The sequence below is a fragment of the Dreissena polymorpha genome, chromosome 2, assembly GCF_020536995.1.
Source record: "Dreissena polymorpha isolate Duluth1 chromosome 2, UMN_Dpol_1.0, whole genome shotgun sequence".
In the NCBI taxonomy this organism is placed as follows: Eukaryota; Metazoa; Mollusca; class Bivalvia; order Myida; family Dreissenidae; genus Dreissena; species Dreissena polymorpha.
In genome coordinates, this window is record NC_068356.1 from 98,600,873 (window position 1) to 98,672,961 (window position 72,089).

The 72,089-nt window shown below is 36.1% G+C and overlaps 3 long non-coding RNA genes across 8 annotated transcripts; 1 reads left to right on the top strand and 2 right to left on the bottom strand.

The window, feature by feature from the left end:
• The first annotated feature begins 12,458 nt into the window (after window positions 1–12,458).
• LOC127870376 (uncharacterized) lies at window positions 12,459–25,152 on the top strand. The gene is made up of 3 exons (XR_008044783.1): window positions 12,459–12,672; window positions 21,329–21,545; window positions 24,974–25,152. It is a non-coding gene; the product is annotated as an uncharacterized LOC127870376 (long non-coding RNA).
• Window positions 25,153–26,277: 1,125 nt separating this feature from the next.
• LOC127868212 (uncharacterized) lies at window positions 26,278–29,879 on the bottom strand. 4 transcript variants are annotated; one of them, XR_008043921.1, is made up of 2 exons: window positions 29,537–29,879; window positions 26,278–29,448 (listed from the first exon to the last, which is right to left on the bottom strand). It is a non-coding gene; the product is annotated as an uncharacterized LOC127868212 (long non-coding RNA). The 4 variants fall into 4 exon arrangements; XR_008043920.1 differs by having other exon boundaries at window positions 26,278–29,360; window positions 29,493–29,879; XR_008043919.1 differs by having other exon boundaries at window positions 26,278–29,404; window positions 29,493–29,879.
• Window positions 29,880–45,125: 15,246 nt separating this feature from the next.
• On the bottom strand, window positions 45,126–60,395 carry LOC127868224 (uncharacterized). 3 transcript variants are annotated; one of them, XR_008043979.1, is made up of 6 exons: window positions 60,302–60,395; window positions 58,550–58,615; window positions 53,065–53,178; window positions 49,897–50,055; window positions 46,953–49,007; window positions 45,126–45,477 (listed from the first exon to the last, which is right to left on the bottom strand). It is a non-coding gene; the product is annotated as an uncharacterized LOC127868224 (long non-coding RNA). The 3 variants fall into 3 exon arrangements; XR_008043980.1 differs by lacking the exon at window positions 53,065–53,178 and adding an exon at window positions 53,218–53,366; XR_008043981.1 differs by lacking the exon at window positions 53,065–53,178.
• Between the last annotated feature and the right edge of the window lie 11,694 nt (window positions 60,396–72,089).

Genomic DNA, 72,089 nt, shown 5'->3' on the forward strand with positions numbered 1-72,089 from the left:
CTGTCGACGGCAGATTTATCTCTATATAAGCTACGGATCCCTCGAATTTCATAACACTGCCACACTGCAAGTAATTCTTCCTTTGTTCGGGGTTTCACACAAATCTTTATCCATGTAAAATCTTTACATGCAATAACGATTCAGAAGGCTTACAAACACAAGTTACGTAAAACATTCCAGTTCTTCGTTTAAAAATAAACATATAACATTTATTAAATTAATAAATTCAAAATAATACATAAATACATACATACATACATAAAAATATATACACATATATAAATAAATACTATGACTTTGGTTAAGAACAAAAATGATATTTATTCAACTACTCATGGTTCGGCCTGTATCAACGATTGCGATTACAAGATGTGGCATATTTTCATGGCATCGTGCACCGCTCTTCGCGACAGGAGGAAGATCGTCTGGAACACACAAATGATCTGAAAGGCGCGCGCACCGTTGATATGGTAACGGTGGTAACGATTGCAAAAAAATATATAAAATATAAAAAATATAAGAAAATATTCTGGTAAAACGGGGATAAATGCATTTGCGTTACGTGTCAACCCAGATAAGGTCATGCAGTCAGCACATACGTGTCACCCCAGATTAGGCCATGCAGTCAGCGTTACGTGTCACCCCAGATTAGGTCATGCAGTCAGCGTTACGTGTCACCCCAGATTAGGTCATGCAGTCAGCGTTACGTGTCATCCCAGATTAGGTCATGCAGTCAGCGTTACGTGTCACCCCAGATTAGGCCATGCAGTCAGCACATACGTGTCACCCCAGATTAGGTCATGCAGTCAGCGTTACGTGTCACCCCAGATTAGGCCATGCAGTCAGCACATACGTGTCACCCCAGATTAGGTCATGCAGTCAGCGTTACGTGTCACCCCAGATTAGGTCATGCAGTCAGCGTTACGTGTCACCCCAGATTAGGTCATGCAGTCAGCACATACGTGTCACCCCAGATTAGGTCATGCAGTCAGCGTTACGTGTCACCCCAGATTAGGCCATGCAGTCAGCACATACGTGTCACCCCAGATTAGGTCATGCAGTCAGCGTTACGTGTCACCCCAGATTAGGTCACGCAGTCAGCGTTACGTGTCACCCCAGATTAGGTCATGCAGTCAGCGTTACGTGTCACCCCAGATTAGGTCATGCAGTCAGCGTTACGTGTCACCCCAGATTAGGTCATGCAGTCAGCGTTACGTGTCACCCCAGATTAGGTCATGCAGTCAGCACATACGTGTCACCCCAGATTAGGTCATGCAATCAGCATATACGTGTCACCCCAGAATAGGTCATGCAGTCAGCGTTACGTGTCACCCCAGATTAGGCCATGCAGTCAGCACATACGTGTCACCCCAGATTAGGTCATGCAGTCAGCGTTACGTGTCACCCCAGATTAGGCCATGCAGTCAGCACATACGTGTCACCCCCAGATTAGGTCATGCAGTCAGCGTTACGTGTCACCCCAGATTAGGCCATGCAGTCAGCACATACGTGTCACCCCAGATTAGGTCATGCAGTCAGCGTTACGTGTCACCCCAGATTAGGTCATGCAGTCAGCGTTACGTGTCCCCCCAGATTAGGTCATGCAGTCAGCGTTACGTGTCGTTCCAGATTAGGTCATGCAGTCAGCGTTACGTGTCACGCCAGATTAGGTCATGCAGTCAGCGTTACGTGTCACCCCAGATTAGGTCATGCAGTCAGCACATACGTGTCACCCCAGATTAGGTCATGCAATCAGCATATACGTGTCACCCCAGATTAGGTCATGCAGTCAGCGTTACGTGTCACCCCAGATTAGGTCATGCAGTCAGCGTTACGTGTCACCCCAGATTAGGTCATGCAGTCAGCGTTACGTGTCACCCCAGATTAGGTCATGCAGTCAGCGTTACGTGTCACCCCAGATTAGGTCATGCAGTCAGCGTTACGTGTCACCCCAGATTAGGCCATGCAGTCAGCACATACGTGTCACCCCAGATTAGGTCATGCAGTCAGCGTTACGTGTCACCCCAGATTAGGCCATGCAGTCAGCACATACGTGTCACCCCAGATTAGGTCATGCAGTCAGCGTTACGTGTCACCCCAGATTAGGTCATGCAGTCAGCGTTACGTGTCACCCCAGATTAGGTCATGCAGTCAGCACATACGTGTCACCCCAGATTAGGTCATGCAATCAGCATATACGTGTCAACCCAGATTAGGTCATGCAGTCCACACAGGCGAACCAGGAACGACACTTGTCGCTTAGACTGGATTTTACTTTAGAAGAGACTTCCTTTAAACGAAAATTTCTATTAAAGCGAAAAGTGTCGTCCGTAATTAGCCTGTGCAGATTCACAATCCGATCTGATACGACACTTTTCGCACATGCATTAAACTCCATTTTCGCAGAATGCGGCTCATATATAATTATATTTTACTTATTTTTAGGGCTGTTTCGTTTCCGGTTTCGTTTCAATTTTAACGTCATTTATTAAATTTTATTAAGTTCAAGTTGTTATTTTTAGCGCATGTTTTTAGTCCTCTTGATTCGCGACTTTAATAACATACAGCTTATTTATATTTATTTTTGTTGTAAAGAAAGATTTAAGAGAAACGTATTTGCTTATTATATAACTTAAAAATTATATTAGTTAAAGGTTACACATATTATTCAATAAAACAACAACGGGTACTGTGTGCGCAGAGAAAGAAAAACATTTCAATGGCCTCGCTATAAAGTAAAAATACACCGCAATAGCATTAAGAAAACTAACAATTATTCTTTAATTAGCCTCAATAAAGTCTGTCTACACAGAAAGTGTTTTCCGGCGGACCACCATAACAATTATATTAGTTAAATGTTTAATGTTACACATTATTGTTTTTAGGAAATATTAATGGTTTCGCTTTCAAGTAAAATACACCGCAATATCATTCGGAACACTAACAATTATTCATTAATTACCGGTAGCCTCAATAAAGTCTGTCTCCACAGGACGTGTTCCACTGGGCCACCAGGATGCGTTGTTCGTGACCGGCAGTGCGGGAGAGGACTCGCCGAACATTGTCGGCGTGTATAATGTCGGCAGACTGGAATACCGCGCCATCCGAGAACTTGTTAGACGACGGTTTTTATTTCGCTCTTTGCTAATTGTATGTGTATTGCTCCCATTTGCTTCAATGAATTTCGACAGCATATAATGATGACGTCTATATGAGCCCCGTTCTGAGAAAAGTAGGGTTCATGCACGTGCGTAAAGTGTCGTCCCAGATTAGCCTGTGCAGTCCGTACAAGCTAATCAGAAACGACACTTTCTACGTTTGTTCAATTTTTTCCTTAAAATGAAGTCTCTTTTTTACGAAATTTCAGTGTGGAAACTGTCGTCCCTGATTAACCTCTGCGGACTGCACACTGTACGCAATGCGTTCAGCCCAGTCTTTCCCAGAACGCGGCTCATATAAATAATCAATTAATTACTGTTTGTTTTCAAATATTTTTTATTGAGTCTCTTTTATGTAATTATTCTTTCTACACTTAAAACGTCCATATTTTTGTAAAATGTTGCATTCCCCCTGAAAATTATTCGATACTTAAGATACGTTCATGATTAATTTGATTACAAAACAGTCCAATAAAGTAAACTTTTCAAAAATAACAAAGTATCGTGCGTCATAATTACAAACGTTATACTCAACAGAAGGTGACCTGCAATGCAAACACGAGGTTTTACGAAGCAGACAACAGATCAGTGGTCATGGAAATTTACGATAAGTTTTACTTGTTTGACCTTGAAAAGATGGACGTCAGCATCGTGTTTCCGGGTCGAGTAGTCGAGTGTGTATCTTGACCAAACGGAAGCGTACGTACAATTTTTATTTGCATTTTACAATTCATGTGTGGAGGTGGCAGTATTCACAACATAGTTATTAAATATTCCGGTCATGGTGTGTCATTACTATTCCGCGTCACTAAGAAATCAAATTCATGATTTAAAGATTTTGCTAACTGAACGATTTGGGTCAGAACGTGTTAGAAACCGTTCCGCCCACTTTATCTCTGTCTCTGTCTATGACGTCATTCTTCCATTGTAGAACTCCTCGTGACGTCACGTTTTGTCACGTTTTGGCAAGAACGTGAAACTGTACAACATCACAAACGGCCGCATTGACGACACAATAAAAACTGGGCACAAGAAGGAGATCTACCAAGTTGTGGTCAGTTGTTATACCTTTCTTAACATTATGTCATATGCCACCTGTACTGTACAAGTGTAGTAGCAAGCAGTGAACATCTCAAAACTGTATTGCAAAACTGTAAAAACAACATTGTTTTTTAATGTTGTGACGAACATTTACATTCGCAAGTGATGTGTTCATATATATACGACCATTCTCCCCATACCTCTGATTCAAGTAGGCCAGTAAACAGATCTGATAAAAGCATGTGTACTAACTTTTGTACTAAGTGATTGGAATCGGTTCCCCAAAACGGAGTCGATTAATCGGAGGCCATAATCAGCGATTAATCGATTAATCAGCTTTTTTAACAAAAAATTAAGTTTTTAATATTTAACCAATGTTTTTGTTGATATTAACATTATATTACTATATTTTATCAAAAAGAACTTTATCATGACTATTCCTTATGTGTTTTGTGATTTAATAATCAATACATGCTTAAAAATCTTGTTTTGTGTTTGAAATATTGTGGCTGCAATGGTATGTACTGTGTGAAAAAGGCTTAAACCCCAATAACTACAACAAATCTTGTACAGAGTGAAGAGTAATACAGATTATTAAATAAAAACAGACCTTTAAAAAGTAAATTTTTTTTCAAAAGAAAAACTTGTATGATCATTATCAGAAGAATATGAAAATATCTACTTAAATATGGACCTTATGATAATAGTTTCTTGACATGGAAAGGGAACAAATTCTTCTCTGACCGACATCTATAATGAATTGGCTATAGCCGCTATACACATCCGTATTACGATCGCTGATAGGTTTAAAGGGATCTTTTCACGCTTTGGTAAATTGACAAAATTGAAAAAAGTTGTTTCAGATTCGCAAATTTTCGTTTTAGTTATGATATTTGTGAGGAAACAGTAATACTGAACATTTACCATGCTCTAATATAGCCATTATATGCATCTTTTAACGATTTTAAAACCTAAAAATTATAAAGCGTTGCAACGCGAAACGATTGAATAATTTGGAGAGTTCTGTTTTTGTCGTTAAATTTTGTGCAACTACGAAGATTGCTTATATAACGTATAAAATACCTCAAGGGTGTGTATTCGGCGAAATAGCTCAGTAGGCTAGAGCGTTTTTACTTCAGGACTCTTGCAGGACTCCAGGGGTCACTAGTTCGAAACCTGCTCCGGGCAATGATCTTTTCCTTTTTTTAATTTTATTCTTGATTTTTTACTGCAGCTTTTACGATCCAATGTTTACATTTATCAATATAAAGCATTTAATGAATAAGTTAAAAAATGCCAAAATCTGTGAAAAGGCCCCTTTAAAGGGTTGTTTTATAAAGTTATTAATTAGTTGAATTCATATTGGCTTTGTTATTGAGCTGAAGACAGCCGTATTGGCCTGAGGCCGCAGGCTCAATAACAAAGCCAATATGAATTCAACTAATATATGACAATTTTATTAATTAACTTTATATTGTTCAGCAAGAAAAGCTTGAATTTCACTTTCGAATTACAAATTTACAGTTTTTTGCTATTTAATTAAGAATGAAGTTTTGAATAATAGGAAAATTTCTGGTCTACACAACTTATTGGTTCACAGAAACAATAGCATTTAAACTAAGTATATGACGAAAGATGATTCCTAGACACTACATGATGCAGGAACACAATTTGACAGGTCGCGAAATTATGTAAAATTTACCTGAATAACCATGATAACATTTCAGCCCCACTGGATCCACCGCCGTTGTTTTTGATACAACTCAGAAAGACAATAAGGATTGAAAACTTACTTATTGCCATTAGGAATTGCATTTGTAATGTGTAAATCCTCCATGATTTCGAATTTATGTTGCTGTCTGCGTTCGTTGTACTTGTATCTCATTGAAAACATTGAAAGTTGTAATTTATGTACGCTGAAATATTTAACCTTACTGCACTATTGTTATTGTCAAAAAATGGAGCTGAATATGCAAGGGGCTGAGTGCTTAAAATATATTTTCAAAGATTTAAACTTTTGCACACAAAAACATATATATCGAATGATCCGTGCGGTAAAAAAATCGTCAACTTTTCGTTGACTCTAAATTTTCATGGTCATCGTCACGTCAGCAGCAATTCGTCGATGACGCGTCGACGATCTGATTAATCAACTCACCACTAGTACTAAGTAATTGGAAATCAGCTAGCCAATTAAAAGTGTATGTTAACTGGCCGCCACGATATGACTTGTATACTGTTGAAAACGGTGATCAATGTAAATAAACCCCGTTCTGCGAAAAATGGGCTTAATGCATGTGCGTAAAGAGATATTTCAGATTAGCCTGTGCAGTCCGCACAGACTTATCAGGGACGACACTTTTCGCTTTTACGGAATTTTTCGCTAAAAAAGGTCTATTCTTAGCGAAAATCAAGTCAAGGCGGAACGTGTCGTCTCTGCTTTCCCAGAGCAAGGTTCATATCGTTGTTTTACAGGTGAACGATCCGGGAACGCTCGCTGCAGTGACGGTAGTTTTTGGACCTGTAGTGTCATTCTATACATAGATGGTGACGTCACTACGTTATTGTCACCTCTATACTTAGACGCATCACGCACCTCCATTTGGAGGCATTTATGACTACGACACAAAGAAGTCCGCGGATGAATGAAGAATTTGCTTTATAAGTAAACATTCATGTTATGTTTTAAAAGTTAAGTATTATTTTGTTCAGTCTTACGGTCTTATGTTAGTATCAATTATAATTTTCGTTAGTTTTCAACTATTTCGCTCTTTATTCATTTTTTAAAAACAGAACTTTCACTTTCGGTTGTATAACAACATGTATCCTTTATTGACGAAAGTTTGCAATGAAATAGCGTTTTCAAAACCGCTTAAAAAGTTTCAGAAGGTGTGTCTGATGCATGTTTTGAAAAGACACAATGTCATAGTTATATTGCCGACTAGTATGGGAACAATTTGATATTTCAAGTGGCTCCATTTGCATTGCAAGAGAAGTTCAAATTGACTTGTTCAGTTTGTTAAATTTTGACACCCTTATTATATATTTTTTATAAGTGCCTGATAAATTTATTTCTTTAAATAATTGAAATCATTGAAAATTTAGTAAAAGCACGGCATTGATGTTCTATGATGGTCATTTTTAGTGGAATAGTATGTTACAAATTACAATAAAACAATTATAACTATTGTATTAATGAATTTAGATTAGGTGTCATTTTTAAATGGGGTAGTAATTCATTATATGAGATTAGCACATTATATAGTTGAAAAATAAATAACACTTTAATGACTTACCATAGTGAAATAAAGTAGCATAGAATATGTTGCAGGTCACAAAATGCAAAACTAAAGTTCAAACTCAGAAGAAGCTTTGCAAATATTTTACACTGACAACACTGTTGATTTTCCAAAAAAAATCCTTCCTATCTTCCTGCCCTAGTTTTTTGGGGAAAATTTTAATATTATTAATATCATTGAGTAAAATTATTAAAATATCAATATGTTTTGATTACATTAGCTAATTATAGTATTATATTATTAATAATGAAATACTTTGCGAGGAAAGTCCCATTCTGTTTTAATTAGTCTTAATTACCTACTAGTAAAATTGAAATTATCAGTGACATCCAATAATTGAATTACATGCGTGTGAATGCATATGTTTTTTTGACAGTTACATAGTACCCTATTTAATTGTATAACAACAAATAACTATAGTTCCACAACCCAGCCCAAGTTTACACAAACTGAATTAATTCATCAATTGATCCTATTTAATTATATTAAAAACAACATGTGTAAGATTTTGAGAATATCCCATGTATTCCTCTAGTATTCCTTTAGTACACCCAGGGTTGGCACCAATCGACCGCCCCCGGTTTTAACCGGCGGTTTTTACTGGTTAAAACCGCCCCGGTCAATACTCCCAAATTTGTCATTACTGGTCAATACTGGTCGATTGAACTTTACCCCCAATTTTGATTAATATTCCATGCTTAATTAACAATATTGATAATATAAATTAAACAGACATGTTGCCAATAATGTCTTAAGCTATTAATACCCACTATTTTATACCTGTTCATGCAAATAAGTCAAAGTTGGTCAACTGGATTTTTCAGTAAAGACCGGTGTGACACAATGCCTGTAGTGTTGATGGACCTTGTCACTCACTCTCGCATGTATGAGATCTCAAACAGTACGTTCAGGAGATGCGAAAGTATCTTTACCTCTCAGAATTAAACATACGTTGAAATTTCGCGGCATATATCGTACAGTATATTTTAATGTTAACGGCGTTTCTTTTTCTGTGTACGCATTGCATACTAGCATAACATATACTATCAATAAAGCGCACTTTGCGAATGTTGTTTTCAAGATCAGTTTATGGTGTTCGCTCCATATGTTATAAGACTACGAAAGTGTTATCGACCAATCGACTTTTAAGTTTGAACGGATGTTGTATACCAATGAGTCTCTTTCGTCATGTTAATCTGTTGAAGAAATTCAGTTCTATTCAAACAAATATTTATTTTATGTGAACACATGTAAGCACCGTTGTCGCTTAGTTGATTGCCTTTATAACTTAATATATAAGCCGCGTTTTGTGAATACGGGGTATAATGCATGTGCTTAAAATGTCGTCCCGGATTAGCCTGAGCAGCCCACACAGATTTATCAGGGACGACACTTTCCTCATAGAATAGATTTTCGTTTATAGGAGACTTCCTTTAAACGAAACATTTCATATAAGCGGTAATTGCACATGGTTATCTGGGAGTATACTTTAAAAGCATGCATTAAGGATTGTTTTCCCATTGTTAGTTTTGTTAGTTTCCCGATTGAAAGAACTTAAATTACCGGTCGATGTTTTTAATTTCGATTTCTTTGGTATTGGCAGATCAATGTTTTACAAGGTCTTACTAACACAAATGTGAGTACATGTATAAATATATGGTATAAATCTATGTATATATTGTTTATACCCATATCCTTTTCTAACTCCCGATGCACATGGTTAAATGTCGTTCAGAATATTGCATCATGAACATGTCATTTAAATTCATAACTGGTTATTTAAATTTATATTAATTTCATAAAAAGATGTTCTCGACATGTCTGTATTTCAAACGGTATAAATGTAAATATTTCAAAGCGGTTGTCAGCAACATTCACTTTTTGAGCACAAATACGAATTGCATGTAGATCAAAAATCGAATGTCAAGAAGTAATCAAGCAGTCGCTACTCTCAAGATTGATATCTGCAACAACGCATTTTTTTCAAATGTTTATTGAGCAAAAGCAATTAACAAGAAGCAGTTAAGCATTCTATTTTCACCTTGAGATGGTCTCATCTGAATAAATACTAAATACAGGTGTAAAACAGTTACGATTAAATGTAACATAAAGGTTTGAAAAAACAACAACAACATGGCTTTCATTCAACGTTGAATCCGAAATAGGAATCGGTTGAAATCAAAGCTAAATCTGAACCATATGACTTAACTAGGTCTGAAAGCGGACAGTGTCGCCCCTGATTAGTCGGTGTGGACTGTGGACTGCTAATCTGAGACGACACTTAACGCATATGCGTTCAGTCTGATTTTTCCAGAGCGAGGCTAAAATGATTTTACAGATACCAAAGAATTGTGAATGGAACATCACGAAATATACCGGTAAGCAACAAAAAAATATTGATGCCAATCACATGTACACCCAGGTTTCTTCGAGTAGCGCTATTGGTTTGAATGATGCAATATTGTCATAATAGCGATGGTTTATGAGCCGCGTCATGCGACAATGGGTCGTATGTCATAACCACTCACCTTATTCAACCACGTGGCAAGAGTTTGTTCGGTTCATTTAAAACTAGTAGATTATTGAAACAGATACGTTCATAAAAGTTTCGTTTATCTCGTAGAAGAATACATGCTGAGTCCGGTGTATCTGAAAAACACATGATAAGACCAAAAGTAAGTACATGTACATGATATTCCGCATCGGTCTTCATTTGGGTTTTAACAGACTGATTTGGGTTTATTAAACCCACTTCTAAAACCATACATGACCTATAAAGTTAGATAAGTCCTATTCAAATTATATTGAATGTCCTTACCAACTTTATCATGTCAAGGTCTTTAAAAGTTCGAAATTTTGACAACATGCTATAGTAGAAGCAAAGCAGATATATAACATAAAAGAATATTTGATAGAAACGACTGCAAAAGTCAATGTCTTTTTGTGTTTCGACACGATCATCATTAGTTTACGAGGAAATACTTTATCATAAGTTTAACAACAATCAAAGTACAAGGCATCCCTAAGCTGTCGCATGACTTTAACCCATTTATTCCTAACGTCTAGAAAAAAGACCTTTGCAAACAGCGTAGACCCATATGAGACGCCGCATGATGCGGCGTCTCATCTGGGTCTGAGCTGTTTGCTTAATAGAATTTCTGTAAGAAGTATTCTAAATATAGAAATAAATATACTAGACATCCCTAATTTTGGAAATAAATTGATTCAATTTAGAAGGATGGGAGAGTCCACCAGGCATAAATGGGTTATGATACATGTATATTGTTTCTCAAAAGCGATGCGTCCGTTTGTTGTTTTGATTTGAAAAACAATGTCCAGTAGGAGCGATTTCTACAATATTTTATTTAATACTAACGTAATTATGGAATGCATTTTAAAATGACCTTTACACGTTTTGGTTAATTGACAAAATTAAAAAGAAATGTTTCAGATTCGTAAATTTTCGTTTTAGTTATGATCTTTGTGAGGAAACAGTAGTACTGAGCATTTACCATGCTCTGAAATATACATTTTATGCATCTTTTGACGATTTAAAAACCTGCAAATGTTAAATTGTTGCAACGCGAAACGACTGAATAATCTGGGGAGTTCTGTTGTTGTCGATATATTTTTTGTGACACTACGAGGATTGCTTATATAAATTATAAAATACATCATTCATTGTATGAGAACGGATGGCCGAGTGGTCTAAGCATTAGACTTTAACGTCAGGGATCAGTGGTTCGAGCCCAGTTGAGGGTTACTTTTTTGTTTCTTTCTTGATTTTAAACTGAAGCTTTTTAGATCAAATGTTTACATTTATTTATATAAAGCATTTAATGATACACTACAATACATGCCCAAATCTGTAAAAACGGTCCTTTAGAGTCCATACACAAGTCATTTAACTTTAGGCTTGCTATGCTGTTTAAACATGTACTTAGACAAGACTTCAATGTGGTGTCACATACATAGGTAATACGTATGCGATTCATACCAAACCTGATACCGTAGGGATGGTAATTAAGCAAATATTTACAAAACAAATATGCTCGATTTAAATCATTATTCCAAACAATCGCGGTTCAATATGGGAACATGAATGCTTTCGTCATAAAATGAGTCGCTTTCTGAAAAAAAAGGGCTTAATACATGTGCGTCAAGTGGCGTCCTAGATTAGCCTGTGCAGTCCGCACAAGCTAATCATGGACGATACTTTCCGCCTTAATAGGATTTTTGCTAAGAAGAAACTTCATTTAAACGAAGAATGTCGTAAAGAGAAAGTGTCGTCCCTGATTAGCCTGTGCGGAGTGCACAAGCTAATCTGGGACGACACTTTACGCACATGCATTATGCCCAGTTTTCTCAAAACGCGACTCAAATAAATGACAAAATGCTTCCATAAACGAACTGTAACATTGATAGAGCAACGACGCTTGACAGAGCCACGACGCTTGACAGAGCTACGACGCTTGACAGAGCCACGACGCTTGACAGAGCCACGACGCTTGACAAAGCCAGGACGCTTGACAGAGCCAAGGCTTGACATAAAAACGATGTTTGACATAGCCATGACGCTTGACAGAGCCACGACGCTTGGCAGAGCCACGACGCTTGACAGAACTTTGACGCTTGACAGAGCCGCGACGCTTGACAGAGCCACGGCGCTTGACAGAGCCAAGACGTTTGACATAGCCAAGACGCTTGACAGAGCCACGACGCTTGACAGAGCAACGACGCTTGACACAGCCATGACGTTTGACAGAGCCACGACGCTTGACAGAGACATAACGCTTAACAGAGCCATGACGCTTGACAGAGCCACGACGCGTCTTAGGATTGGAAACACACTGTAACTCGGTGGCGCAGGAGAGTATGTCATTGTTCTGGAACCGTTGTCGGGAGCCCTTCACGGCTGCCCACATTCTGCTACACTGCAACCTCTTTTCATTGCAGAGGCGCCGGCTTCGAGCCGCATTGCACTCACATGGACTAGTGTTAAACCTTTTCATCGAGGAGCGATGCAAAGGCCCGGTCTTCTCTGTGCTGTCCAAATATCTACTGGACATTCTGATAACTGACAAGAAATTGGTCTTTGGGAAAGAGGCAGTAAATCCCACCAACGTATCATACATCTTGCGCGGAAACATACCCGGGCTGATTCTAGTAATATGGTACCGCATTCTTATAATTATTGGAGTGATAGGTGCAATGCTAATTATAATTAAATATTAATGCAAACTTTGTATAATATTATAGTCAAATTTTATATTATAAATACAATACATATTAAATGATAGTAACAGTCAAAACAATACTATATTAACACTTACGTACGCTCTGCGTTTCATACCCTGGGAATGTATATTCCAGTATATTCCTTATGCCCTTAGGAATACACTGTTTTAGACCACTATTGTGGACTCAAGAATGGTTACACGATTTATCTATGATTTGACATAGTGACCTAGTTTCAAACACGTGACTAAAATTCTATCTTTATATAATGTTCAAACAGTCCAATATTTTCTGACTAAGTTCCATAAAGATTAGATGGCAAACGTGGCCTCTAGATTTGTAACGATCTGAAATATTACACATACCGCACACCAAATGATGCTGGACGCTTGACATAGGATGATTACAGAAGCTCACTTTGAGCACGGAGAGACGTTCTTTAAACGAAAAATATCATAAAAGCGGAGAGTGTCGTCCCTGATTAGCCTATGCGGACGGCACAGGCTAATCTGGGACGACACTTTACGCACATGCATTAAACCCCTTTTTCACAGAGCACGGTCCAAATATATTAAAAGATCACTAGTAAGAACAATAAAATAAGAAAGCATAGATAAACACATAAGTTTAACAATTTATACCAAACAACCCAACAAGAAAGTGTTACTTGTCATAATATACAGTCATGCGCCTTTTATGCTCACTAGAAACTATTTTTATACATATGTAATGTTGATCTTATCAATATCAATCTTATTTTATATTATGTGAAGTTTAATTTACCTTAAACTTAAATGTCTATTTTATTATTTTATCCATATTTCATGAAGTCAACGTCGAAACAATGACACCTGAGTTACTGCACTGATTACCATGGTACCATGTGGAATACTTAATTGTAACATGTACTGTTACAATTTTGTTACACGTATACACTATATGGGTCTTGTTCTGAGAAAACTGAGCTTAATGCATGTGTGTAAAGTGCCGTCCGAGATCAGCCTGTGCAGTCTGGACAGGCTAATCAGGGACGACACTTTACGATTTTTTGGTATTTTTAGTTTCAAGGAAGTCCCTTCGTATCGAAAATCAAGTTTTGGCGGAAAGTGTCGTCCCTGATTAGCCTGTGCAGACTGCACAGGCTAATCTGGGAAAACACTTTACGCTTATGCATTAAGCCCAGTTATCCCAAAACAAGGCTCAAATAGTTTCATCATGTGATCTTTATAAAAGTGGTATACTCTTCTTTTCTCTTTCTTCTCGCTATAGTCCCAAGCTGCAGAGAAAGAAAAAATACTGAAATAATATCACGTTATCATATTTATTGTAATAAAACGACGCCAAAGTGTGTCTGGTGCCATGTGGAGTACGTAATTGTCACGTGAACTGTTACAATTTTTGTTACACGTATACACTATATGTTCATAAAGTGGTTCTATGATCAAACGATATAACGATTTCATAAATAATAAAGCACGGTTTGGCGGAAAATCTCGATGGCATATCTCACTGAAACTGATTTCCTCGTTGTGATCATCCCTCAACTTGGGAATGTAAAACTCGTCTATTGCTTGTTTTATGTTGTAATGCCCACTTCATACAGAGAATATGTTACTATTCTATCATTGCATAATTTATCGAATCGGCGAGGCTTAAAATACCATGGCCTGAAATGCGTATATGAGTGTTTTGACCCTTTACCAATTAGATACGTATTTTCAAGCATGTGTAGTCCCTTAGAAAGTACTTTTAAATTAAAGGTTTTCTTCAATTGTTAAAGGCTTCCTTTCCAAACCTTAGATACTGGTGAGTAGCGAACAGCATAAAACCTGAACAAATTGCGAGTTACTCCAAGGCTGTTCTGGTTTTATGCTGTTTGCACATAGTCATTTTCACTTTGCTTTTGAATGGGAGAGGGTTTAATATTATACTGCGTGGTTGATATATACGGGAATAATTCAGCAAATACAAACGCTTTTTACAAGTAAAAAAACTAACGTAATAAAAAGTATTTAAAAACATCTTATCCTAATGCTCACGCACGCGCATTGGCAATAAGCAAATGTAGTTCGGCCGAGTTAGATACATTGTTTTTTTTCAAATCAGATAGTGTTTCTATCTACTATTGTTCTTATCACTTTCTCGCTTATATGATTGGAATGTGAGCGGCATTAAAAAAGGTATTCAAGGTCATACAATGGCGAAAAATACGAATCTCGGAATGGACGTCGCCAAATTGTCTGTCACGTGATTGCATCCCACTTTTATTTATAATCTGAATCAGTCTGTTAACAAATTTATTTCTGAGAAAAACTGGGCATAATGCTTGTGCGTAAAGTGTCGTCCCAGATCAGCCTGTGCAGTCCATTTTCGTCAAAATGAAGTCTCTTCTTAGCAAAAATCCAATAAAGGCGGAAAGTGTCGTCCCTGATTAGCCTGTGCGGACAGCACAGGCTAATCTGGGACGACACTTTGCGCACATGCATTATGTCCAGTTTTCTCAGACTCATTTAGTCCAGTTACTCAGGACTATGAAATATCGGTTGAATGGTTTCAATGTAAAATTGTATTGTTGGTTTATATCAAATCGCTCCATTGGTGCAAAATGGTACCACATACCATTAAATTTAAAGTACACAAGGTACCTTTTTGCACCATGGGTCGAAATAAAACTATGCAACGCACGCGAATGAAATTGATAAAAGACTGATCCTTTTATGCTACTTTGACTTTTGAGCTGAAAATACTGCCTATGATTGGTCGGGTAAGTAAGGGCATACGATTGCTGATGATGGGCGTTAGGTTACTAAAGTTAACATATTATCAGAACTGTTAAAATAACTTTATTGACTGTGATCTGTGAAAAAGGGCTTAAATTCATTTGCGTAAAGTGTCGTCCCAATCTGGGACGACACTTTACGCAAATGCATTAAACCCCTCTTTTACAGAGCATGACCCCTTTATAATCTGCTCTTGGTCTGCCATCCACGAGTGTTATTTGAAACCTTGGCGTTGACCCATGCCAAGTTTTGTTTTTAACTATGACTTGCAAGATTCAAAGGCTAACACTGGGACGGATGATTTAAGTCTATAAGTAAGGAAATAAATAATATATACCCATCACGTAGTTGTTAGATCATCAGGGGAATATTAGGGGAGACTAAAAGTTGATACGCTCCGCTTATGGAAATTACAGATAATTTTCATAGTTCACAAGAGGTCTCTAAAAAGAGAGTTTTATCGTCCATGTTATCGCGATAAAATCTTCTGTCTACATTACCTGCACATGAATAAGTAATGAATTTCAAAACGGAAGATTACAGATTAGTTCTGAAGTTTTGGAATCCTACCTTTGCGCAGAGACCTGGTGTGGTTTTATGTGATATGGATGAGAAGAAGAAGAAAGAAGATTGTTATTTTTTTTAAGTGTTTTCAGACATAATTTAGAATTTCAAAGTACCAACTTCTATTATGGACTACTTGTTTTCTCCTGTTTTGTTTTCACAAATTTTCAGCGGAATTCCAAATGATAGAACGAGTACGCAGCGAAATTGTAGGTCAATTAGAACTTGAAGTAATTAGTACATTTAACAAACTACCTCAGCTCTCGCTAAGCAAATAGACGGCAATGCTTTTAGATTATTAGAGCAAATACAACATTGATAAAAGAAAAAATATTTAGTTTCAAACAAAGTCCGTGTAATGTGCATTATATTTATGAAAGAACACTGAGTTAAATTAAATGCAGTCGTTGCAAACTCATGGGCAATGGTCAGTGGATACAGAGTCCGTCCATATACCGTATTTTCGTTTTTCGTCTTAAATTTGACAACCTTAATACGAAAATAAACACATATTCAATTCGTATACCGATTTTGAAAGAGCCTAAACTTAAAACTACTGAAAACCAAATAATTTTCTTTACAACTTTTTTGTTGTTTCCATAAAACAAACATAAATAAAACATAGCCGTTAATTATACAGGTATGTTGTAAAACGTCAGAATGAGAAATATGAAATAAGACTCTTAATATAATTGCTTATTTATTTTTAAGTTTCATTACTCATTTCCAAAAAAAAGATAAAAAAAAAACAACATTATTTTAACGTTGGCGCGTATATTAATTCGGTATATTGAAATTCCTATAAGCTTCTTAAAACAAACAACAGTTTGTTTATGACGTGAAACCCAAGTGTTTTCTTTCAAAGAATTATTTTATGTGTATTTAAAATATGTCATGCATTAACCCATTTATGCCTAGCGTCTAGAAAAAAGGCCTTGGCAAACAGCGCAGACCCAGCTGAGACTCCGCTTGAGGCGTCTCATCTGGGTCTGAGCCGTTTGGTTACAGGAATTTCTGTAAGAAATATTCTAAATATATAAATACAAATACTAGACATCCCGAATTTTGGAATGAAATTGGTCCAATTTAGAATAATGGGGGAGTCCACAGGGCATACATGGGTTAAAAGTCCCAGTGGTATTAGTTGCGCAATGGCTTTAAACTCCTCATTGTAAACACTATTTTCATATGACAAAATGTTCTTCCTTTGATATTGTATCCGCATTTCTCCATTCCACATGCTTCAATAGCATAACTTTGATTTCCGATTCTTCTTAAATTATTAAAAGCGACAGCTTTCCCTCATGACATCATCAAACGTTACTAAAACAAAACTTTTGTTGTTATTGAAGTATCTGGTTGACACATTCATATCCTCGCATTTTCATTTTCGGCCGCCGAATTTAAAAAAGTACCAGTTTGCACTCCTCCTGTTCAATATTATGGGAACAAAATACGTTTCACGAAATACGTTTTCTTTCATGTTATGCTCAATTATTCGTTTACTAATGAAACGCTATTTTCTACCGCTACATTATTGCAGTTTATTGTAAGTGATGTTCCGAATAAGAATTGTATGTCGATAACAGAAGCTCTGAATTATAAGTTCTGTTAATTTATAACTTAATTGAACATTAAATGTACAAGATTATTTTAATTTTGCGCACACCAATACTAATAAGTGCTGCGATTCATTCGAAAGATACCATGAGACCACATTTTAAAAGGCATTCTAACAAAGATTAAATACGGGCCGTACTCTGTGAAAAGAGGGTTTGATGCATGTGCGTAAAGTGTCGTCCCAGATTAGCCTGTGAAGTCCGTACAGGCTAATTAGGGACGACACTTTCCGCTTTTACGGTATTTTTGGTTTGCAGATAGTCTCTTCTTATAAAAAAACCCAGTTGATTTGCCTCTTTACAAATAGTTTAAATTATCAAGCTCGCGTAACGAGAGCCTACACGATTGCAATGTGAATATATAAGTCGTGTTCTGAGAAAACTGGGCATAATGCATGTGCGTTAATGGTCGTCCCAGATTAGCTTTGTAGCCGCACAGGCTGATCAGGGACGACATTTTCAGCTTTAACAGAATTTTTTGCTTAAAGTAAGTCCCTTTTTACCAAAAATCTAGCTTAAGCGGAAATTGTCGTCCCTGATAAGTCTGTGCGGACTGTAGGCACATACATTAAGCCCAGTTTTCTCAGTACACGAATTATATTATTATTGCAATATCAAATTAATTTATGAACATGACTGATAAATGTTATAAAACATCAAATACTTCATATGTTCTTACTTCATGGAAAATTCACGCGCAAATTAACGCCAATACCGACAAATTGACTCGTGTTTGATATATAATTGATCACAATTTGTCCATGTTTTCTATGAACGAATTTGCACAAATTGGGATTACACAACTGAGTACCTGTTTTGAGTACAAGAAAGCAAAACATTATTTGCCATTGAAAAAAAACGTTACGTTATTATTCTCGACTTCGTTTGAAATGTATTAAAGTCGTTAATACAATATCGTTTTATCGTTTTAAAAATAGTAATACGATCGTATATACGCGTAAGTCCTCAGCAAGTTTTGACTGTACAAACAATATATGCAAGGGTATAAAGCTTTCAGTGTCGCGATGTTCAGGGACTGTTTCTTCTGAACTTGTATTCAAGCTTATTATTAATTAACGTTTAAATTGCCAGTTACATAGTACGCTATTTGCTGTTTTCAGTAAATAAAGCCTTAGTTGTTTATTTTATAAGCATTCGCTATTTAAATGGTATGTGGGTCATGAAAACTGGAAAAAAAAGATTTATCAAAATTACAAAATACGCGATGCAAAACGCGAACTTCACGAGGCAGTCAGCAAAACAGAACAAACTGGTTAAACAGTAACAAATTACATGCAAACACTTTAAACTTACATAAGATTTTTAAAGCACATAATCGGAACGACTGACACAAAATATTTGTTGCAAAATGAGAACTTTTGTGGTTTTTTAAAAACCTTATTGCCGGGATTTAACCATTAATCCTGTGAAAGCATTTCTTAAGTATGTTTTCGTTTCGTATGTATCATATCGGCTGTGCTCTGGAAAAAGGGGGTTGATGCATGGGCGTAAAGTGTCATCCCAGATTAGCCTGTGCAGTCCTAACAGGCTAATAGGGACGACACTTTCCGCCTAAATTGGACTTTTCTAAGAATATACTTTCTTCAAACTAATATTGTAATAAAGGCTGAAAGTGTCTTCCCTGATAAGCCTGTGCGGACTGCACAGGTCAATCTGGGACGACACTTTACGCACATGCATTAAAACCTCTTTTCACAGAGCACGGCTCATATGTATGGGTCTGTGGCTTTAGTATAAATCCCTCTATCTCACGGAAACATAGTAAATAAGAGCCAGTGTATTGAGCGAGGGTGCATCCATGACGTTCAGTTACGGGTTGGTTGGCGGAAGATCGTGTTTGTGATCAGCGGTTCTTGTTTCGCGCATGTTTGGGGCAAAAGAAGACCATTCATGTTGCTTTGGCCCACTTCATTGTGCCCAAGGACTCTGTAATGACGGCATGAAGGTCTGCGTAGAACTTTGTTTTCACTTATTCTGGGTAAAGGCTTAGGAGCTGAGCATAGTACGATGCTTCCTTCCTTTCATAAATGGGAGCTAACTGGGAAGTCTACGATGTCATTTCCGTATCTGACGAGTTCGTTCTATATCAGAGCTATTCTAGTGTGGTATGTCTGTATGGTACCTGCGCACGTAAAATACGTCTAACGTGAGAAGAACTGTTCTCGTTCTATTTGTTTTCTTTTTGTTCCGACTGCTGGTGTAGGGCCCCCTTCCAGCCGCGATAAGCAGTCTTGGGAAGGTTTGAGCGAGCAATTTTTATGACACCTTTTCTAGCCCTTTCCTCATACCTGTAAGTGAGCAGTGCATTCTTAAAGAGGGCTGCTCAGTCGTTTATGGATCTGCCGGACTCCACTGCTGCTCCTTGTAACTTAAGGGGGAACCAATAACCTAGACCGCCTGCGTGCAGGATTACGCCTACGGCTTCCAGTGTGCCCGCATCTGCCGGTTCGTCGTTCGCCCGTCGCCACAGCACTTGTTGTTCTGATCGATGGGGCGAGGTTGATGATGGCAGAATGACTTGTGTGATGACTTAGATTTGAGTGAGGAAGATTTTCGCAGTTCGTCGACGAACAGGGTCGAGACGGCTTGAGACAGAGACGGATGTAGTGGACGTCCACGATTTCCTTTGTGTCTTGTCGTGCCCGTAGCGTGCCACAACGCCTTGCTGAGAATCACCTTCTTGCCCGTTGATCGTCTGGTGGTTCCTCCGCGCAGTCCGCCGATTCCAGTATTCACGGTAGAGATTCTTAATTCATCGAGGGTTTAAGAGTACCACCACGCTGGCATGAGTAGGTGCCGTCTTAATACGTTTCGAGTACTTGACACGTGATACCATTGGGCGTTTTTCTTTATATAAATCCCGTTTTTTAAAATCTTATCCAGAATCCCAAAGTACAGTTTTTTCCATAGACTTATTAAATGTTATAGAGTGCACGGGCATACATCACTCTGCAATAGAAACCTGCCATCTTAACTCGTTATATCAACATGCTCAATGATCACATTTCGTGTTTAAAAAGTCCTAAGGCCATTGATAAGCGTCAAATTATCCCAACAAGAGTTGTTCATGATTATGGATAATACGGTTTGTTTGCAATTTCAGATTCAACATAACAATTATCTAATGTGTGAACCCGCCCGTGAACTTGACCTACACGGTTGCCTGAGAAAATCAAAATTTGAGGATTCACGACTTATTCAATGCAGAAATAACTACCCTTTCTGGAAATGTACATGTATTGTAATATTTTGACAGATGCTGGGTCAAATTTTAAGAAATAACACGATACACAATTCGCGTGACCTACGTTCATTTACATGGACATTAGATATGTACATTTTCAGAAAGGAAATTCATTTCTGCGTTGAATAAGACCGAGTTCATGGAAATCGATGCACTATAGATGAAGTTATGGATGTTCAAAGCGATGTGTGTTTTCGGGTTGACTGTATAAATAAATAAATATATTTTTATATATATACATATATATTTAATTGGCGTGTTTTTTCACCGTTTACCATTTCACGGAGGATTTACCGATTAAAGCGATATTTCAAAGCCAATGTAGTAATGTCTACATTTACATTCACCCAACCTTGTTTTTTAGACAGACGCCGTTAACGTTGCCTTTGGTAAACATGCCTACCAAACAGACACCAACCGTCAATATACGGCGGACCGTAACGTTGACGAAAATACGAAATCGCGTTTGATTGAAGACCAGTCATGCACCCACACAGCGTCTCACAACGTCTCATGATGGGTGAATCTCGAGCAGATATTCCTCATCCGAAGCGTCAAGATTTACAAGAGGAATGTATGACGTAAGTGTGAACCTTTAATTTGATGAAACTCATAATGAATGGGTTTGTCGTGCGTTGTCATTTCTCGTGTGGAAAATCGTTATGAAAATATATTGTAAAATGTAAAACCGTTCAATCGTTTATATAAAAAGATTGTCAAAATATAATGTTTCGTATCAGAATCTTTTTATGTGTTGTAAGTCAATATGTTTGGTCAAACAATGCCGTGTTTGGTAATGCATATTTACACAACTCTCTTCGGCGTATGGAATTCAGACATGTCTAGTAATAGACAATTAACAAGAACCCTAACCATATGAGTCGCGTTCTGAGAAAACCGGGCATAATACATGTGCGTTAAGTGTCGTCCCAGATTAGCCTGTGCAGTCCGCACAGCTAATCAGTGACGACACTTTCCGCTTTTATGTCATTTTTCGTTTCAATGAAGTCTTTTCTTAGCAAAAATACAATTAAGGCGTAAAGTGTCGTCCCTTATTAGCCTGTGCGGGCTGCACAGGCTAATCTGGAACGACACTTACCGCACATCTAAGAAAAAAAAACATAAATTCATCTTCAATTACAGGCTACATGGACAAATCCTTGAAGTCGTAGACAGTGCTAAATAGTTAGGTGTTTCCATTTCAGATGATCTTTCTTGGAACAAACATATTACCAACATTACAACGAATGCTAATAAATCTCTTGGTTTCATCCGCAGGAATATACAGACTAAAAATGAAAACATCAGAGAAGAAGCCTATAAGACCTTAGTTAGACCCCAGTTAGAATATGCGTCCTCTGTCTGGAGTCCACATACCAAACAAAATAGTGACAAAATAGAAAAAGTACAACGTAGAGCAGTCCGCTTGGTGAAAAACGACTTCTCATTCTACAGCAGTGTAACCGGTATGCAGACTGAAATTGGCTGGCAGACTTTGAAGGACCGACGTGACCTCTCCTGACTGACCCTTTTTTACAAAATTGTGTATGGCTTGGTAGCCATTTCGCCGCCATCATATCTTGAGAGGCCTATGAGGATGACTCGTCATATGCACCCACTCTCATTCAGACAAGTCCATACATCAGCCAACTACTTTAAATATTCCTTCTTTCCTTACACCATAGTTCTTTGGAACGGCCTACCGGCCTCAGTTGTACAGCAGGCATACCTAGAGGGGTACAAGCAGCCTACCGGCCTCAGTTGTACAGCAGGCAGACCTAGAGGGGTACAAGCAGCCTACCGACCTCAGCTGTACAGCAGGCAGACCTAGAGGGGTACAAGCAGCCTACCGGCCTCAGTTGTACAGCAGGCAGACCTAGAGGGGTACAAGCAGCCTACCGGCCTCAGTTGTACAACAGGCAGACCTAGAGGGGTACAAGCAGCCTACCGGCCTCAGTTGTACAGCAGGCTGACCTAGAGGGGTACAAGCAGCCTACCGGCCTCAGTTGTACAGCAGGCAGACCTAGAGGGGTACAAGCAGCCTACCGGCCTCAGTTGTACAGCAGGCAGACCTAGAGGGGTACAAGCAGCCTACCGGCCTCAGTTGTACAGCAGGCAGACCTAGAGGGGTACAAGCAGCCTACCGGCCTCAGTTGTACAGCAGGCAGACTTAGAGGGGTACAAGCAGCCTACCGGCCTCAGTTGTACAGCAGGCAGACCTAGAGGGGTACAAGCAGCCTACCGGCCTCAGTTGTACAGCAGGCAGACCTAGAGGGGTACAAGCAGCCTACCGGCCTCAGTTGTACAGCAGGCAGACCTAGAGGGGTACAAGCAGCCTACCGGCCTCAGTTGTACAGCAGGCAGACCTAGAGGGATACAAGCAGCCTACCGGCCTCAGTTGTACAGCAGGCAGACCTAGAGGGGTACAAGCAGCCTACCGGCCTCAGTTGTACAGCAGGCAGACCTAGAGGGATACAAGCAGCCTACCGGCCTCAGTTGTACAGCAGGCAGACCTAGAGGGATACAAGCAGCCTACCGGCCTCAGTTGTACAGCAGGCAGACCTAGAGGGGTACAAGCAGCCTACCGGCCTCAGTTGTACAGCAGGCAGACCTAGAGGGATACAAGCAGCCTACCGGCCTCAGTTGTACAGCAGGCAGACCTAGAGGGGTACAAGCAGCCTACCGGCCTCAGTTGTACAGCAGGCAGACCTAGAGGGATACAAGCAGCCTACCGGCCTCAGTTGTACAGCAGGCAGACCTAGAGGGGTACAAGCGTTGCCTTAGCCCCACTCTACTCCCCAGTCGTCCCTGAATGCACAAAACAGTGATTTTTAAACAACTTTTAACCTATAAATATGTTTCTTCTTGTTTAACACTATCACACTTTTATCTTCACCTCACTTTCATGCTTTGAAGTCTCCCTTTCAATGCTTTTAAACCTTTTATTCTTGCACTGACACGCGCACCTGCCAAAAGTACCCGCAAGGGGGTTCCGGCAGTATTGAAAGATAGATAGACATGCATTAAGCCCAGTTTTCTCAGAACGCGGTTCTTATATGCGTCGTGTAGGACATTCGTCACTTGTCTAAAATAAAAAAAGCGGATGGTTACAATAATTTCTGTCACGAGTATGCATCTGCATATAGTGATAATTCCTATACTCAGGACTTGTCCATCATTGCGCGTGTCAATAAAATATCAAAATAATACTAAATAAAATGCATTGAATCAAACATTGTCCATATATGGACAATATACTCACGTTAAAGCATCAAAGGGCAGTGTATCGGGCATATCCATAGTTTGAATATTAGCTGTTTATTGGACGAGTTGATATCAAAGTAATTAACGCTCTCGAGTTCGTTTCCTGGGACTATAACCAGTACTTGGTGTTTATAGGGGTAATCTAAAGAACGCTCCCATAGTGGGGATCGAACCCGTGACCTTCCGATCGCTAGGCGGACACCATATCCACTACACAACTGAGACCTCTAAGTCTATGGCCGCTAAGTCTTCAGTTGTTATACACGTATTTAAGGTATTAGACTTAGAGACGTCGAGCTTTCCGTCGGGTTATCGGAGGCCGGCTTTCAATCTCTTGAAGGGTTTCACCCTGGAGAGATCGGCGTTTCATAAACGTTTGAGCTAGCTACACCGGTGTACGAACAGTGGGTACGGATTACGCGTAGCACTCCTAACGATGTACTCACTCTGTGCGAGGTTAAGGTGGAAGGTGCGCGTAATAAGTAAATTTTTAAGATATTTATAAAACTATTATTTCTCGGTTTCATATTGAAAAATACAGAATGTATATGCAACTGGTCGGCGTTGGAACAGGCACATTACGTGAAAAAAACACGTAAATTTATATTTGAGGATACATGTATTAACTGACTAGTGCCTAGAAGACAGTAGAAAGCGATGATGCCGCAGTCAAAACATATCCAAAATGTAGAAACAAATCCTATTACAAATGCTCGTTCACGTTTTGACATGTTCTCGTCTTCAGGCACACGTTATTCGGTTTTCCAAGGATATGTTCACATTGGCACTGCAATCGACGTTTCCGCGAAGGTCCTGTCAAATCTCCTCTGCGCATCAAGCTGTTCCAAAACAGAGAACTGCATGTTTCTTATTTATACTTACTATTTATATTTACTATGCCAAATAAGTTGTTTGGCTTTGAGACGCAGTTTTTCCCCATATTCAAATAAAACTATATCATCCGCGTCAGGCGAAAATCGGTCTTATGGCATATGCGGCCAGAGTAGCTCAAGCCAAGCCTGCGCACTTTCCCATCAATGGCTAGGCTTTTCGCTTTAAAAAAGGCACGCAAGGTTTGGTAATAACTCCAGAGTAGTTTATTCAGTATTCATATTCTTACAAGACTGTGCGATTGCGCAGGCCTGGCTGAAGCTACGTTGGGATCATATTGCATAAGATCAATTTTTGCATGACCCGTATACAAATCTTATTGCGTCTTATAAATAGAACATCTAAGCACAATACTTGCCGATAGAAAAGAGAATTCACCTTGTGTTGTTTATAGCAAACTGGTAAATATGTCCGTAGACTATTTTGACTTGCATACGTCAAACATGTGTGGTTAGATAATTAAACGATTTTCCTTCTACATGTATCATAGGCACTCTACTATTAGGTAGTTCTGTCTCACAATACAAGACAAATGGCATTTACCGATAGGTTTTCCTAAATGTCTTTCCCTAAAATGTGTGTTATTTGATATATTGAAAACAATACTGTGTTATCAACAGAGAGTAGTCTGCATTTGCAAAATTTGCTTTGACCAATAGCATGCAGCTATTCTGGCGACATGACTTCGTCAGCATCAAATTGCATCACAGCAGTTCTCAAATTTTAGGATTTACCAGCATGATTTAGTAAAATTATTATTATTGACAACGTCTCAATAACGTCTCTGTCACCATGATGAAAAGTGTGCAAACGTCTTAGTGGTGTATTTCCTTAAAGCGATTTCCTTAACGTTACGTCAAGTATATACTGCATGCAAAGACGATGGTGTGCTCAAGTCTTAATCCAGTCATTGTTACCATTTTCACATTAGAGACCCATGTGACATTGACACTTTACCGTAGAAATCCAAAATCAAACGATATTAAATCTCCGCGAACGCCAATTACAATGTGAAAGCTCTTAATGGAATATTTCATAAGATATTGACTGTAAACCAATGTCGACCAAAGTATGACGGCGAACTAATGGACGGATAGGCCAAAATCAATATGTGTCCCCTAGTTTGAATAGGGGAGCAAATATAGTACTAATACAACGGTTCATAGTATTTTTATTTGAATTCACAACACTTTTTCACAGTACAATACTTTTCCCATTTAAATGAGATAACTTGTAGTTATCTACTTTAAATAGTGTGCAGGAACAGACTTGGATCAGCAAAAACACATCACTAACATAAACATGTAAATCTCTTTAAGTCACATAAACTATATTATTTCCATAACAAATTCAATGTTTAAGCAATAACTTGTACACTAAATAAATGCAACATTTTGCACATAGAGACCCTCATAACCATACCATTTGTTAAAGATAATTCAGATCCAAATTATTTTAAAAAGATAGTTCATGCATATCGCATGCATGACATATCTTGCGTGGAGTTCTGTCTTACATTGTTTAACAGCAATCTTTTCCCCAGCTACTCTGCTAACATTCAAGCAAACAATGTTTTCCCTACCGCACATTCAAATAAATATTCACAAATAAAGTCATAGGAATTAAGTTGCACACATAGAAAATCAATAAATGGTGTTGATTTATTTAGAGAGCATAGCATTGCACAACCGAAATATTTAGTATACTTTAACCTCTACGGATTTAACACTGGTTAGTAATGATGGATAAAACAACATGAGTTGTGTAATGTGCTTTGTCTAAACCATACACTGCATGTAGGCAAGAATATAAACACTCCAATTTAATTAGCTAGACAATGCAAATGTATGAAACTTAATTTAACAGATAACCTGTATATAGTTTAGATAAATATTTCAACATTATTATAAAATACTATTTACAGTAATTTAACTTTAAGGACTATGAAGACATAAGTCAGACATATGCACACACAACTGTGCAATAAATAAGAGAGTTTTTAATCAATATGAGGTACACAATCAATTTATATAAAGCATTTAATAAGTTTCTATAAAGTTTATATAAACCCTATATTTACAAATGCAAAATGTTCATTTGGAAAAGATGAAAATATTTACACATTAATGGAAAAATTGCATCTCAAAGTATCAATTAAGTTCAATGCAAATATGCTTGTATGGTAACAATTGTTTGATATGCATTTAAATAAACGCAAAATGTAATTTTATTTTCTATGTATCAATATGATTAATTTGAAACATTTCACACAATTAACAAACATCAAGCTATTTTCAGCTGTTAAGCAACAGAACAACAATGTATCATGCATTCAATTACAGTTCATTATAAACAATCACATGTTTAAGGAAATATGGTCAAACTGTTACACAAATAGTAAACTGCCGCTATCATCAGCCATAAATCAATTATTATCATGTATAATATAAATACAAGTACAATATAATTGCTACAATATACACATGTCTTTAACAGACATTTTTTGAGCAGAAAATTTCCTTTATCGTCGCAATTGCAAAACTGTAAGCATTGTATGGAAAACTAAATTTTATGATTTCAAATAAATGCCATTATATTTTTATTACACATGTTTTTTAACACTGAGTATCATATTGTACCATAACTATTAATTCATTGAACAGACGTATATTAGTTTAGTAAGTATTCCACAAAACCCCAATACAAACTGATGGCTGAGTATTAAGTGTGTCATATTTTTGATAGCTGTATGAATGCACTTGTTATGTTGAGAGATGAACAAAATCATTATCTAACAAGGGATACAACTTTTTTTCAAGCAAAAACATCCCTCTATCTTGCTTAAAAATATTCATCACTCTCGCTTGATTTGCAATTGACTGATTTCCAAGTTGAATATATTAATTTTTCTTAAAATAATGCAAAATAAAGTTAAACCAATCTTTCAATAGTTGCTTGACTTTATTTAGTGAAAGGCATTACATATACTAGTAACAAGATGTTCCTATTGCCTAAAGCATATTTGCCTCTTCAGAATGTGTTGTTCTGTATCATTAAGAAAGTTTTAAATGAGCATTCCCACAAGCAATGTTTTTTTATATTATCTGGCACCTAAAAGATGTACATGATGAAAATTGTTATTACAAATAAATGTTAACAGCGAAAATCAAAATGGCAACAATAAACGCATGATTTACATTGCAAATACAATCATTTCACAATTGCTATATATACAAGTGACTAATGTACTGACCGATATATACAGTGAGCACGAATTATTGGTCAAGTTAATCTGGTCGTCTAAATGCCTATACACAAACATATAAAGCATAATAAACTTTACAAAAACAAAAAAATAATTATCATAACTTTGGCCATTTTTCCTACACCTCATATTTTCGTTTTTAAATACTCAGTTCCAAAACAAATAAAGCATTTTAAGCAACACAAAAGTCATTCATAAATCATATTCATGCAAATTAATAAATAACTGGTCGTGAATACAGAATAGACAATTTAAGGAAGATTAAATGATTTTGTCTAAAATTAATCAATATTTTCAAGAAATTGTTAGACAATAAACAATATTCTTGATAAAAACCTGACACCAATGGGCACACTTAAGAGTATCAAAGCCATAGCATAAACATTCTCCATCTGGCTAAACAATTCTTGTAACTACCACCTCTATATTACAGGTTAAGCCACAAAAAACTGAAGCATGTCTCATTACATGAAAATAATACATTTCTTTAAATTTTGTCGAAGTTAGCAGCATCATTTAAACAGCTTTGACAAATGTCAAAATCAACATTCATAGACATATATTTACTAACATTATATTTTCCTTAACATTTCCAAAATAAAATGTCATAATACAGACACAGTAATTGGATAGACTTGTAAATTTTGCGCTTAAAATACTATATAACATTATTTCTTTTATCAAGTAATCTTAATCTTATTATAATTAAATATAGTTATTTAAAGCCTTCAACATAAAATGACTGACAGCATCATAGTTCCAATAAAACATGAACTATTGTTTTTCTTTGAACACAACTTAGTGGTCACATAAAAACATTGCTGGCCACAAGACTTTCTTGCTTTCCATTTTTTGTTGTGATTTGTCACTATGCGATTTCTGTCTGAAAAAAATCACTAACTTTCCACGTGTCCCAATTCCAAAGATGAGACATTCAATTGTACATGTTCACACCAGACATGGGGTATGTAGAGACCTTCAATTGTACATGTTCACACCAGACATGAGGTATGTAGAGACCTTCAATTGTACATATTTTCACCAGACATGAGGTATGTAGAGACCTTCAATTGTACATATTTTCACCAGACATGAGGTATGTAGATACCTTCAATTGTACATGTTCACACCAGACATGGGGTATGTAGAGACCTCCAATTGTACATGTTCACACCAGACATGGAGTATGTAGAGACCTTCAATTGTACATGTTCACACCAGACATGGGGTATGTAGAGACCTTCAATTGTACATGTTCACACCAGACATGGAGTATGTAGAGACCTTCAATTGTACATGTTCACACCAGACATGGAGTATGCAGAGACCTTCAATTGTACATGTTCACACCAGACATGGAGTATGTAGAGACCTTCAATTGTATATGTTCACACCAGACATGAGGTATGTAGAGACCTTCAATTGTACATGTTCACACCAGACATGAGGTATGTAGAGATCTTCAATTGTACATGTTCACAGCAGACATGGAGTATGTAGAGACATTCAATTGTACATGTTCACACCAGACACGGGGTATGTAGAGACAAGCACATCTTAAACAGCCTTTATATCTCTGAGCTTTTTCGGTATGGGGTTAATATGATAACAACGGTAGCAGCAGGCTGTCCTTCTATTTGCTGGTTTGATTTCGTCAAGGTACGTCTGAAAAAAGAAAGATTCATAACAGTTAATGTCAGTTGTTCATTGTATGTGTTACGGATGATAAACAAGAACAAAAATAGCACTTTTATACATTGAATTACATGAAAAGTTAATCATAACCACTTTATTACCAACTAACTATAAATCTTACCATCAATCAGGAAATATGGGTTGATATTCGAGAAACATACATTTCTTCCATTGGAAAAATATCACCTTATCATTTATAACAATAAGACAGGGCCAACTAGCCAATAGCAAATAAAACGTGCTGGAGAAGAGTTTTACTGAGATGTATGTGTGAGGTAGGCAAAAGGCAACCGATGCAACCACAATTTACTTTTGACTGAAAACTTCACTACTATAAAATAAATGAACCAATACTAGAGCTTTGTCACGGACGTGACAAATACCCCCACATGCCGCATTGACACAGGTTATTTTGCATGTTGTCTTCACAAAAAAGCGCACACCATGATCAATGTTTAAAACGCACTAAGTGACCCCGTGACCTAGTTTTTGACCCGGCAAGGCCCATGTTCGAACTTGAACTAAACATCATATAGCTACAACTTCTGACAAAGTTTGGTGAAGCTCTGATGAAAACTACTTGAACAACTAAAAACTAATAATAATGCTGTAATACGTGATAAAAACGAAATATTAAAACACTGCCAAATTTTATGAGAATCTTTATAAAAAAGACAACAATATAGATATAAACATCATGAACGTTTCCATACCAATATCTGCAATAAAATAAACCCAGAACAAACGCAAAATGAACAAAGATACCTATCAGAGTATGAATGCGCTAAAGCACTGCTAGACATGAAAAACAATAAAAGTCCAGGATCAGATGGCATATCTGCAGAATTTTACAAAATATTTTGGAATTATATTAAGCAATATGTCGTTAATTCTCTTAACTATTCTTTAGACACCAATAATCTAACAGAATTGCAAAAACAAAGCATAATTACTTTACTACCTAAGACCGCAAAGGACACCCTTTTGATCGATAACTGGAGGCCCATCTCGCTTTTTGACGTTGATTACAAAATAGCTACAAAATCCATTGCCAATCGTATAAAACCTCTTTTAAATAATATAACCAGTGTAAATCAAACAGGATTTATCAAAGGAAGATATAATGGCGAAAATGTAAGACTTTTGCATGAAATTATTGAACTAATGGATGAAAGTAACGAAAACGGTCTCCTATTTTTACCGATATAATAAAGCCTTCGACAGTATGGATCATGGGCTTATGTTTAAATGCCTCGCCATTTCAGATTTAGTGAGCACACCTTACAGTGGGTAATGCTATTTAATAAAGATGCAACATCACGCGTTACAAATAATGGTAATTTTTCAGATTTTTAGGAAATACGAAAATTTACGAAATAACAGAAAATACAAAAGCTTGCAAAATGGTATATAAAGCACTTGGGGTAGTACGCAAACTTTAACATAGCTTTATTAATAATACATTCTAAGTATATAAGGGGCAATATTTCTGTCAAAATGCTTGATACAGTTGTCTGCTCTTGTTTACAGGTTGGGGTCATGTTGGTAAACAAGTATGCAAAATATGAAAGCAATATGTCAAGGAAAAATTGGGGTAGTACGAAAACGTTAACATTTGCACGCTAATGGAAACGCCGACATCGGGGTGAGTAGGATAGCTCCACAATATATTTTTCATATATAATAGTCGAGCTAAAAATGGAATAAAAAAAGAAAACTACTTGAATAAGAGAGCGGACACCATGCTTAATTTTTAAAAAGTACTAGACACCATGCTCAATTTTCAAAACGCACTTAGTGACCCCGTGACCTAGTTTTGACACGGCATGACCCACATTCGAACTTGACCTAGACATTATCTGACCAAGTTTGGTGAAGATCGGATGAAAACAACTTGAATTAGAAAGCGGACACTTAATACGGACTGACCGACGGACCGACCGACCGACAGACTAGCTCACACACGACCAAAAAAAACCACAGCTGGATTGAAAGATGTATTGACACACAATGTTAAATCTACATGCACCCACCAATCTCTGAAAGTAAGGCCATGAAAAAGGAAAACTAACCCAAGGTTCGCTCTGCATGATGTTCATAGACTGAGGGTTGTGGAGCATGGGGATCTCATAATCTGGAGACGATGACTGCAAATGCTCCTCGGACATACTCATTGCTCTGCTACCCAGGTTTTCTGGAATAAAAGTAAATCATGCATCAAACAAAACAAATTCAAAGCAATACTAGCGTTTTCAAGGACAACCCCAACTGATTTCAACCCAACAAAACGTTTGTCAGTGCCTCGACCTATCATATCAACAAGGTAATGTCAAAAGATTTAACTAAAGCGATGTTCTAGAGTTGTAAAGCATGTTGAAACTGTGAATGCATTCAATGCATTGAGGCTAAAATCAATAGAGAGAGAGAACATTAGTTCATTTTGGTTTATCACAAAACTTTATTTAAAGAATGTTTAAATAAAAACAAGAGCTCCGCGGTCTGAGACAGATGCCTCCCAAAACAGAGCCTTGACACACATCACTCAATTCCTTGATGACATATCGAATTGATACCAATTTAACACTTAATTTCACAGTGACCTTGACCTTTGAACTAGTGACCCAAATTTCAATAGAATAGCAATTTCTGCTGTCTAAGACTGATGTACATGTGAGGTCTAAAATCAATTGGTAAATTTTTTATTCATTGGAAACGATTCTCACACTTATTGTGACAGTGACTTTGACCTTTAACCTAGTGACCCCAATTTCAATAGGGCACATCTACCGTCCATGGTCAATGTACATGTCAAGTATCGAGCCAATAGGTCAATTTGTTGACCATTGATAGATCGGAAAGGATTTTCACACGTATTGTGACATTGATCTTTGACCTAGCGACCACATTTTCAGGGGTCATTTACTGTCCAAGGCAAATGCATATGTGAAGTATCAAGCCTATTGGTCAATTTGCTGACGAGTTATTGATCAGATGATTTTCACAATTATTGTGACAGTGACCTTGACCTTTGAACAAGTGACCCCAATTTCTATAGAGGTCATCTACTGTCCAAGACCAATGCACATGTGAAATATCAAGCCAATAAATCAATTTGTTGACAAGTTAGTTATAGGAAATCAACTGGTCTACCAGCACACGAACAACAGACCGGCAAACATCCCGCAAAACATTATACCCCCACTTCTTTGAAGTGGGGCATAAAATACACGTGGCGGGTTAACAAAAAATGGTTTAAATATACTTGTTCTAGAAAAAGTGTTATACATATATGAAGATTTACCAAATGCAACACTTTTTTATGTTTCAGTACAATAACAAAAACTAATGTGAGAACAGTTTAAAAGTAATTTACTTGTGTTTTATTTTGATTAACTTGAATTTACAGGGTTTACATTTACGCACTGTTATTTTTTAAAGTAAAAATTTACCTTGAATACATTGATATAGTGACATGAGAATACGCCAAAGACAAGTGCAAGTATGACAGCTTGTTTATTGCAAAAGACATGTGCACATGTCGGTACTGGATTAGTCTCTTTATAGGCAGGGCTCTATTTCTAATAGGGGTCTGATGCAAAGTCGGATACACACTTTTTTTAATTGCACCCTTTCAAACCGACAAAAAGTGTGGTGGATAAAAACATGTCAGAATGAGTGCACTGTTGTATATTAATTTAATATTTTAAATTGATTTATGACCAACACAATGTCCTATTGATATTCGACACACATTTGCATTTTTTAGAAAAACAAGAGCTTGTCACAATAGTGCCAAATCCCTGCCGACATGTGTTTGCGTGTATGACAACATTTGTTTTAGAGAGTAGAATAATATTTGTAAAACATGGCACCTGTGCCATCCATTTATATTTCAAGGATCAATTAGTTATATAGTGTTTGAGATATGCTGTAGAGAATACAATATAAGGAAATACAAGAGGGCCATGATGGCCCTGAATCGCTCACCTGACTCATTAAGATCAGATGAAAACTATGACCTCTATTGTCTACACAATGTTTTTCTATGATTTGACCTAGTGACCTAGTTCCTGACTCTAGATGACCCAAATACAATCCCAATCCAGATTTCATCAAGATAAACATTCTGACCTCAGTTCATAAATATTGGATGAAAACTGTGACCTCTATTGTCAACACAAAGTTTTTCTATTTATTTGACCTAGATTTTTACCCCAGATGACCCAAATACAATCCCACCCAGATTTCATCAATAATTCTGACCAAATTTCATAAAGGTTGGATGAAAACTGTGATCTCTTATGTCTACACAAGGTTTTTCTATTATTTGACCTAGTGACCTAGTTTTTGACCCCAGATGACCCAAATAAAATCCCAACCCAGATTTCATCAAGATAAACATTCTGACCAAATTTCATAAAGATTGGATGAAAACTGTGACCTCTATTGTCTACAGAAGGTTGTTCTATTATTTGACCTAGTGACCTTGTTTTTGACCCCAGATGACCCAAATACAATCCCAAACCGGATTTCATCAAGATAAACATTTTGACCAAATTTCATCAAGATTGGATGCAAACTGTGACCTCTACTGTCTACACAAACAAATTGTTGACGGACGGACGCACGGACAAACGCAGGCACGCACAACGGACGCGGGACATCACACGATTACATAAGCTCACCGTGTCACTTCATGACAGGTGACCTAAAAATATGTGTCGGAGATAAACATGGACAGTTGTGGTTAAAATCCCATAGAAACAAGGGCTGTTTGTAAAACATGCATGCCCCCCTATATGGGCTATAAGTTGTAGTAGCAGCCATTGTGTGAATACGTTTTTTGTCACTGTGAATGGTGGTGGTGGTGGTGGTGTAGTAGTAGTAGTAGTAGTAGTAGTAGTAGTAGTAGTAGGTAGTAGTAGTAGTAGTAGTAGTAGTAGTAGTAGTAGTGTTAGTAATAGAAGTTGTAGTATTAGTAGTAGTAGTAGTAGTAGTAGTAGTAGTAGTAGTAGAAGTAGTGGTAGTAGTAGTGGTAGTAGTAGAAGTAGTAGTAGTAGTAGTAGTAGTAGTAGTAGTAGTAGTAGTAGTAGTAGTAGTAGTGGTAGTAGTAGAAGTAGTAGTAGTAGTAGTGGTAAAAGTAGTAGTAGTAGTGGCAGTAGTAGTAAAAGTAGTAATAGTAGACGTAGTGGTGGTGGTGGAGGTGGTGGTGGTGGTGGTGGTAGTAGTAGTACTAGTAGTAGTAGTACTAGTAGTAGTACTAGTAGTAGTAGTAGTAGTAGAAGTAGTAGTAGTAGTAGTAGTAGTAGTAGTAGTAGTAGTAGTAGTAGTAGTAGTAGTGGTAGTAGTAGTGGAAGTAGTAGTAGTAGTAGTAAAAGTAGTAGTAGTAGTAGTAGTAGGGTTCGTGTCCTCATTGATATAAAGACACTGTGCAAATTTGGAAAGGATCGGACAAAAAATGTGGAAGATTTTCGAAAGTTTTCACAAAATAGGCAAAAACGAATAAACATGCAAAGTTCAACGAGCTCCTGCAGCCATGTTTTTCGACGAATCAAATTTCTTTGAACAACTTTTTCAGGGGAGCCTTCAAAGGTCATCCCTGTGAAATTTTTTGAAAATCTGATGAGCGGTTTCTGACAAGAAGATTTTTTAAGGTTTTTACCATATATGGTCATGGCGGCCATCTTGGTTATGTGATCAATTTTTTTTTAACAATTCTTTTGTCCCATGACCTAGGGATGCCCCACATGAAATTTAGTTGAAATTGGCTCAATGTTTTAGTAGAAGAAGATGTTTACAAATTGTTTACAGACAGACGGACGGACGGCCGGACGCCGGACGCTGAGTGATCACAATAGCTCACCTCGAGCTATCGCTCAGGTGAGCTAAAAAGAAAGTGAGGTAATTAAAGAAGAGGACTATAAACAGTTACTGTTCTTTGTCACTGTATTTTTCCTTAAACTCATCTATTTATTTTACAGTGAATTCTTCGTTGTTCAAATTAAAATATTATTGTAAAATAAGATAAATGGAGATATTAAAAATTGAAAAGCTAAAATATGTACTATAAAATTTAATTAAATATAATTAAAAAATATTAATAAATAAAATATAATATAAAAAAATAATTAAAAAAAATAAATTTAAAAAATAAAGGGAGATTATTTAAAAACTACTGCCGAAAGAGTTATGGTTCATGTTCACTGCACTTCTTCTACTTGCCATCTGTTTATATTTCTAGTTTCAAGTTAATCCCTTCAGTAGATTTAGAGTTATGTTCCAGACCAAAATTTACTTTTAAATAAAATAAAGTGAGGTAATTCAAAAACTAAGGTAGATAGAGTTATGGTTCTTAGTAAGTGCACTTCTCCTACTTGCCATCTGTTTACTTTTTTAAGTTTCAAGTTAATCCCTTCAGTAGATTCAGAGTTATGCTCCGGACAAAAATTTACTTTGAAATTAAATACAGGGGGATTATTCCATAACTAAGGTAGATAGAGTTATTGTTCTTAGTCACTGCACTTCTGCTACTTGCTATCTGTTTATATTTCAAGTTTCACGTTAATCCCTTCAGTAAATTAAGAGTTATGATCCGGACAAAAATTTACTTTGAAATTAAATAAAGGAAGATAATTCAAAATATAAGGTAGATATAGTTCTGGTTCTTAGTCACTGCACTTTCCCTACCTACCATCTGTTTATCTTTCAAGTTTCAATTAAATCCGTTCAGTATATTTAGAGTTATGCTCCAGTCAAAAATTTACTTTAAAATTATATAAAAGGGGAGATAATTCAAAATCCTAGGTAGACAGAGTTATGGTTCTTGGACACTGCAATTCTCCTAGTTGCCATCGGTTTATATTCTAAGTTTAAAGTAAATCCATTGAATAGATTTGGAGTTATGCTCTGGACAAAGTTTCCCACGGAAGGACGGACAGACGCACAGACACAAAGACGGACGGACGGAGACTAATACTATATCCCCTCCGATTTTTTTTTCGGCGGGGATAAAAAATTATTTACTGGCTGACTGATGTTGAACACAAATATTGTTATAATTGTTCTCATATTTTTACTTCAGTGAATAATATTAAATCTATATTTAAACTACATACATATATATTCTTACCTAACTAAATCATATAATAATTAGGTTTAAAATAAACCCATACATACCAGATAAGGTAAGCCGCTGGAAACTCTCGTATTGTGTATTGGCTTCCACTGCGGAAGTGAGGACACTCATTTCGTCATTGCAGTCTCGGATGTCCTATTGTGAAGTCATCTTCTTTATTGAAAATGATATACACTATTTAAAGGGAAATGTTTAAAGATATAGTCTTGTTGTTTTTTTTTCTTTCTGTAGAAATTCCGTTTACTGCGAGTGATTGAGCAATATTTAAATGAAAATGTTAATACAGATAGATGGTTCAGTTGATGCCTTGTTTTATAGTCATTTTGACAAATACAAATATGTAAAAAAAACAAATTTAAAGGTAAATGTTAATAGATTTACTTAGTGATGCCCTGTTCTGCAGTCATTTTGTTTACAAATACAGATGAAACAATATAAAATAGCTTGATCATCGAGTTTTCAATATCATTTTTCAACCATTATTAAAACCACATCAACACAGTTTATGGAATAACCTAAAGTAATAAATATACAAAATTAAAAAAAGAAAATCATAAAAGCTGCCTTCTTTTAGGTTCTAAACTGAGATTATTGATATTATTATTTGTCAAAAGCAGTGAAAGCAATTTACAATAACATACTGCAAAATATTGGTATACACTGTGTAGTTATATGTAGCCACTTTTAAATGTGCTTTAGTTATGTCATTCGGGTAAGTCAAAGTACTCATAAAATCTGTGAACAAGTACCTTTAAAATCTTACACGTTCTTACTGCAGTGACTATCTAAGCCCAAATGATCGTCAACCTGACCTTTAGGTGTGTACAAGGGCAAGGTCACAGTCACGTGTGAAGTTTTCATTGCAAGGCACTGGGTGGTTTTGGGCGACCCTCAACCTGGTAAGTCAAAGAATGGCAGAGTGATTAAATCAAAAAATAAATCAAGGCATAGTCAATATATTATATTGCTAGGCCGTTACTCCTCCCATTGGCCATTCCGTAATACATGGTGAAATGTAAACAAACACTCCTTATCAAATTAAAATGCTTATTATCTAAATAAATTGATATTCATAAACATCATATTTATTGATTTCCATTGATGTATATGGCTTAACTTACGTTTTTGTCATTGTATTTGTATAATATTATTGTTCAAACTTGATTCTCATTCATTCAATAAATCCGCCATTTCACATTACGTTCATTGGTATATATTTTACTTTAACGGTCGTCACGTGTCATTGACGTCATGCCCGAAAAAGTATAAATAGCTGATTCGAAAATAAACATGTTTCAGTTTGGAATACAGATTTAAACGAAAAACATCCGGTTAAGATTATTTAATCAAGAAAGAGATTATGATACAGAATAAGATGCAGGTACGAATATTTTATTATTGATTGTATATGATATTTTTTGGATATATGATTTTGTTGTAATGAAAATAATAATGAAACTGAATTTGAAAGTAAAACTAGAAATTTTGAATGAACCCTTTGTTTTATTTTGTTATACAGCATAACAATAGCAATATGCTTAAATATGTTTGGAAACGAATTTTAGATAATGACTAAAAATGATAAAGAAATTCATTCTTTAATTTGTGCATTAATACTTGTATTATCTACCTTTCATATGCGTCAGTGTTGTTCATGTATTGTTTCATATACAATTAAGATCATACACAGGAATCAGCAAATATCTTCTTTAACTCCATTTGTTTTATTAAAACAAATCATGTTGAGTGGACTTTGCAACAGACCGTGGCAAATAGGTAGCTCAAACGTGGAAGACAAATTACTTGACTGCTGCTGTTATTTCTGCTTTGCTGACGTGGCTTGGTCGAAAGGAAACTGCTAGACACTGACCAAGATCTGTTAAAAGACAAATAAATTCTGGAGTATTGGTCATTTTCAAAATGATTGTTCCTTCATCGAACACTATTGATTACAAGTTATGCAAATGCTTTATTCTTTTTTTTAAACAAAAATCTTCACACAGCTTTACACAACTGTGGGCACAATGTTAGTTATTAAAGCCACACACCTTGAAATGCAATACATGACATAGTAAATTTAAGTATAAATAAGAACCATATTTGATTTATGCCAATTAGAATATATCTGGTGGTTACAAGGTAGAAATCCGTCTCTTTTGCGCTTTAAAACTTAAAAATAATCGCGTTTGTCAAAATGGACGTATACGTCTAGAAATCCTACTTTCGGTTTTAAATGCAGAAACGTTTGAAAAAAAAAAGGACTTGCTATCTAGGCTATACATTTATTTTTATCTATCTCAATTATAATATATCTGGTGGTTACAAGGTAAAAATCCATATTTTTTGCGCTTAAACTTAAAAATAATCGCGTTTGTCAAAATATACGTAAACATATAGAAATCCTACTTTCGGTTTAATTTTTTTTGTATACATTTCTTGCTAAGTAGGCTATAGATTTAATGACAATTTTGCACACTTTCAAATTGCATCTATATGTATTGATTAACAAGTACTTCAATTCAAGGTGTGTGGCTTTAACCCTGAATAGAATATAAGTTGTACAGCCTCTGAATTCCCATGTGTGGTGAGATACAGTGATATTAATTTGATCTTGTGCAAAAGTGAATTGGCCAATGATAATTTAGGGCTTTGTCACAAGATGACCATCTACCAATCAAAGCAAGACTTCATGGGGATCAAACAACTGAAGTATCAATTTAATCCTGTGAGAAATGTAGATGTTGTTTGATAATATCTTTTTACTTTATATGCAGTTAAAACGCTCATTTTACTGACCAACTACATGTAACGGTGGATGATTTCATTGCTAGGCACTGAAAGTTGCGGGGTGACCCTTCACCTGGTTAGGATAAGAGAGGCAAAGTGATAAAAATCTAACAATAAATAAAAGCAAAGTAAAAAATATCGATGTGCTTTAATATGTTTTGAAACTAATGTTTGCAAATAAATTAATTATAAAGAAATTCAAACTTTAGTTTGTGCATTAATACTTGTATTAGCTGTCATGCATATGCATCAGTGTTGTTGATGTTAAGTGCATTATAAAAGTATGATCTTACACGAGAATCAGTAATTATGCTTTATAGCTCCATTAGGTTTTATTAAAACAATCCATATTGTGACAACATTGCTGAAAACTGCTACGACTAGGAAGCTCAAACGAGTAAGACAGTTTACTAGACTGCTACTGTTGTTTTTGCTGCTGCGTCGACGTGACTTGGTACTTCCAGACACTGAACAAGATACGCTTAAAGACATATACTTGGCAATTAGTCAAACTGCAACATAATATTTCACAATGACTTCTTCATGAACATGATTGATTACAGGGGATGCAAGTGACTATGCTTTCTTTGTTTTATGACACTACTATACAAACAACTTTGCGCAACTGTGGACACAATGTTAATTATAACCCAGAATTGCATATAGGTTACAGCGCAACTGTGGGCAAAATGTTAGTTAAAACCCTGATTAGAATATAAGTTTCATATCTTCTGATTTCCCATGTATGGTGAGATACTGAAAGTAAAATAATACGGGGTAAAAGAGTGACTTGGCCTATGAAACGATGGGGCTTTGCATGCAACAAAATCACCACTTAAAACTTGCTGTTCAACGGTTTCACACAGTTTAAGTTCCAATTTAATCCTTTGTGAAATTTAGATTTGATACAAATCTTTTTATAATATATGCAAAAAAACGCTTTGACTAAACAACTTACAAAACATTGACTCCAATATACCCTCTCAAAAACGTAGTTTGTGGAGTCTTATTATCATTAATTCACATCAATTGCTGTGAGATTGAGATGTTCAGAAATAAGTAAGGCCATGGGTGCATCATGAACCTGCGTCCAAGGCTGAGGCTATTGCAGGAGACCTGAGCAGTACCGGTTTGACATTCCGCCTGCAATCTCATTTCACTGAAGGGTCACGTATGGCGCAGTCGCACTCAGCGAGGTTTTCAGGAAGGGTGTTCTCTGAAATCAAATATCAACAAAGTGAATATCTAGCTGCATCAGCAGAAGGTCATTCTTATATTTACTGCAAAGTCCAAGCTTGACAACAAGTCACCATTTGACATTAAATTAGGCACAGTATAAAGAAGTGAAACTCCAGCTGCTGGACTAGTATTGAATTATTATTATAAACAATTAGTAGGTCCTTTATTTAAGGCAAGTGACAGATTGCCCAAACAGTACAAAACAGCACAATACAGCACAATACAAAACAACATAAACACAAATAAGAATAAAGCTGGGGTCACCGCCTAGGAACATTCAATGCTAAGCATTGGGGTTTTAAACGGGTTTTGGAGCGCTCAACCTCACACTTGGCCCAGCAATATTCATAATACATTTAAGAGTAAATAACATTTAACCTCATAGCATTGTAACTCAAATTAAACAATAATAAAAGGGAATTAAAAAGCATTCAATTTAATTACCATTTAATTACTCAATGGTATTGAAGATGCCAGAGCAACAGAGTTACAACTTTTTGAGGAACGATGTAATGAAACAATGAACAATTGTCAACTACATTCCTTCTTTATAGAAAGATTTAAAAATATAGCATCCACACAGGCCATAAACTATTCAAGACAATATAACACTGTTTTGCAATGTGACAGTACACTTAAAACTGTATAAACTGTCAGGAAAAGTACGCCGATTGCATAAATTCTGATGGCATTTATGCTCAGACAAGTAGCATTTTTTAGGCAGTTCATACACACAAAAAAATTAAGAACTAGAATGCCAACAAAATACACCCAGTTACAAGACTGGTTTACATTGATCGAGAGTACATTGGCACACATGTTTACTGGTCATTTTTTCTTCATTAAACAAGTACAGAGAATCTGGCTTGTTACTAAACTAGTACACGATATTCTGCCCACAAACATAATTGACAACTTTCATGAAGATTCAACTTAAATTGCCTTGAAATAGTGAGCAGATGTAATAATAGTGGATGCCAACTGCCCAACAGCCAACATGCAGCTGCTGCTGGTTGATCTATTATACATGTACCTTGCAGGAATAACCAGGCTAATCAGGGACAACACTTTCCGCTTTTATAGAATTTTTGTTTTAAAGAAATATGTTCTTAGCCAAATCCAGTTTAGGCGGTAAGTGGTGTACCTGATTAAAGTCAAACTCTTTACGCATTCAACCTGTTTCCCAGTGCAAGGCTCATATCTGTTTTTAAAGCTTCTATTGCTCTTATAATTACAACACAAATTTAAGTGAACATAATCTGTTATATCTAATCATTTAAACGTGTCGTTTCTGTTTTAATTTTTGATGAATGGCTTGGTGTAAACATTGAACTCATTTTGCCATAGACAAAAGTAACCAAACAATGCTGAGGTTGGCATAAAAGACAATTTTGTAACTCGTGAATGAAATTAAAAACAAATGATGAATTTGCCTTGTTTTCAATTATGGAACATTTAGATTGCTTTAGAGCAAAATCGTAACATATAAGGGTTTTTGATTTTAAGTTACTTAAAATACATATGGAATTGATTATGCTCTAAATCAATCTAAATGTTCCATAATTGAAAACAATTCAAATGTTAGCTATAGATGTTCATTTTAAAATACAAATTTGAGGGTCAAGCTTGAACTTTATGCATTTTCTTCACATGTCTATATACGATACAATAGTTTGTGGCTGAACCCTTAAACTTAGATAAGATAAACTGGTCAATTAATTGGAGAGCAGAAACCTCAGTTTGCATAGGGTTTAACCTTATTTGTTAAAACTTGATTCCATCTAAAGTATTAGGCAATGCCACAGTGACCCCTTTAGCGATGGGAAGAGGACTTACCTATTGAGACGTACTGGTTGTGTTGTAGTTGGGGAACACCGCTCTCTGGGCCTGAACTTGTGAGTATAAGCCCTCTGTGAACAGATAAAAGGACCTTAGTGCATCCTAGAAATGTGTCCCTGTAAACCAAATAATTCAATGCATTCTGAAATGTCATCAATTACATTGGATGTAAATCAAGTTTGTTTGAGTAAAAAAAGAAATACATTATGTTTGAAAACTCTTGATACAAATGAGATATACACAAAACACTTCATACAAACATACAAACATAGACTACTATATACTGTACACTAGAGCCAAACATTTTTCATCCATCTGAAACCAATATTTATTAAGTGCACTTCAACAGCTATACATATCAGTATGCACCCCCCTTTGCCATTTCAAGGCAATTATGAATATTAACGATAACATAATGATTTTATTAAGTTAGCAGCCATGATAGAGATTTATTAATATATGAAAAGCACAAACTATTTAAATTGAAATTTGTAGTAGACAAGAGATGTGTTCATCAGAAACACAATGCCCCCTATTGTGCTGCTTTGAAATAAAATTTCAATATATCATTTGGCAGGTTTAGAAATTATCTCCCTTTTAAAGCTTATTTCTTCCCTTGGATTGTATTTTTTTACTTTTGACCTGAGAGAATGACCTTGACCTTTCACCACTCAAAATGTGCAGCTTCATGAGATACACATGCATGTCAAATATCAAGTTGCTAGCTTCAATATTACAAAAGTTAAGGCCAATGTTCAAGTTTTCGGACGGACGGACAGACTGACTGACGGACAGTTCAACTGCTATATGCCACCCTACCAGGGGCATAAAAACTGAACATTATACATGGTAAATGACAGTACCAATGTACCTTATGGATGAGGTAATCTTGGCCCCACAGCTATAGAGTTTGGAGCCCAAGAATTAGACTGGCTTCACCATGCAGATAGGACATATTGAGCATTTGCCCCAAGGTCCTGGGCCAGAAAGTGTTGCTGGGCATCTGGGCCCAGCTGACCAGAGATCCTGTTTTTCAGCAGGGTACCGATCTATGATTGCTAGGAACTAGCTCTTAAAGCAAAATTCGGCAATTTAAATAAATATTGAAAATAAATTAAGATAATAATTTTATAATGTGCTGAAGGCATTAAATAATTGTTTTACTTGATTTTCTTATTGCAAGGAGAAACTGTTGTTCAAGGGCTAAATTTCAGCAGAAAAATGGACACGACTATGCCCTGACCTATGATTAAAACTGATATCAGATTAACTTTTATTTGCTATTTATTTACCAAGTTTGATAAATTTGAAATCAGAGAATTCACATTTTATCCTAGGAACTATTCCTCAATCAGGCAGAAAAAGGACTGATGTTAAGTGAACTATATGAGCCTCATTCTCGGATAAATAGGACTTAATGCATGCGCAGTCTGCACAGGCTAATCTGGGATAACACTTTAATAGGACTTAATATATGTGCAGTCTGCACAGGCTAATCTGGGATGACACTTTAATAGGACTTAATGTATGTGCAGTCTGCACAGGCTAATCTGGGATGACACTTTAATATGACTTGATGTATGTGCAGTCTGCACAGGCTAATCTGAGATGACACTTTAATAGGACTTAATGTATGTGCAGTCTGCACAGGCTAATCTGGGATGACACTTTAATAGGACTTAATGTATGCGCAGTCTGCACAGGCTAATCTGAGATGACACTTTAATAGGACTTAATGTATGTGCAGTCTGCACAGGCTAATCTGGGATGACACTTTAATAGGACTTAATGTATGTGCAGTCTGCACAGGCTAATCTGGGATGACAATTTAAGCACATACATGAATTCCCAAATCCCAGAACACCGCTAAGATACTACTTATTGTTCTTGTTGCTGCTGCTGCTGCTGCCACTGGGCCATAGACAGAGATGGAGCAAGTCCTGACGCCGAAGTTGCCACCCCAAACCCAAGAATTGCCGACAACAACTGTTGTTGAATGGCGTCAATCGCATACTGCTCTCCAGGCCTAAGGTTCACATTTTTCGAGAACAACATATCGTGGTCAGTCACATTAACGGACGTGTCAGGCAACGCCTGCTCTACCTGTTGAATCAGATCGTTTCAGTTCGAGCAACTTGTCCGGCCTAATTTGTAGACGCAATCATCCAATTGTTGCTAAGCGACATCGATGCCGAGACGGAAGTCGAACTCACCAAGGCTCTGCTGTTGGAAGTGTTGATGTAGCCAACATGGGAGAAGATATTGATAGGAGGCTTGGTAGTCTGACGCAAGACGTCTTCGTGCTGAATTTCTTAAGCAATTGTAGTATTTGTGCAAGAAGGGGGTTGTCATCGACTTTCACTTCAATGATGTTAGTCATGTTTGCTAGTAAAGTTCACTGAAAAGGAAATGGAAAGTAAACTAAAACCGGATTGTTTAGTGACACATGAATAAGCCTTGCAACACCTTACTTTACAGACCTGTTTTTTAAATGCCAAACATCGTGCCTTTAATTGATATTTAGAATATTGCAATTAATTTTTCACCAATTAGAACTCAGAATAACGTAGTATCAATGTTTTACATGCACCAACTTGATATTGGAATTTTTGGGTTTGTAGCAAGGTGTTATATTTATTTTTTGTAAATCAAAATACTTGAGCAATTAAGAATGTGAGACTGCACACCTTTAATTGTGTGACTATAGAACTTTAAATGTGAGGCTACATAATTTTAAATGTGATACTCAGCAGCTTAAAATGTGAGACAACACAACTATAAATGTTACAGTCTACATATTTAAGTGTGAGTCTGCACACCTTTAAATGTGAAAGTTTATGACTTATACCTGAGACATAACAACTTTAAATGTGAGACAATACAACTGCATGGCATTTAATAAGAAACAATAGATGTGAGTTCAAAATAGTAATTAAACTTAGTTAAATAAGCAAACTGGAGCTGTGTCACAGACATGACAAATACCCCCACATTACGCATTGAAACATAATATTTTGCATGTCGTCTTCACAAAAAACAGCGGACACCATGCTCAATTTTTAAAACGCACTAAGTGACCTCTTGACCTAGTTTTTGACCCAGAAAAGCCCATGTTCTAACTTGGCCTTAAGATCATCTCCATAAAACTTCTGACCAAGTTTATACGTTTAATACAGACCGACAGACAGACCGCCTGACCGACAAGTTCACTCCTATATACCCCCCTAAACTACGTTTAAGGGGGGATATTTAAGCCAGTTATTTTGGTTAAAAAACTTTAAAATGTGCTATAACTAGGGGCTAGCTCGGTGCAGAGTTTATTTTAACCATTTTTGGATTGGGACACTTCGTAAAAAATCATAGTGTTTTGAATTTAATTGGGAGAATGGTTGTAGTTATTGCTAAACATAATTTAAAAATTGAGAATAAGTGTTATCAAGATAAATTGTGCTAAGGTTCAACTTATAGAGCTGCATAAGGAAACAAACTCAATTTGTAACCTATTAAAACATTGTTTGGGGTCAAATCTTGAATTGAGAACTTTAGTCAGTGATTATGGAAAAAATAAACTGTTTAAGATTAGGAATGGGACTCAATTTTGGCCCCAATTTCGACAAATGAATAACACTGTATGATCTCACCTGAAGCTCAAGAAGCTGAGCTGATATGCTGGCCTCGCTGATATTGCCAAAGGCTGAATTTGAGTTCTGATTAACTCAATGTTGCAACCTATCAAAACATTCTTTTTCTTCCGGGAAACCATGAATTGAGAACTTTAGCCAGCAATCATGGATATAGACTTTATGAGATAAGAATGGGGCTGAATTTCGGCCCCAAAATTTCAACAAAATAATTAACACTGTAAGGTCTCACCTGAAGTTCAAGAAGCTGAGATGACATGCTAGCCTTGCTGATATTGCTAAGAGACGAGTTTGAGTTCTGCTTTCTTCAGGTTGCGAGTCGAAGGGCGTACTGGACCACACAACAAAACTGCTGTTATTTTCCAAAGCCTTCTCTTGCATCAATTTAATGCGAGGCCTTTTGGGCTTGGAGTGCTATGTGCTCATAACAAAACCAGACGTGTTCACTTTAAGAACCTTGTTCACAATAGTGGGCGTAATTTGCCGCTGTGGCACACCCCATGGATGTATGGATCTCTTAGTGTTTACAACAAAGTCTTTACTGCCTGTCTGTGTCAGCATGGATGTATTGTGCTCTGGGTGTTTACAACCAAGTCTTTACTGCCTTTCTGTGTCAGCATGGATGTATCGTGCTCTGAGTTCACAGCAAAGTTACTACTGCCTTTCTGTGTCAACAAGGATGTATTGTGCTCTGTGTTCACAACCAAGTCATAACTGCCTTTCTGTGTCAGCATGGATGTATTGTGCTCTGTGTTTACAGCCAAGTCATTACTGCCTTTCTGTGTCAGCATGAATGTATTGTGCTCTGTGTTTACAGCCAAGTCATAACTACCTTTCTGTGTCAGCATGGATGTATTGTGCTCTGTGTTTACAGCCAAGTCATTACTGCCTTTCTGTGTCAGCATGGATGTATTAAGCTCTGTGTTCACAGCCAAGTCATTACTGCCTTTCTGTGTCAGCATGGGTGTAATGTGTTCTGTGTTCACAGCCAAGTCATTACTGCCTTTCTGTGTCAGCATGAGTGTATTGTGTTCTGTGTTTACAGCCAAGTCATTACTGCCTTTCTGTGTCAGCATGGATGTATTGTGTTTTGGGTGTTCACAGCATAGTCATTACTGCCTTTCTGTGTCAGCATGGATATATCTTGCTCTGGGTGTTCACTGCATAGTCATTACTGCCTTTCTGTGTCAGCATGGATATATCTTGCTCTGGGTGTTCACAGCATAGTCATTACTGCCTTTCTGTGTCAGCATGGATATATCGTGCTCTGGGTGTTCACAGCATAGTCATGACTGCCTTTCTGTTTCAGCATGGATGTATTGTGCTCTGTGTTCACAGCCAAGTCATTACTGCCTTTCTGTGTCAGCATGGGTGTATCGTGTTCTGTGTTCACAGCCAAGTCATTACTGCCTTTCTGTGTCAGCATGGATGTATTGTGCTCTGGGTGTTCACAGCATAGTCATTACTGCCTTTCTGTAACAGCATGGATATATCTTGCTCTGGGTGTTCACAACCAAGTTATTACTTATTTTCTGTGTCAGCATGGATGTATCGTGCTCCGGGTGTTCACAACCAAGTCATTACTTCCTTTCTGTGTCAGCATGGATGTATTGTGCTCTGGGTTTTCAAAACCAAGTTATTACCGCCTTTCTGTGTCAGCATGGATGTATCGCCCTCTTGGTGTTCACAACCAAGTCATTTTTGCCTTTTTTTGTCAGTAACATTGCCAAAAGTCTGTTCTATTATGATGTTTTGGCCGCTGAGAGGACAATCTGGGGCAGTCCGTAACCCTACTGTTGTCCAACCTATCAACAGCAGACGTATGCCACTAGGAAAGCTCACGCTTTTATTGTTCCTTGATTCTCTCCTGTTCAATTTCTGTTTGTCCCATAAAGATTGGAACAAGTGATTGAACTTTTTATTCTTCATGATATTTGTTGTGATGTCCAACAGCAACAACTGACTGTTAGCGTTACCATAACTACTGCTATAACTTTTCGTGTCTGTAACACTCGTCCCTTTCAGGCCCACGCAGAACTCTAGCTTAACAAAACTACCCAGGCTTATGTTTGGAAAACGTGACGTGGGCATTGCGTTTGTCAGAACAGAATCACCCTAAGAATCTCCTGCAGAACAGAGTTGTTCAACGATGCTGACTTTTTGAGGCAGGAGGTCAAGGGGGAGGAGTTAGAAGTCAATGGAGGGGGAGGGTCAATCTGGACTGGGGCTTCTGCAGGCAGGACTGGTGTGGTTGCTGGGCCAACTCGATATCAATGCTGGTGCTCTGCTGAAAACAACAACAACACAGTGGGTGATAGGAACTTGTAACAAAGTATAGTACATTCTATAACAAACTATGCCTCTTGACTGGCTGTGAAGGTTTTCAAAAACATGAATTTCTAATCTGGCATTTTATTGGTTCCTTGTCCTTAATAGCATAAACATAAATACAATTAAGTCATTTTGTATTAAAACAAGCAAAGTGTTGGCTAATGCTATACTTATCTGTAAATTTATATCTATAATCTTTACTCCATTTTCAGAGATGTATTTTCATAAGCCAATATGCGGATCGCTAATGTTAGAAAGTGTCCTCCCAGATTAGCATGTGAAATTCACATAAGTTAAGGGAGTGTACTTTCTGACTAGACTGGATTTTCATAAAGAGGATAATTTGTTCAATGAAAAATACCTTTAAGAGGAAAGTGTTGTCCGTGAATAGCCTGTGCGAACTGCACAGGCTAATCTGTGACAACAATTTAAGCACATGCATTAGGCCCCATTTTTCCACATCACAGCTTATTTATCTATTAGCCAATTTTTTGCTGCATAACACAAAGAAGGAAAACCATCTGGTTAAAAATTTAATATTTTTTTATTGTACTTATTCTATGAATCACATTACTTTTAAAATGCCATTAGATATGTTTTATTGTTATTATATGTTTCAATAAATGGGAGGCAACAATATTAATATTTAATAATAATATTAATGTCTCACCAACGTTGCAAAAAAACACACACACATATTATTTTACCTTGCCTTTACTGATCTTTGATGGTTAAAATCTGTTTAAATTCACACTAGAAAACAGTTTTAAAGTCAATTTACATGTAAGTTGTAAGACATTATAAAAATAAATAAAACATTAAACAACTTAAGGGCAACAACTCACTGCTGGTGCAGATCTACAGTTCTCTCCCTAGTTAGTTTCAGCTAAAATGTCCTTCATGTTGCAATACGACGACTTGAAAGGCTGTGTCACCCTCACATCGCTGGACTTTGGCTTGGCTGAGCCTTTCACTACTCCTTTGTCTTCTGTGCTTAGCAGTTGCTGTAACATTGAGAAAACCAATATGAAGTCTTTTGAACTAGTAAATTAGTAATACACCAGCAATTTTTTTGCCAAATTGAAAAAAGTATTTGTACCACACCAATGAGGAAAATTGGCGTAATAATATCTAACATCGGGAAAATTCTATCTTTTAATTTGGGAATAATAGGTCTTTTTAATTGCATGGAACTTAATTGCACAAATCCAATCAAAATATATTCGTTGACATGCGTTTTTGTTGAAATATTCAGTTTCAGTGCTCATTTTATTAGTCCACTTGCATATACCGGTAAGGAAGTGCCTATTATGTGTACTTTATAAAGATGGAAAGAAAAGGCTTTTTTTTTCCACATACCCCTTGGAGTAAAAATTACTGTGAAACCATTATTATTCGTCAGATATTAATTTTTGTCTTTTTCGTCCTTTGACTGATGGACGAATTCAAGATCCTAACGAACAATCATTTTCCATATTTGAAACAAATAAGACTGAATTACCGTAGGCATGAGGCATTTAAATCCAGCGTTATCCACGCATATACACAGGGCTCGAAATTAACACTCGCACACTCGCAAAATGCGAGAAAAAAAGATTGCAAGGTAAGTTATAAGCCACTAGTATTTTTTGCAAGTAAAGAAATAGTGAAAAAACGAGTTATATTGCTAAATGCGTTCGACGGCGTGAACGCTACACTGTACGTCAATTTTTTGAACGTCCGAATACCCATATGCGGAAGCGCGCACCTTGTTTGTAGACTGGTATACTTATAGTACAGATACCCGGATGGTATTGATAAAAAGAACATGAAACAGTCGACCATTCACACTAAATTTAAATCCGGTTTTGACACAAAGGGGTGTACATCACCCAGTGTACTGACAACTGACATTTCCTGTAAGACGCGAATGCAAAAAGGCTGTATCGAATGCGTCGACTTCGTTTAGGTATAATAGTGTTCATTAGTGCTTATTGTTAACAACTTTATTACCCATTGTGTGTATTGTGTTTTTCAGGGGTGTTGCAGATTATACCAACAACACGCGGTGAATCCGGATTAAAGACAATACTATGAAATGCAATTAAAATATGACTATGTGTGATCAACACCAGACTGAAATATATTCTGAGCTTTTATTACAAATTAATAAAGAACATATTGATTTGTGTTTGGTTGTTTGGTTTTAACTGCATCTACTATTTTTGTACATTTACATAAAAACCCGTACCTTCGTTGTTTAAAACACTCGTTAACGGTTATTCAGTCCCACTTATCCGCTAATCATACAGGGGTTTTTTTTACTAAGAAAGTGACGCCGATATTCGGCGTCTTCCCCTACCAGAATTTTTCCCCTTAAAATACAATTTCCCCACCAAAAATATCATTTTTCACCAAATTATAATGTTTTCTCTCAAAGAAATGTTTATTTTTCCTTGGGGCATTCAACAATTATCCAATTTGCACCATGTACAACGAATTCGCGCTCTCTCTCTCCAGACGAACACACAACATCTGGGAATCCCAGTTATTCTAAATATAGCTCTTAAATAACGTCATGTAAACTGGGCAACTAATCGTAATAATCATGTGACTATTTTACTGGATACCGGTCTTGCGCGAGAAGGGTGTTTCGTCAATTAATTACCGGAAACCAGTCGAATTTTCATCCGGGCTATGTGCAAGCCGGGGTATAAACGTGAAAACAGAAAAAAATGTCTCACAATTAGCGTTCTTACACAAACAAAATAAAACATTCGAACTCGGAAGATACTGAACGCATCGAGGCATTTTTTGAGAAAGAATCATCGAAAACCGTTATAACCCAGCAGGATTCCGAGGTAATCAACATCGAACATTGTTAAAGTGAAAGTAGACAATCGGCAGCTGCCGCTCCTTTCCCTTCCAATACTGTAGCAAATCAAGATCGTCAACCCATTCATCATGAAATTGAAATCACAAAATTGACATCGTCCCCCGGCCCCAGTACAAAAATATAGTTGAAAACATTTCACATTATTAGATCTACACCTGCAACTTTATTAAGGACTTTGACTTTAATACCTGTTAAATGTGTTTAAGAACAAAAAGGACAGAGACAAGTCTCTTTTGATGAGCTATAGACATTGAAATGAACAGTTTTTATTTTTTCCCCTAATATCTCTCTTTCGCACTCTTTTTTTCCCCTTTCACCCAGCGTCCAGCGTCTTCCCCTTTCTCTAAAAAAAACCCCTGTCATAACAAAGAACGTGTCAATGACATAAAATAATAAGGGACAGTTACTATCACCTGAAATAACAGACTTGTTAATTGGCATATGTCAAACAAGGCCCACCTCCTGCAAGTGACTACCAAGTGTCACCCCTCTTTCCCCAGCACGAATTTTTCGAAACCGCGTATTACATGTATTACAAACATTACAAACAAATCGGACGCTTTTTTTTCAAAACCAGAAATGGACGAATTTAAGTGCTGACGAAATAGTCATTTTTTTAAAAAGGACAAAATTTCGTGCTGACGAAAATAAATGGTTTCACAGTAAGCAAATCAGGGAGGACACTTTGGATTATTATAAAGAAGATACTTCTTTCCAGCAAAACAACATTAAAGAGCAAATTGATGTCCCTCATTAGCCTGTACTGACTGCACAGGCTAATATGTGACAACAAGTTAAGCACATGCATTAAGCCCCATTTCCCCACAGCACAGTTTATTTATCTTTATAGCATGATTTTTTCTAATTGTACTCATTATATTAATCTCTTTACTTTTATAATGCCTTTACAGATGTTTTACTGTTAATATATTTTTCAATAAACGGGAGGAAATAATCAAATATTAATGTCTTTGCAAAGTTGCAAAAAACACACACACAATATTTTACCATGCCTTTACAGATATTTGATTGTTAAAATCTGTTAAAATTCACACTAGAAAACAGTTCCAAAGTAAATCAACATGTAATAAAGTTGTTAGACATATTTAAACAAACAACTTAAAGGGCTACAACTCACTGCTGATACAGATCTTCAATTCTCTCCCTTGTTAGTGTCATTGATTAAACAGCAACTTAAAGGCAAACCCCACTGCTGGTGCAGATTTTTAATTATCTTCCTTGTTAGTGTCGGCTAAAATAATTAAAAAGCAACTTAAGAGGAAGAACTCACTGCTAGTGCAGATCTACAGTTATCTCCCATGTTAGTGACAGCTAAAATGATGTAATATACGGATATGGATAGGCCGCGTCCCGCACATTGCTGGACTTTGATACCGCTGAGCCTTTCATTAAACAGTCTTCCGCTGTGCTCAGCAATTGCTGTAACATTAAGGGGACCAATATGAAATATTTTGGCCCAGTCAGTATTTTGAACTTGTACATGTAAGTTAGTAATACACCAGCTTTTTTTGTAAAAAAAGCATCTGTACCACACAAATAAGGAAAATTTGCATCATAATAAATACTATTGGGAAAATTCCTAGCATAAAATCTTCAAATGAGAATGATGGGTCTTTTTAATTGCACGGAACTTAATTGTAAAAAGCCATCAAAATATTATTTTACATGCGTTTTTGTGGCAATGTTAAGTGTCAGTGCTCATTTTATTATTCCACTTGCAAATACAGAAGTGTCTATTATGAGTGCTTTAAAAATAGGGAAATACATGGCTGTTCATATACATCTGGGAGTAAAATTATGTAACAGACTACTTGCCCTTAATGACTACCTGCTGACAAAACTAGTTCGTTCGTACTTTGATGACGCCCAAACATAGAAAATTTCACATTTACCAATACCAAGACACGATCTTTTTTTGAAAGTAAATTGCAACATTAACTTTGTTTGATATGTTTAGGGAAAAATTAAAGTTTCAGAACAAATATACCCAAAAGTCCACAAACACAAATCAAATCACAGGACTTGTTTTGAGTCATTTTTGTGTCATCCTTCGGTCTTGAATTTTTCAAAATTGCGAAAAAGAGTACATTGTGAAAATTTCAGTTGCAAACTTCTTTAATTGTGAAAATTTGAGTCACAAAATTCTGAAATTCGTGAAAAAATGCCATTCCCTAAGAAGGAAAAAATAACCCTGAGTCATGGCTCCTTTCTGACAGACTATTATTTCAAAAAAGGCCCTGACAGATAAAACAAAGCAAAATATTAGTCACCAATTCAAGCTGGAGACTGGAATGTTACCCCCCTGACACTGGATAATGATTTATATTTGTTGGCACCTCCAGATTATAAAAAAATACTTGTCCATGGACACGTAAATTTGTGGATTCCTGATTTTGTAATAACAGGAATTAGCCCCGGGTCATTTTGTTATGTGTTTGAGTTTATTTCGTGGATTAGTAAACCCACCAAATGAACATTAATTAATTTCCAACAAATAATAATGAATTTAGAGTTTTTTTCAACATTTTTTTAGTAAAGTGTTTTAAAAGCTTTATTGTATTTATTTTTTAATTTTGATACACAATTGTTCAGAACAATAATTTTAAATCTTGTTTAGAGAGGTGTATTCCTTAGTTTAATTACGATAAAAACATAAATTGCTCAATACAGGCGAAAACCAATAACTAAACCACGCCGGGACTGTTCGACCCATCTGGAATTTGATTGATCTGATTTCATAACATAACTTTGCAATAATTTGATGAAATAATTAGAACATAAAATATATACGTCATATTTTCAAGTCATCAATATTTTAAAATAGTTAAATATACAATCAAAAAATTATCATATGTAAGGAATAACGCTAAGAATCAAAGCAATCATAAGCATTTTATACACATCACCAAAAAATTAAACAGCACGATATGTATTAATTCATTTTTGTTGTTTTTTTAAGAATGACATGATGTAAAGATACAAAATAATTTATTTTTTCAAGATGACATAGAACATGTTGCGATGCAGCCGTTCGAGCCATTATATTACAGCATCAAAGAAAAACGCAGATTGTATGCAAAATGTCGTATTTTACTCGAATCAATTAAACATTGATTGGATGACATGTTTGAAATTATAACATGCTTATAATCAAGTAACAGCTTTGTGCGACCCTTGCCCCTTTAAAGCAAAACGAACAAATGAACGTGTGAAAATTGAAATGTTCATGAATATATAGCAATACAAACGTGCTTTGATGCAAGGCGACTTTGAGCCATCGGGTTTCGATTGTATATTACAATTTAAAAAAATTTGCCATTCTGCTAATCTGTGAACAAGTCCAAATTCACCAATAGGTACTATCAATACATTTGTTAATTGTATTTTTGAATTGTTTTCATTCTTTCTTTATTTATATGAATTAAGCTTCCATAATTTAATAAGAATAAGTGTTTTACTTTGAATACCCATTTACAGTAATTTATAAATATATTGAGATTTCATATCTTTGAGAAAAGGAATATCACGAGAATTAAATTTTAGCACTGTAATTTCCATCATCCATTGCTTACATAACTATCGCTTAACAATTATTGTGAATTTTAATGTATATGTACGTCATTCTCTCATTAACCAAATTTTAATCATATTGTTTGTATACCATATTTCTTCTCATCCAAATGTAAAAATACCACCCTTAAAAAGACTGAAAACCTGGGCTTAATAAATGTGTATAGTGGTGCCCCACAGTAACCTAGCTGTGCAGTCCTAACAGGCTAACATGAGATGACACTTTCCACCAATACTTGATTTTTGTTTTGAAGAAAGTCCCTTTAAAAAAAAAATCATCACAATAAGAAAGTATCCTCTATGATTAGTGTGTGTGCAATACACAGGCTAATGTGTGGATGACACTTTGAATGCATTAAGCACTCCTTTCCCAGAACGAGGCTCATCTTGTTAAACTTTGTGACAGACTGTAGGTGGAATTGCTTTGAGCCTCCTTTTGAGAAAACAGTAATTTATTATGAATATTGCGTAAAGTGTCTTCCCAGATGAGCCCATACAGCCACACAGGCTACTCCGCTAGACGGAATTTCGTTTAGAAGAGACTTCCTATATTCGAAAAATTCCCTAAATGCATGGATGACATTAATGAAACTACATACTGTTCTTTTCCACCTCATCTTTTTTTTGCATTCTAAATAAAAAGGAAATACACATGCATACATTTTCCTTGCCAAGTTATGGGTCTGTTCAACAGACCCAAACCCAAAGCGTTTATTAAAAAAAATAATATCCTCAGGATAATTATATCTCAATCATATTTCGATAAGATCTAAATAAGAGATGTGTTTGTCAGAAACAGAATGCCCCCTATTGCGCCGCTTTAAAATTAAAATGCTAAAATGCAATCCCCAGCCATGGAATGCCGTGTCCCCCGACATCACTGGACTGTAATATGGCCAGCCTTTCACCAGACAGTTGTCTTCTTTGCTGTGCAGTAGCTGTAACGTTGAGCGAACCAATATGGAATATGCAAACTGCACAGGCTAATCTGGGACAACACTTTACACACATGCATTAAGTCTTGTTTTCCCATGCAACCTTACATTGTTGCCATTGCATGCATGAAAACTAACTCTAAAGCCTTATTACACTGTTCTGGGAATAAGGCCAGGGTCCTTCTTATTGAGAACAAATACATTCCATGGAATCATATTTATAAGCTTTATTAAATATCTCACAACTTTATAAAACCTCAAGGCCTTATGAGGATGACAGAAGAAATTCTCCGGGTGTTGTGTAACTGAGGTTCCTGTTTGATAAGTTGGAAAGCATCGAGCTGAAGAGGGGTTTGAGTTATTGATCCTCAAGTAAAACAAGTCCTGCTGTAAACATGATATACACAATAAAAGACGCCATTTTATGTTTTGTTAAATCATATCATTCTTGTCAATTTCATCTTTAACATTCTTAATACACAGGTTACACTGTAAACCATTATTATTTGAGGGACATTATTTTGGTTGATTTTAAGGGTTCACTGATCCACAAGTTTATCACACACAGAAAAGTAACTGACACAAATTCATCATTTATTTTTCTGAACTGAGAAATCCACAAAATAAACTAATGTGTCCGTAAAAGTCTTTTTTGACCACGAAATTTCGGATGAATATATATATGATTTTACACTTTACAAACAAGTAAAGAGGATATTTTATCTTAAGTAAATTCATACTTTTCTTTTCCACCTCATCTTTTTTGCATTCTTAATACATAGGGAATACATAAGCAGGTCTTTTCCTGGCGTATTTATGGGTATGTGAAACGGACCCATACGCAAAGCGTTTTTCTTTCCTTATCAAGGGCTGTTTGTAAAACATGCATGCCCCAAATATGGGCTGTCAGTTGTAGTGGCAGCCATGGTGTTAATACGTTTTTTGTCACTGTGACCTTGACCTTTGACCTAGTGACCTGAAAATCAATAGGGATCATTTGCCAGTCATGATCAATGTACCTATGAAGTTTCATGATCCTAGGAGTAAGCAGTCTTGAGTTATCATCCGGAAACCATTTTACTGTGTCCAAGTCACCATGACCTTGACCTTTAACCTAGTGAGCTGAAAGTCAATGTACCTATGAAGTTTCATGATCCTAGGCATAAGTGTTCTTGAGTTATCATCCAAAAACCATTTTACTATTTCGAGTCACTTTGACCTTGACCTTTGACCTAGTGACCTGAAAATCATTAGGGGTCATCTGCCAGTCATGATCAATATACCTATAAAGTTTCAAGATCCTAGGCCAAATTATTCTTGAGTTAACATCAGGAAACCATTTTACTGTTTCAAGTCACTGAGACCTTGACCTTTCACCTAGTGACCTGAAAATTTAAAGGAGTCATCTGCCAGTCTTAATCAATGTACCTATGAAGTTTCATAATCTTAGGTGTAAGCATGCTTGAGTGAACATCTGGAAACCATTTTACTATTTCGAGTCACTGTGACCTTGACCTTTGACCTAGTGACCTGAAAATCAATAGGGGTCATCTGCCAGTCATGATCAATATACCTATCAAGTTTCATGATCCTACTAGGCTTAAGCATTCTGTAGTTATCATCCAGAAACCATTTGACTATTTAGAGTCACTGTGACCTTGACCTTTGACCTAGTGACCTGAAAATCAATAGGGGTCATTTGCCAGTCGTGATCAATGTACCTATGAAGTTTCATGATCCTAGGCCTTAGCGTTCTTTAGTTATCATCAGGACACTATCTGGTTGACGGACAGAAGGACCGACAGACTGACAGGCCGACATGTGCAAAACAATATACCCCCTCTTCTTCAAAAGGGGGGCATAATAAGTGCCTTATGATTAATATGTCTCAATTATATTTCAATAAGATCTAAAAAAAAAGTATATTACTAGCATCATATGATTTTATTCTTTTAATTTTAAGTATTAGAAATAGTTATATTAAATTTGTTTTTCTGAAATCAATGGACTTTTCGCACGAAAAAATAAAAATCCCAAAATTGCATTTTTTCCCAAATTGGCCATGAAAAGGCCTGATAATTAAAACGTCTTTGTTACCTTCTGTGTATTCAGGTCATCCTTGTCCACCACATCCTCAGCATCCTTGTCCTGACTCAGCAGCGACTGTAGCAGCAAAATAGCTTGATGTTTTTCTTGTATGTATATTTAGGACTCACACAAATTTATATAAATGTAATGAAAATCAATAACAAATGTTCAACAGCATAAAATATTGCAAATTAATAAATCTCACATCAAGTGTTACCTTTCTGTAAACATTGCGTAAAATATCAATATATACTCCTCCGAAGATTACTTAAACAATTTCATATTTTATTCGGCGTAAGCTGAATAAGCCAGCTTTTCACCCTGACTTGACCTTTGTAAGTGTCCAATAATACTCAAATAAAATTTCCCGCGGCTAGGTACGAATGAATACACTTCATTTATTCCATTGGCTGATTTGAGTATAACATCAGAACATTGGAAACATATCCGCGTCTTTGTAACACTGTTTTACTGCATGAAACAATTTTATCTCTAATGAAAAAGCCCAATAGATAGAACAGTTTTACAATCAATTTTCGACATAAATACAGTTTGTGCGTTCACCTTTTATTTTCAGAGAATTACCAGCGCAAAAGCGTTTAACTAAAGGCTATGTTGTCATATTTAGTACTTACTTGCATTGCATTTCAACCCGCAAGGTTTCGGGTCAATACGCGGTCATTTTGTGAAAGTCAGAGTTTATATACAGTTCATCACCGGAGTTCGCAAAAGGGGTTGCGATCATTGTGTCTTACTGACAATAACGTAGTGACTGTAATGCATTGCATTCCAATCCGCAAGGTATCAAGGTCAGTTTGCGGTCAGTTGCAGAAATCTTTATATAAACGCCGTCTCGTAAACTTTGTGCACTTGAAGTCTGTTTTGATCAGAAAGATACTAAATAAAGATATTCGGCGATATTATTGTGGTATGTCAATCATCGATTTTTAATATGGTTTCAAAATTTGCATGATAAGGACCAATTTTGATAAAATTAATTAGAAATATTTATCCATTTAGACCAGTTTATTAAGCATGACCACAATAATTCGCTATACTATAATTATGCAATTAAATAAGATTCGAATATTGCCGGCTGACCTATATGCACTCGTTTAATTTCATGTTTCTTGTGTTTTTCTATTCTGTAAATATAGATATCTGAGTAATAATATCACATAAAGCAAAATAAGCCACGAAATCTGGCGCAACACCCCGTAATTGATTTGCTTATGATGTAGCTAACAACTGCGCAGAAAAAAGGCATCCGCTACTTTTTATCTCATAGAGATAACTTTTGATCGTTCATAAACATCGACCACAATCAACGCCGTATATCTTTTTTAAAGATATTTCTTGTTTAAAAAGTATTCATCCATATACATTTCTTACATGGCATGGTGTTTATAGAAATGAAAGTCTAAAAATAGCCTCAGTTGCTATGTACAAGTGCATCTATTTACAAATATGAAATTTTCAGTTGAAATGCTCTGTTTTTTCATGCGCAGTTTACAAGAACTAAATGTTAGGACCATAATGACACAAATGATATGACAACATAACATAATATGCATTGTATCTTATGTTCCAACAAAAACCCTCACATTGTGTAATTAGATAACAATATGTTCACATAAATTATTTGTATCTTTAACTACCTACTTAATGTTGTATTGTAACATCACACACTACTATGTTCGTATGCTAAACAACACATTGTCATTGAAATACTACTCAGTAGTTACAACAACTAATACATACATGTTCACACTATTCCACTCTGAACACCAGGATGTTGTCGTCCCAGAACTGTCCCACAATGATGGATGATGTGGTGCTGCAGTAGCAGACTGACTGTGGGTTCCACACTTCATCCTGAGTAGCCAGCGTAGCCAGCTTACTCTCTCCCTCCCAGCCCACCTGTAGTACAGTGTAGGGCATGTATCCACAGACCAGCACCTGGCCTGCAGGGGTCACATGTAGACCAGATGGGCCATCTAGTGCTGGGTCTGTGTATGTAGCCAGGAGTGTGCCATCCCTGGCCAGGGTGAGAAGCTTGTTCTGAGGCCAGCTGGTGATGTACAGCCTGTCTCCTGTGGGACTCACAGCACACTTGTCTACTGCAAAACAGAGTAACATCAAGATATTGAATTACTGTCAATGTTAAATAATTTTATTAAACATACTGCAGTGATATTGTATTACGCATGTGTTGCTATAAAGAGGCCTTTACACATCTAAAATATATGCATACATTTCAATGATTCAATAGTTAAGCGTGACAATAAACTTCAGTAGCAGAGCTATTTAGTTAATGTTTGACATGTTGAAATGCGACTAGTGAGTAAGATATGAATTGAAGTAAAACAATTACACAGATGGAAAGAATTACACATACTGAAACAATTGCACAGTTCTATCAACAGGTAAACATATTGTACATGTACAATCATTTAACAACCACAAAATTAAGACAGGGTCAGAAAGTGTCTCTCTCCCAGGAACACAGTTTCTATTTATAGACATGCCATGTAGTGACAGTCAAAATACTTCATTACTCATGTTTATAAATCAATATTTCTGAATCTTTTTTTGGCTACTGTTGCATTCAATGGGCACATATGAATTATAGAACAAATAGTTTATAAAACATCAGTGGGTTTTCTGCTATTACATCTGAATTTTATTTTATTATCATCTCACAAAGTATATAACTATAATTTATATGATTTTTTTTTCAAAATAACAAGATAAAGGCCTAATGGGTCAATATTTGTTGATTAAAAAAATAAATACCAATTCGGTTAATTTAGTGGATAAAAATTCCCAAATTTGTCATTGTATGGATTTAAAATAACACAATTTGACTAGACTCCTTTTCCCACAATGGCAAAAAAAATCCCTGTACATAATAGGAATGTTATTAGGATGAATTCACTATGATTCTTACCTGTCCAATCAGCTGATCTATCTTGGTAGAGTCTGCAGAGCTGTTTGCCATTCAGCGTATATTTGTACAGTTCTTTACCAGAGGTGACAAAAAGGTCTCCATAGTGATGGGCAATACCTGTACACCTATGTTGTAACTGAAACTTCCTGCCAGGAACAAGCTTTCCCTGGTTGACAGTGATAAACTGGACCTCATGTTTGTTGAAAGTATCCACAGCCACTGCAACCTCACTGGGTGTGATCAAACAAATGTCAACTGGCCTAGCATTAACATCCCAGTGACTCACCACCTTGTACTGCTGGTTCAGCAGCTTGAACCTCTCATTCTGCCAGTCTGCGATCAGCACCTGCCCATCAGTCAGAACACATATGCCTGTGATCCAACATTCATCTGAATCAAATAGTATTCTCACATTGTGCTTAGTAATACTCTGGACATTCAACGCCTTGCCTGACTTTCCTAGCAGAGTCAGTGCCTGCTGTATTATATGCTTACATTTTATGCTGGCTATAAGGCAGAGCTGCTTATGATCTCCAATTTTCTGAACAATTTCATGGAATTGTGACAAGTCATTGTGAAGACTGATGCATTTATGAATAGAACTTGTAACTGACCCTTTAATGCTTATAACTTCATCTTTCATCTTGTTAAGTTCCTTCGCAGTAATATTATCGAATTCATTCACGATAGAGAGAACACTCCTACACATCTCTTCTTTTAAATATTGCTCACTTTTTCCTGATGTACCCACAGAACTATTACCACACTCATCAATATTAGTATTTAAATTGCCACGCATTTGTTCTATCATGAGTGCCCCATGTTCCTTGTATGTTCCCTGCAATGACTTAACGCTGGCCTCCTGACTGACCTGAAGGTTTTTGATTTCTCCCAGGACAGTTTCCAGCTCCACTGACAGCCCCTCTAGGCCTGAGGGCTGCGTGTTGGTCAGCTCCGAAATCTGGGTCACTCTACTGCACTGGCTGAAATAAACAATCAATACATGTACATACCAAGGAATAGTCAGTGATATTATGTAATGCTTCAAACAAGTATACATTGTCAAATAAAAACAAACAAGGAAAATATATGAAAGCTTTTTTCTAAGGCTGGAGGTATATAGATTTGCCCTTTTCCCTTAGTTCTTCCATCTTCGTGACTTTTCTGTTACATATAACTTATATAACACCTATTCCTACAACTTTACCAGAACAGTAAACAGGCATGTGAGTTTGCGCACCTCTATATTTTGGTTCTGTTTTTTTTCAACATAATTTATACAAAACTTACATTTTAAAATATGTGTCGACTGAAACTTTCCATAAATTATTACCATTGTGTTGATATATTTTGCACACCTGCATAATTATTTTGATATGTTTCTTTTCAACATGCCCAGAGTTATGACCCCTTTTTAGCAAAGAAATCAAATTTTTTAATTGTGTTGTGAGAAACTCAAAGAGTAAAGCTGATAGTGAGATGAAATTTTATAAAAAATATTAAACACCATGTGAAATACCGCAGCTTGATATTTTTATTAAATTTTGTTTAACATATGGAGAGTAATGGCCCTATAGGCAAAATATTTTATTTTGTTAATTGTGAGAAGCGTAACTCAAAAAGGATTTTTGATAGGATAGATTGATTACATTCAGGAACATATTTATCATCAGGTAAACTCATACAACTCCATATTTTTGTTAATAATTGTTGAACATTAAGGTAGGAGTGAAACAAATTGGATTGTAGAGGTATCCATGTACTAAGAACAAATTTCTAGTTGCTTATATTGTTTTTACAGCTAGTATTGTTAACGTTGAACAAGCGAGAAAAGATCATTAATGCTCCCCCACCCCACAAAAAACAGGCATGACTTATTATTAAAGTCTATTCCCAATATTTTTAAATAATTACAACTCCTGTTACATTCATATGAATGCTGCATTGATTATGATTGGATAATTTGTTCATGTGACCGTTTTTTCATTTTCCGATGAACCCACATCGTATTCAAATTAAAACATGAATCTCATAGCGCTACTTTTTGATCATAAACAAGTTGCCGAATTGACGTAATGTTTTGCGCGAAACTTAGGCCAGAGTTTTTTAATAAAATGATTTTCGGACCCGCCGACTCTTATTTTTGACGAAACCAAAAAAAAAAAAAAAATCGTATAATTTCAATCTCGGATTTTTTTCGGGTGCCAAAAGCCAGGTTTTAGACACAAAACGCGTGTCGGGTTTTAGAGAAGTAATTTATTTAAAACATTTACCGATATCGCATTTAATTGTATCATAAGCGCTTTTGTAACATCGATCATTTTTACTGAAAACATGCAAAATGGTGGCGAGACCACAATGACTTTATACTGGTTTGGACTTATTATTTACCAGGATGCTACAACAACAAAACAATTTATCAAAGCCACTAGTGGCCAAACAATTGGCGATGTTGTGCGCAAACATGTTGTTAACGAACTCGACGAAATCGCTTCACCTGAAGCGTCTAAGTCAATGATTGACACAGATAAGTTAAGTGTGACCCAACTATGCCAGTGAATGTTTTGGTCGAGAGCGACTTAAAATGCATACATGCTATTTTAAAGTACCAAACCCCACAGGATCGTAGTATTATAAAAGAAAATGCATTTGATGTCCTAATGGCGATGAGGAGGAATTACTGCTACCTTCCATCTGCCAGGTAAACCATATGTAAAGTATTTAAGAAAATTTTACAATTTAATATATGCAATATATTCATTATTTGGCAAACCTGTCATTGCAATTAGCAGGCTGACCAAAAATAATGATTTTATTTATTTATTATATTAACCCTTTCAGTGTGAGAAAAGAATTTTGAAGGCCTTTGCAAACAGTTTGGATCCAGATGAGACGCCACAGAACGTGGCGTCTCATCAGGATCCAAACTGTTTGCTATTCTGATAGTATTCTTTGAAAAAAAATCAAAGAAAATGCTATTAAATTGTAGCAATTCAGCAGACGCCATTTTAGCAGACCACAAATTTCCAAGCATGCAAAGGGTTAATTTCTTTATAATTGATAAAATACAAATCTGTTTTGATTGTCTTGGCAAGGTGGTATATTTGACTTTTATAGTGACTTTTAAAAGATCTGTTCTTCATCAAAATGTAACATTGAAGGACATACTGTAGCCACTTTTTTCAAGGTGCAATGTATTAAATTGAACTCATATGTCATAACCATGAAGTGTAGATTTGCCGTACACTTTCCATCACGAGTGAACTATCTATCTATTTATACTGTCAATCAACCTTTCAAGCATTATAGGCAGATATGGACATTATCGAGTCCGTTTCTTGGGAAGAACCAGTACTTGGTGTCTATGGAGGAGATAATGAGAACGCTCCCCGATTTAATAAATCCACAGGGTTCGACATTAACTTTTTTTACAGCCAGACCATCGGACCAGCTCCTTTAAAATGTACTAGCCCGAATATGATGTCTACTAGACCATAAATGACATAACAAATAAACACAATTGTGTCGTGTAACTGTTTAATCAATTATTTATCAGTAAATAATTAGTGAACACAAGAAAGTCATTTTGATGCAAAGAGTAAAAAATTAAATAAAACTATTTAACAACATAAATTGTTTGTTATCATTTCACTGTTTATCACCAGTTAAATAAATGATGTCTGTACAGCAGGTGACATTTATTCAAGGTCACCAAATTCTGGCCTCCTTGACCGCTGTGCTCCATGCAACCACAGCTCCAAGGCCCTTTTTCCAGCATAATCTATGTCAGTTTTACCGTCGGATTCTTCTTTATTAACTTATTTGTCGGATGAAAATCCAATCTTGAACAAAGCCATTCTTTAAATAACATTCTCTCGTTTGCTACGCCAAAATGTTTACATTGATGATACCGATTGTCAATAGAAGTCGTAAAAACATGATGTAAAGTTCTAAGACACTTCAGAAAATCATTAATATTCATGACAACTTGACCAATGGAAACAAGCAATTTCTGCGGGAAGCTCTCCTTCGCGTCTAAAAATAGCGATGAATCATGTGAATTCTCCGCGTTTATTTATATACGCTAGTTTTGTTCTGATGTAAATAACGGATACGAGAGTTATTTTACACATTAAGAGAAAAAGGTTTTCGGTTAGTTATAGTGATATGAATCAGTATAGATTTTGTATGTACGACCAGTCGGACAAGCTAGCCCACAGTTTTACTAGCCCGACCACCGATCTTACTCGACAATGTCTGTCGGACGTGCCTTAGTGTCGAACCCTGATCCAGATATTCTTGTTCAGTTATAATGTAAATATTCAGGGGTGTGATTGAGGCAAAGTCAGAGGGGAGGAAAATTCTGTTTACTGATTTTGACTACGCGAATGGCGCGCATAACGCAATGACAAACATAAAAACAGACATTAAAATAAACAACTTTTTGTATTCATAACAATATTTCTTTATAAAAACCTGTTAAACTTCACATTAATCATACAGAGGATGCAAAGTAAACAGTGAAGCAAGTATTTATTGTGATCAATAGCAGCAGTTTTTCAATGTATTGAATGACAGTTAATAGACTAGATATAAACAATCACATTTGAGTGTTCTTCTAGTGTTAATGATGTATTAACTGAGTTAAATTAATATATTTAATTTGTTTACCTTTCAATATCGTGCATTTCACATCTTCACTCAGTTCAAAGCTATTTCAGTTAACTGAACAGCGTGACAAACATAATAAAGCAGAATATGCATATGAATCTGATTATACACAGACCCACAGACATATAAAAATCAAATCATGTTTGTCTATTTCCATGTTCGAACGATACTCTCTAAATTGTTTTACTTCTCGAGTAGACTACATTCCAATTTGCAAACACTGGTTTCCGTGACACAAATTCAGTGGGCACATTTCTTAAAAAAATATGTGTTGCTTGTATCTAAAACGTAGTCTTTTTTTTGACAAACACATTTCATTATTCCTATCAGACTAGGTGATGTCAGTCCTTTATTCGATTGCTATTTGTTATTTCAATAATCTTAATTTTCTCTTCACAATGGCGCCATTTGCAAACAAATCACAGAGCGCATTTTAAGAACACGATTTTAATTGGAAGATTGGGAAACGACAGCCAATTATATGGCTCGTTTTTAAAATGCTTTGGTAGAATCTACCAGTGTAAAATGCGGAGAGATTTCGCGGGCCGCGGATATTTCGGGTCGCTTGTGAAATACGTTCGCGGAATCGGTGGTAGCCCCTCTCCCCCACATTTTTTAAAACGAATTTACGCAAATCTCAGAAGTGACATACGGGACAACCCGATCCGCGCAAATCACACCCCTGATATTTACTGCAGATTAAGAGCTCGTTACAGAGACATATACTGTGTACTCTATAATGCGTTTTCAATATATTGTTTCTTTGCATATGTGTGCAAAATTTCCCCCATTGGCCTATTAAAATTGATTTGTACTTGTGTCATGATCATGACTATGTTAACCATTGTTTGGTTATAACATTGTAAGATGATGATAATAATAATTCCATGCTATGCTGTGTGCATGTTTTCTGCGTATCTTTATAAGTTGATAGTATTCATTATAATTTAGTTTCATACTGCATATATTGTAAAAAAAATGTGTTATTCTATCTCTACATAATTCCTCTTTGCTATAAGATTGTAGTGGGAAACTTGTACAGCTTTGTGTTTTACAATTTTAAATAACCATCACAAGCTTAATCTTGTTAATTTTGTAACTAATAGATTTTGGTTTGTATTTTCTTTTAATACTCAAGCCACACTTGGCGTGTTTCATTTTTGAATTACATATAAAAGATGTTGTTTTAATAGAGGAATATTAAAGTGCCTAGGCAGTGACATAGGGGATTGGATGACAGATTAAGATTTTTTAATTTGAAGATTGACTTTGCTAGAGTTTTTTTTAATACAGATGTTCATTTTGTCTTAAAAGGAATTGCTTGCAAAAGACATATTTGCGTGTTTGTGCATTTTCATTTGTAACAGAAACTGTTTCGATTAAAAGAAAATAATGCAACTATAATTATATTTGTATGAAATGCAGGTCTGTTAATAAATGTGTTTATTGCTAAATATTTGTATGAGAATGTTTAGAACATAATAAAATTCATTGACATTTATTATTTTGGTCATGAAATATACAAAGAACTTCATACCATAACAATTTTAGCATGGTGCATTTTTGGTCACCATCTTTTTTTTTTCTTTTTTTTCCCCGTCCTCCTACTAGACACTTTTTGGAAAAAAATCTGAAAATCATTTTATTAAAAAAACTCTGGCCTTAATGATGTTGCTTTTTATTGGTCAATAACGAATGACGTTATATTTTTTGCGCGAACTTCAACGATTTTCCCGGTTGATGGAGATGAAACCGAAACTGAAAATAGATTCATACGCTAGGTTAAAAAGGACTTGTATGGCCCTTGCCACGATAGAATTGTTGTTATTATAAGAATTGAATAGCATTTTTCTGCATTTTATCGGGGTATGAACTATTAGGAAAATACGCCTTATTAATAATAAACGCCATCAAAGTTTATGCAAATTAGGCGTAATTTTCCCGACAGTTCATACACAGATGAAATGCAGAAAAATGCTATTCAATTCTTAAATAAGCCAGCGATGAAAATCAATATATTGTTCAATAAACTGACTGGAACTGATTTTTGCAAACACATGCTTTAAGTGTATTAAAATTTAATTATTAAATGCATTTACTGATGGCATTACTGTAATCTGTACAATGTCCAATGTCCTACAGTGTTATATTATAATTAATAATCTACTTCAAAGATTGTTATAATGGGTATTACAGGTTCTAAAACTGACTTCTAAACATTTATAATTTCATGTTATAAGCTTCTGTGACCTTTTACCTATTGACCTCAAAACAGATTGACCTCTTAATCTTCCTAGATGTAAACATAAAGCATTTTGCATGCCTGTAGGTCAAAGCATTCTCTAGATATCCTGTGGAAACGATTGGTCTACTGACCAACCGACAAACAGACCAAAGGACAGATGCAAATCAAAATAACTCCGCATCTTAGAAGAGGTCCTTGATTTCTTAATAGTCTCAGTATGAACAATCTAGCCTGTGATGAGCGGCTTATAACATGCCACCTGGTCTACTGCATGTATCACCAAATATGTTTTGTCGTTATTTAACCTTTTGCGATTATTTTGCTTTTGTTGTTGTCACATGATCTATTTGTGGAAAAGAAGACGCCATTGTTTCATGTTTTAAAGAAGGATCCAAGACATTGGCCTATTGTTTATTTATATGCGATATTGAAATTTCATACTTTAGCAAGCCTAGAGCCAATGATTTTTAAAAATTGGGAATATATGAATAATATTTTGCAATTTACTTTATACTTAACGAAATAAGAAAAATGACAACTTTAAAAAAACAAGAGCACCGTCTTGCGGGTGCAGACCGCTCATCTATTTTCTTTTTAAAGGTGAAGGGACTCTCAATTTCAATCACAAAGGAGGGAGGGGTGGAGTGAAGATGGGTGTAAAGTGTGGGGTGTGGACATTTATTACATTATCTTCCAAAAATGCGAAAAAAAATGCAAATTTTTTTTTTTTTAAATTCCCTTATGATAGCATGAAAGTATTTTAAGTTTGAAAGCAATAGCCTTGATACTTTAGAAGTAAAGTGGATCGAAACACAAAATTTAACCATATATTCAAAGTTACTAAGTCAAAAAAGGGCCATAATTCCGTAAAAATGACAACCAGAGTTATGCAACTTGTCCCTTTACTGTACCCTTATGATAAGTTTGCGAGTGTTCCAAGTATGACAGCAATATCTATGATACTTTAGGGGTAAAGTGGACCAAAACACAAAACTTCACCAAATTTTCAATTTTCTAAGTATAAAGGGCCCATAATTCTGCCCAAATGCCAGTCAGAGATACATAACTTTGCCTGCACAGTCCCCTTAACTTAGTTAATAAGTGTTGCAAGTATGAAAGCAATAGCTTTGATACTGTAGGAATAAAGTGGATCTAAACACAAAACTTAACAAAATTTTCAATTTTCTAAGTATAAAAAGGGCACATAATTCTGTCAAAATGCCAGTCAGATTTACATAACTTTGCCTGCACAGTCCCCTCATGATAGTTAGTAAGTGTTGCAAGTATGAAAGCAATAGCTTTGATACTTAAGGAATAAAATGGACCTAAACACAAAACTCAACCAAAATTTTCAATTTTCTAAGTATAAAAAGGGCACATAATTCTGTCAAAATGCACGCCAGAGTTATCTAACGTTGCCTGCCCAGTCCCCCCATGATAGTAAGTAAGTGTACCAAGTTTGAATGCCATAGCATTGATACTTTCTGAGAAAAGTGGACCCAAACGCAAAACTTAACCGGACGCCGACGCCAACGCCAAGGTGATGACAATAGCTCATAATTTTTTTTCAAAAAATAGATGAGCTAAAAATGGTTGAAAATATCTTCTCATTATTTGCAAAGAAAATGGGTTCAATGGTAGAAAGGCAACAGTCAATCGCTGTTCAAGAGCTGTTTTCACATTTACAAGAGGGCCATGATGGCCCTGAATCACTCACCTGACCCATTAAGATCAGATGAAAACTATGACCTCTATTGTCTACACAAGTTTGTCTATGATTTGACCTAGTTTCTGACCCCAGATGACCCAAATACAATCTCAATCCAGATTTCATCAAGATAAACATTCTGACAAAATTTCATACAGATTGGATGAAAACTGTGACCTCTATTGTCTACAAAAGTTTTAGTTTTATTTGATCTAGTGACCTAGTTTTTGACCCCAGATGACCCAAATACAATCCAAACCCAAATTTCATCCAGATAAACATTCTGACCAAATTTCATAAAGATTGGATGAAAACTGTGACCTCTACTGTCTACACAAAACAAATTGTTGACGGCCGGACGCCGGACATCACTCTATCACATAAGCGCACCGTGTCACTTCGTGACAGGTGAGCTAAAAAGGTTAATTTCCCAATTTTAATGAATTCCAAGACACAAAACACGTCCATGATTGTATTACACACATTTTTACATTTAAGTGTACTTACATGTTAATATTGAACATGGCAGGGGTCTTGAATGCAATATTTGGGGCCGATATTCGGCCCCATTCCCCGTCAAAAAGTATATATTTTTTCCCCCATTTCAGACAAAAATTCCCCCTTGGATAAGAAAAAAATCTTAGTGCTTTGTAACCTTTTCGCGCACCTGCTTAAGCTGGTACCGGTTTCTGATTCAATAACAACACATGGTTTAAAATACATCATAAACGAAAATAGCTGAAAGGCCAGTGATTATTCGGGAACAAAAGCTTATATTTGGATACATTTGCAGTGATAATTTTTCATTTTTAACCAATGAATTTTTAAAGTGCACATGTGCTGAAACAATGAGCTATCTCCAAAAACAATGAGCTTTTTTGGTTTTTTAATTATTAATAAAAAAACTTGAAACATGAATGAATTTTTTATTGATTCATAAGCATTTTAATTATCAAAATAACTGCTATAACTAACGAGAGCGCCGATGGCGTTAAAAGCATAGGTGAAAGATACAGGGAAGAATGGCGTCACGTGGTATAATGTAGTTCGATATCGCCATCCGCGAATTTCTCAAATCAATAATTTCAAACAATTACCGACTATTTAAATAGATAATCTTTCCATTTACATCAGTGTTTGAAACGCTTATGAAAAATAATTACCCAAGCCTTTCAAAATTTAAGCACGGACAGATCTGTATCTTTTCACAAATGAAAATAGACGCTACCCTATTCGTCTGCGTCAAGAATTTGTCGTAAAACTTGTGGTAAGCGTTAGATGCAGACGTGCACAACAGAAATCTGAATATAGCGTGTTACAGCATGTTTGATTTTAATTTTATTCAGATGAAATGTCAATTCCAAATCATTCACGAGCTACCCTGGTACTTGAGAAGAAATTCACTACGAAACTTTAAATTGAAATTAAAAGATCCCAATGTTGTCTGCGCTACAAAGATTTTGTGTCAAAAATAAATACACCCACGCCAATTTTCGCGCGCTTTTTATGGTTTAGAACAAAGATAATGAAAATATCATGGACATATATACATGTATTTATTTGTGGCTACAATATGTAACAGAACATGAACTCTACAGAACGCCCACACTAGGCGTCAGGTGATTTACGAATGTTATAATACACCTGTTCTGATTGGGCGCTTATTTCATCAAATCTTTAAATAGAAACATATGCAGAAATTCATTTGATAGTTTACAGATATGGCGAACGTTTGTGATTTTTGCATTTCTATCACACTTTTATCGTCAACATTGACCAGACTTTGCATGAAATTGGAAATCTCGGGATTATCGGGTAATGGACAGAGACGGGAATTTTTGCATGTATGCGGTAATCGATTGTGATTGTTCGTAATCGTTGTTAATTTTTTAGACACCAAACGACACCTATAACATTCATACGCACGGTAGATTCTTTCTGCAAATTGGTACCGACCTATGTTAATGTTCAATAA